Source organism: Aulostomus chinensis, chromosome 11, assembly GCF_037954235.1.
Source record: "Aulostomus chinensis isolate RoL2024-O1b breed Wild chromosome 11, RoL_Achi_v1.0, whole genome shotgun sequence".
Lineage (NCBI taxonomy): Eukaryota > Metazoa > Chordata > Actinopteri > Syngnathiformes > Aulostomidae > Aulostomus > Aulostomus chinensis.
Genome location: NC_141330.1, coordinates 2,015,909 through 2,087,522, shown reverse-complemented (window position 1 = coordinate 2,087,522; position 71,614 = coordinate 2,015,909). Strand labels below are relative to the sequence as shown.

Sequence of the window (71,614 nt, the reverse complement as noted above, 5' to 3'; positions counted from 1 at the left end):
AGATAGGAACCTAAACTTGTTTTGTCCCCGTGACTAAAGAACTTAAGTTGAGGAGAATGAACTCGACCGGTCCAGACACAAACCAGACGCGCAGCTCTTTGTTCAAAGTGGCTGATTGGTGAGTCAAGCGTTAAACTCCTAAGACTAAATCAGAGTTTAGTTGATAACTCTACTTTACCATTTCATTGCAATTTTGTTATTATTATTCATTCATTTCTTTTTATTTAAGGGTGCCTTTCAAAGACAGGAAAATTTAGCTGTTTGGCCCAACAAGCTAGTCGCTGAGTTTTAATGTGAATGCATCTGTTCGGGTTCAAGGTCGGCCCGGCGCGTTAAGTGCGTCCCGGCGAGGGCGACAGCTCGCTCTCCATCTGACTGATGGCTCTTTCTTCATCATTTTTTTCCAGCCATCATATTGCTGGACTCTAACAGCGCACCTAAAGCCCCTTTAAGACTCGTCCTCCAGGTTCCTCTATCACCACTTTAGATAATGAGACTCATGGACCAAAGTGTCCCAATTGATCCATCATGCAGCTCCCAACCCCCCATGTCAGCACCGGTCCCATCAGGCAGCAGGTTATGACCTGTGTGTTAATGTTGGAGTGTGTGGGCTGATGAAAGGGGAGTGGCCTCTGGCGGTGACATAATCCAATATACTCCGAAGGTGTTTGCCAAGCGGTCGATGGCTCTATTTTTATCCGGCGTGTTAGGAAATCTATTAATAATTCTATAGGCTGCTGTTCAGATTGCATCTCTGTAACCCAGAGGCTCTGATGTGAGCAGCCATTATCGCTCCGTTGCGATGGATTTTCAGTCCTGGTGTAAATTCTGAAGTAAAGCCCAGCTTGAACCTCCTCTTCCTTCTTCTTCTTCTTCTTCTACATCAGCTTCCCCTTTTTTATTTTTATTTTTCCAGGACATCCTGTCAAAACAGACCTCAAGTCATATGACCCGGCTGCTGCTGCTGACTCAGGTCAGCACGGGCCGTGCATTGCTGGCCGTTACAGAACCAAGTTGGCTCTGTAGTAGAAGGCAGTAATCTTACATCACGGCTCTGCGGGGAAAACCCGATGACATCCCATTTACTACATGCATCCCTGATCCATACGACTCCCTCGGGACAGATTACGTAATCTAATGCTCTTCCTGCTGAAATGAATTGTGTTTAAGCATCAGAAAACATCGAGCTACGTTGGGATTCTTCTCTCTCACCAATCAACCGAGCGTTCCAGAGGTTTTAAATCCTCATCTGAACTGTTTGCACTTTTCACAGACTGACCAGTTCAGAGATTAGAGCCGCAGCCACCAAGAGGTTTTAAAGGCTTGTTTACATTTCAGCAGATTAGACCGTTGTCTTTTTTCATTCCCAGCTCAGATTCTTTGTCTCAGGAAGAAAACTGAAATGCCGTCCGAGCATCACTCAGGCCATTGTTCGACGCGGCCGTGTGATCGTGCCGCACGCTGGCGCTGCCATGAACGGTGACAACTAAAGCAAAAACAATAACGTCCGACTCATCAACACATATTTAATCATCTGCGTAATCTACAAAATCCCCAAAATCCAGAATTACAGGCGATAAAGCTTGTTGGTATGTAAGGACGCATTGTCAGCTGACTTCAAATATGACAAATGTAGATTTTCATGGATTATGAAAGTCAGTTTTCAGAGTCCGGATAATAACGTTGCGAAATGTGCTAATTTACATTTCTGATGACAAGCTGCCACATCTGTCTGACAAATATGAGGCTCATAGTGGAACTCCTCATAAATCACTCATCCATGTTTTTGTACTTTGCTTTTTGGATTCAAACACACATGACATGACTTGATTTTCTCCTTCGGAAGGAGCTCTTGTTTCTTGCTCTCCTCCATCTCTGAATTTGTTTTTAGTTTATCCAGAAATGTGCCACAGAAGTGAATTATCTTCACCTCCAGGGAGTCCTGGTCAACATGACAGCAGAAAAAAATGTTAAACTAGTATGAAAATACACGCAGGGACAAATATATCATTCAAAAACAAACGGGGAAAATTAAGCTAAAAGGATTCATGGCCAATAATCATGCTGGTGGTTACGCTGAGCCAAGCTAGCACACGGAAAATCAAACTGATGATGAAAACCTGGACTGCACCGGATGACGTCTGAGGCAGGAATCAGATGTTTCTGGACAGTTTAGCTGTTGTTAGCCGTTAGCCTCCATTAGCTTCAAGCTAAATATACATGGCTGCTTCTTCCCGAGTCAAAAACAAGTCAAGCCTCATGGAATGTGATGTGTATGCAGGAGGTTTCTGCAGGGATTTAATCTGGTTGTCACAAGAAGTTCTTCTGAATGACCTTTCAATGATAGAGGAATCAAAGTTTAAGTTGAATATATTTTCTTGGACAAGAAGGAGCACTTTACAAAGCAAGCAAGTGAGGTTTACAGAGAAAAGCCTCACTTTGGAGGCTCACAGTTGGGTTTATGTCCCTCACAACTGGCCGTTTCTGCTTACTCCTGTTCGTACGGACACGTTCCACAGATATCGTCACGTACCTTCCCAGTCCTCTAAGTAATGGCCAGCTGAAGATCTTTAAATCAAGGTGGCATCCTCCAGACCCGTCTCCTGACCCTCTATTCCTTTATGACCCCCACTAACCTCTGCAAACTGCAGGACAAACCAGAAACCCCCATCACGGCACGTGAAAAGAATCTTTATAACGACGGCATTTTGACCTCCCATTAGTTTTTCGCTGCGACTTGAAAACCGTAGCCGACCGTACAGCCTTAATGACGAAATGACCAGCCTCAGAGAACCTTTTTGACCTCAGCCACACCACAACTTCTGAGCACTTTGCTAGTTTTCAATAAACAAATGGGATTAAGCCCTAACAAAACGCTCCAGACTTCAGAAAGCCTTTTAAATTCTTACGTTCATCCACAGAGATTAGATCCAGTTTGAGCGTTCGGATGAAGTGGAGAGTTGTGTACAGAAATGATCATTTAATATTTATTCTGATGGAAAACTACCAGCTGCATAATCACAGCATTATTATTTTAAACGGCAAAAAAAATACTTTGTTCCTGTTTGTGAATGCAGTACATCCCATCAGACTATATTTGGAAAACTGTGACCTGAATTTTGTAGCTCTGTAACAACAGTCAGACTGTGGTCAGCGCTGCCGTCACGTGAAGCAAGGGAGTTGAAATAGATTTGTCTTATTAAGAGTGAAAAACAATGTGTTTGCGTCATCAACGGGGTCAGAAGGTCAGGAAAACGTAGTCAGAATTTTAATTAACCGACTGTTCAGTTGGTTAATTAGAGGGAGGTGAAGCAGCCTGGAGGAGAGAGAGAGAAAATGTACTGATAGGATACGACGTCATGAAACGAACAACAAGAACATGAGGAGGACACACAACAGTAACACATGTCCAAATCTCTCTTTGTCTCACACACACACACACACACACACACACACACACACACACAAAAAGAGTCTACACAGTGTTTGTGGTAGAAATACTGCATCATGGTTGTATGTCGCAGCGCTGGGGGCCTGTGACCTGTGACCTTTGTACAGGAAAATCTTCTCTCTTCATCCCAGTATTCATTGAGCTGGTTAACGCCAACGTAGGTCCCAGCGTGGCGTCAGATTCGTTAGCCGGACTTTGTTCTGGATCCATCTTTGGATCGGCCTCACCCCTGCGATCTGACTCAATCTGCTCCGTCTAAGGTGACATTGACACAAACACAACGCTCTGAACAAAAAACGCAAAAGTGGCGTTGCATCCACACTTTCTATTCCTTGTTTACACGAGTGTTTTTGGGAGGAAATCTGCATGCATACAGTCACGCTAACGTGTGGAATCTGATCTTGTATGCACGCCGCGCGGCTATGTGGCGCTGTGACAAACCGCAACAAAACACCACCATGTGCGTGCGCTTGCGTAGAACCTTCCATCTACTTCTCTTCCCTCCCTTGTAGCGCGAAATACAAAACCAAAACATGGCGACTCCACCATCAGTCACCTCATGTGACGTTCCTGAGGTTCTCTGTTGCTGTTAGAACGTGTTGTGGAATGTGATCAGCAGGTTCTTGGCTGGAGGCGGACCCAGAAGAACCCAACATTTAAAACAGGAGGAGTTGTGTGTGACGTGGACGGGGGCGCGAGTTCAGCAGATCTGAGCAGACTTTTGCTTCGTCGGCAGTCTAGACGGGACACCGCGGTGGAGCGTTTTTGACCTTTCCCACTCTGGAGGGGCGGTTCCACTTTTTGGCGTTTTCAAGCCCACAAAATGCTGTTGCCGTCTAAACGAAAGGCACATCCAATAAAGTATTTTGTCGTTTTCACCTGCAAGCGTTGAACTTTGCGCCTTTGTCTCAGATTCTGTTGATGACCTCCTTTCTTTTAACCAAAACCACTCAGCTTCATATTCACTGCTGCGGGAGACCCTAAAATCAGAACTCAGAGGACGAAGGGTTTCTTCCTCTGCGCTGTCCAGTCGGCTCTCGCTCACACGAGGAAAAACTTGCTGGGAATCGGATATTTTCGCACACATAAATACAGTGCGTCTGACAGTATTCACATAAAATATAAAATGCACTGCAATGCGACAAAAAGGCGTGTCCCACGTTTGGCTCTGGCGGTCATAACTGCTGCTGATCCACAGTTTGTTTGACACACCGGCTGCTGAAAACACAAACTGGTGAATTTGCACGTTGGATCATATTTTTTGTCTGATGATTCACCGACAGCGGCGGCTCAGAGCGACAGACACTTCCTGTTGGGAAGGCCTCCTTTCTCACGTATCAGGACAGGGAAGGTTGGGTTCGGTTCAGCAGAATATATCCTTGCTTTGGTTAGAGAGCGAAACGCTGCCTCCCACTGCTCCCTCCAGTGTTTGTTGCTGATAGTTGCAGGATCCACTGGGCCAAACTAGGTTCAATGAAATATTGTTCACAAGTGATTAATAGTTTCCTGGTTGAGAACTGACCTGTGAAATAAACCTCCCGTAGAATTCCAACTCCAGTTTGAGCCCCGGATCAACATTAGGATTCCAGCTCTGCAAATGTTCCTGCGATCCCAGATATTTCTGGACTGAATCGATCTGTAAGATGGATGCAACAGCAGCATGAGGCCGTGTTTGGGGTGAACACATTGATTAGAACGGCTCTTAAAATTCATGCCTGGGGGGGGGTCAATGTATCCACGTTGTGGAGCCGATGTGTTCCCCCATTAATCAGTGTCTCCTTCCTTTCGGGGTTCGCTTGCAGCCAAAATGAGAAACCTTTCCAAAGAGAGTGATTCTTCTTCCCGCGGAGGACGCCGGCCGTCAACCGCCGCTCTTCTTTACAAACACACAGAATGAACTGCTCCTGCTCGCTGTTTGGACAGACTCGTAAATGAGGGGGGTTTTACCCCGACCTCAACAAGTTTGAGAACAAGCTGGATTTGAGCCGGATGTGTCCGCTCAAGGATGGTGTCAGGGTCACGAAGAAGAAGGAGGATCCCAACACGAAGAGGAGGAGGACGCGAAGAACCGACAAACTTTAATGTACTTATTGATGCACAATGAAGAAACACAAAGACAGACAAACTCAAAAAGACCCAAAGAGACCAGACGAAGGAGAAACACACGCGGAGCAATGGGAGGGAGAACACCAGGGCGTGAAGCAGCTGAGAGCAGAGGAACAGCAGGAACAGAGCCGAGGCGGACCAGAACCGACTCACAAACAAGACACCGGCCCAAAACAGGCGGGAAAACCGACAGAGACAGGAAGTAGAACAGGGCACAAGGGAAAGACACTTCTAAATAAAACAGGTAAAAAGGATTAAAACAAAGGAGTAAATTAAAGCTAAAAAAAAAGGGATTTGATTAAAACAAAAACCAGAAACATCAAGGAAAAAGATCAAAAATGAGAAGTTCATGACACTAGAACCTTAAAAGAGCCCGGGAGTGAAAGTGCGGATCTAAAAATGGATACGTTCTGTATGATTTATGATGATTTATGTGGACGTTCCTTCCACCTGCTCCCTCCACTCTTTTTTGTCTGTTTGTTCTTGTTTCCTGAAAGCGTTCTCATTCGGACCAAATGAAGCCGTCATGCCAGGATCCTGGGAAAGTGTCAAGCAGCCCAGTGAGACACAAAGATGTGACAGGAGAGAACAGAGGAACGTGCTGACTCCGTTCTCAGAGAACTGAGCCTGCACCTTCAGGCGGTGCCACGGTGCTGCCGGCCGGACCAGGAAGTGTCTGGGGACGTTTGGAGGAGGGGGGGTCGTGAGAAATGAGAAACGAGGTTTGACCCACACGGGGTGCTGAGTTAATGAGACCAGCTCCTGGTCCTGAACCGTAGTTAGAACCACCTCAGTCGACCTGGCTTTGGCAGCCTCAGAACCACATTTGTGGGGCGATCCTGAACAAACTGAGTCAGTCGTTAAACTCCGGCAGGATGGAGTCCACATTCTTTACACCTCATTATTTTTCACATTCTGTCTTGTTGTATTCTTAAATATTCACCGCTCTTTAAGATGAGATTCCTTAAAACACAACATCATAAAAGCTCAAAGTTCAAATACTTTATTTGCTGATGGACGTGGGCATTAAGCCTGGTTTATGCTTCTGCGTTACATCGACGCCATACCTGCGCCGTACCTACGCCGTACCTACGCCGTACCTACGCCATCGATGCAAACCCCTACGTGGACCCTACACCGTAGCCTGACGTGCACCTCCAAAAAAATCCTGACTACGCGTCGCGTGAATTGCAGAGCAACGCGTTCCCTCGACACAGAACTTCAAATGCTCAATGACGGCGTAGTCGCCGCGACGCAGAAGCATAAACCAGGCTTTAGGGCTCGACTACAGGTCTCCCAGTCACTCAGTAAAGTAGAAGTAAAGACCTGCAAGAGCCAATAATCATCCTTGAGTATTTTTGCAGTTTTTCTGGAGCTTTCGCCCACGTCTCCAGTCATCAGCCAGTGTGAACAGATGGTGTGAGCTCACTGAGCAGTTCTCTGGACATTCCTTAATTCAAGTTTGTCATGAAAAGGAACCCTGATCATCCAAACGATCCGTCAGGGTGAGGTGATGCGCAGGGAGCCGTCGCCGTTCAAGAGCGCTGGGATCAACATCTGCATCTGTGTACATCTCCATATCTGTGTCACGTGCCGAATAGGAAAATTATCAACCGTTTCTGGTCAGAAGCTGGCAGAAAAACAAAGTCATTCATGATTCCTGGCATCTAATCGCTTTATGTGGCCCGACCGCTGCGCCTCTGTGCCTTCTGTTGATGCACACATGTGCTGTAATGTTTAAGGGATTAGTATTTATTCTAAGCAGGGAGAGAGAAAACACCCCGTATCACGCACACCGGAATGAAAGCCGACTTCACAAACACAAGCTGCCCGCGCACATTCATAATTTTTCCGATGGAGGATCTGTCACATGCTGATCCAAGTTCACTCCTCATGGATTAACAGCTGACATGCGATTGTTGCCTTACTCCTCTGGCCATTAATTCTTATTTATAGACGAGGGTTACGCAGGAGTTGACATGGCAAAATGAGACGACCTTCGGACTTGTAGCTGAGTCTCGTGGGGGGGGGGGGGCACCCGAGCGAGACTGGAGCGCTTCCCGTTAAACTGAACCCTCGTTGTAGAAGACAGCAGCTGAGGCCTCAACGTAGGTTTAAAACCTAAAGGTCTGTTTGTTCTGTGGAGCGGCACGAGTGCGACCTTTAAAAGCACCTCATCGTCCATCCCAGCTTCCATTCATAAAGACGGGGATTTACAGCAGTGGTTTCAGGGCCAGAAGCCTCAAGGCTCTGGAGGAGAGCCACGGTGGGAATAGAAAAATAACAACAGCGGGATTACAATCGGGCGCACCTAAAATAATAGTGGATGTTGAATCTGTATTGACTCGTTCCGTAAAGTACTTTCCCTCAGTTGAAGGTTCATCCATTACAAAGCTTACACTTCTTCATCTTCTTGGTTTTAGGGAACGGGTTGGGTGTTATTTGTTTCTCCTTCGTCTCATTACACCGACCGGGTCTGCTGAGGGGAGATAATCTCCTACAGGCCCGGTCTGGGGTGGCAGCAGGTTGGCCAGATGTCACCGGCAGATGAACACTTGAGAAGCCTCCGTCTTCACCTCCTCCCTCGCTACTCTCAGTCTGCTGTGAGTCACACGCTGGGCCGAGGCTAACGTTTCATTACACGTCTGATCAGTCCGTCATCAACTGTCATCGATATTTGCTGCTCTCCAAATGTCGTCGTGCTGCTTTTTTATAAAAACACTCAGCTTTAGTCACAGTTTGGTCGGTTCCATTCATCGCACGGGTTAGCGTGGCCATGTTTATGCTATGAAGCAGATTTATACAAAATCTCAGACAAACGGAAAAATCTGGAGGAAGTTTTTATTCCCCACCAGCAACTATCGAGCATGTTGCTGCTTCTCCGGAGACAAAGGAAACAGCTGGTCAGTCCTGAGAGCTAAAGGTTTGAAGAAGGCAAGAACAACCGGGTGTAAAAACTTTGTGTGTGTGTGTGTGTGTGGGGGGGGTGCGGTTTCCATGTGCAAAACTGCAAAAATGCGCTTTAAAGTAAGAACTAGAACCACAACCAGTTTGTTTAAGTCACCAGGAAAAAGTAACCCCACCCGCCGCAGCTTCACGAGGAGCGCTGTGGCGAGATGGAAAGGCAGCAATTTGTGTGAGAAGCTCAGAGGAAACACTGGGATTCAGAAAATAAGAAAGTCGAACGTCTGTTTGGAAGCTGCGGTTCTGAAGTGCAACGGTCTGGTTTCTCTCTTCAGTCATTCAGGACAGGACTGAAAGAGGCAGCACTAGCAATTATTTAACCTGATTGTATTTCCCTCCCTGCACTGCCCAGCCCCTCCCACGAACCTGCTGCATCTTCAGATAAACTGGATTATCTTTAAACATCCACGACAGGTTGGCCTTCTAAATACCATCTTTTCCAAATTTAGAAAAGACAATTGCATTTGCATAGCGCTTCCCCCGGAGACGCGGCTACAAAGAGACAGAACCACAGCGGAGGTCACTTGGAGGTAAAACCCTCCGACAACTGCTCGTACGCACAGGGACAGGGGCTGTTTACCGGTGCAGGCTGGACGCGCGCTTGAGAATCTGACCACGTTTCTGTCTAATTATGCAGAAGCTGCTGTCTACAAATTAGGAAGAGACGGGATGGAAACAAATTAGACTCAAAGGCACATTTTCTAGCTAAGGAGCTTATATATTATTTTCAAGTTGACATTTATGATGTGGTTTCTTTAATCAAGCCGCCAGGCCGCTGCCCGAATATCCCCAGTAAATGGCTCCCTGTTGACCAATCAAGTCTTTACCTGTCAGCGCTGCTGGTAGTTGAGGATTTGAGGGAAGAGTCTACTCCTAAGGCCAAAGTTCAGAGCTAATGATCCAGCCCAACTAATTGGATCTAGTTTCCCATTGTTAATTTCAGGCAGGCTGAACCTTCCCCAAGGGAGCAAATCTAATTAAACCCCTCTGGATTTTGCAGAGTTCCACTGTCCTCCGACGTAAATTCCCAGTTTAACTTTGAACTAGAAATTTACTTTTTCCCTTTCCGCATCTGAAGATGGAGGATAATGAAGATGAAGAACGCCGCTTCCAACGTTCCACTGGTAGTGGAATCCTGCCTCTCTCAAACCTAAAGTGGGTCACGCGCTCGTCTTTACTGGGTCAGCGAGTGGTAGAATGCAGAATAATAACCTGACAGGTCACATGGTTTGTGTGCAGAGGAGTCTGACATGGAGGGAGAAGTTCAACAATGAGCAAGTTTGTAAAATTAACTTCAGTGAACTTGATCATTGCTTCTTTGTATTTTTAAGAGTTCATACATGATAGTCTTGTACTTCTGATTCCTGGGAGGCACCAAATGTCTTGGCTGGGTTTGAACTAACTTATTGTCTTTAACTTTAAAATGATACGGCCTCATGCGCCTGAATTAAATCACACGTCAAGAATAAAAGCGAAACTCAAATGGAGTCTAAGGGGACGGTTAATGTGGCTCTGACCCGTTGTATCAGTTGCCGTCTCCCTCCCCTCGCCCGTCACGAGAAGCCTCGCGCCTGGCAGATGCTCCGTGTTCTGCTCCAGGGAGGAGAGGAAGTTCAAGGCTGCCCTGCTTTAATCAGAGAACCACAGGCAAGCGGATGAGGATTAATTAAAATGAAGAGTGAGGTTGAGCCCCAATCCAGCATCGCTTACTGGGAGCCAAACTGCAGAAGTCAAAGCATCCTGAAAATCTGCTTATGGACCAAAAAAAGCAACCTCGGAGCTTCATGGAAAATCCCTGGTTGCAGATGCGTCACACACCAGCAGCTGTGTCTGATCAGAATCTGCTACAGACGAGAACCAGGGTTGCTCCAGACACTGGGACGAGTCCCACCAGTGTGGCTGAAGGTTCGTCCTGTTGATGGCGCTGCAGCACACATGGGCGATAAATCAATCTGTCTGTGGCTCATCTACATCCCTCACCCAAAAAAAAAGAAAAACCATCCATGAAAGGAGCATTGTGTTGATGAATCTATGTGAATGGCAAGGAGCCGAGGCCGCTGCTCAGCCTGACTCCAACAGAGGGCGCTGCCTCCCGTGAGACTGGAGTTGACTCGTACTCAATCGTGTGACGGCGAGTGCCGTTAGCGGGGGTGATGAAGGAATGTCCTGATGTACCTGATACAAGTTGTGTTGGTTTCTGACCGATGACCCTGGGGATGTCAGGTTAGTTTTATTTGTACGGCGACAAACCCCAACCAAAGTTCTCCCCTGACACTTTCCAAGTGGAGCAGGTCCAGCACCACCCAACAATTCTCCATCAGCAAGCACATCCTGCAACAGCAGCCACCAGAACCTTCCTTTTAACTGTCCCTGCTCCAACTTTAAGCCCTAAAAACTTGGCTTCCATCGTTACCATGGTGATTGTCCTCAGGAGGCTGCGCTGTGGGTCCACTGCCTGAACTCGCTCGTCTCAAAGACGCAGGCTCAGGAAGTCGCGCCAACAAAAGCAAAGATAATGCAGACAAAAATGGGGGGGGGGCCCTGCCCTGCCCTGCCCTGCCCTGCCCTAAAGCTCCAAGTCCAGCAGGAATGACGGTGGAACCACAAATATTCTGATGTTTAGCGTCCGTGCTCCTTCGTCTTTACACCCAAATTCCCTCTCAACTTTTCAGTTTGTGTGTGAACACACGGCTCGGCAATCTGATGCAATTTCATGGGGATTAGCAGTGCGTTTGCTAATGCTAATTAGGAACAACTGGCAGGCACTTTCAGTTGACAAGGACAACAGAACTCGCAGGTGCGAACAAGTGTGCAGTTTAAGGACACGTCGGGAATCTGAAACTCTGATGAATGTGGCCCGGCGCTGCTCTGCTGAGGACAGAAAAATGTGTTTAGCGTCGGAACTTGACTTGAATTTAAATCATATTCTGCCCGTCCCTGCAGACAAAGCCTCCTTTCTGCTCGGCCTCTTTTTGCCATTTTTCGGTGTAGCCGTCTGCTCCTGCTGCTCATGACTGGAGACGTGACGGACACACGAGGTGCGTTCGGACGGCTGACTTTGCATTTGCAGAGCACCAACCCCCCCCCATCATTTTCAGGTAGTTTTTAAGAATCTGCACTGCTAAGGTCCTTCTTCGTTTTTTTTATTTCTTAAAATGTGAAACGGAGGTTTTTTCTGAAAGAAGAATGAAAAAAGAATGTGTGGGTTGGACTTTTGAGGTAATTCAACATTTAAGACCTGAAGAGGTACCAGTGGTCTTTAGAAAGCAGGGACATCAAGAGCAGTCCCTTGTCTCAACATGTCTGAACCAAGGCATTTTTTGCAAATTGAATTCACTCAAGTTTCAGTTAAGGTGGTAAAAGTTTGGGTTCAGACTCGCAGCGAGCAATAATCAAAAGATCCACTTGAACAAGACCGCTAACAAGCTAAGATGAACCAAGCTAGGAGAACACGAGGGCGGGGAGGAACTGATTGGAGGAGAAACATGAACGAGCTGACGAGACAGACAGGAAGTACAAAACAAATCAAGACGCAGGAGGGGAAGCATTTCAAAATAAAACAGGAACTGACGAGAGTTTGATGAAAACACAAACACTCGCTACGTAACTGGGATTTGCCATCATTCTATCCTTGTCTTTGTTAGCAACTGGAGGAAACAGAATTATTGTTTATGAGGGTAAAGTTTCACTTGTGGTGGTTAAATTCAGGGTCAGGGGTCAGCGACTACACGGTGGCGGTGAGGGTCCTCGCAGCTCCCGGGCGTACAAGTGTGTAGTTGTGCACAACATGAGGTCCATGTTAAGCAGATGAGTTTCCAGCCTGCAGTATCGAGCGTCCCTGTTGTCCTGACCGCAGAGGAAAGGTCAGACCACAGGGGAACCAAACAAGAAGGTGCTGAGGTGGGTTCACCTTGTTCTCAGCGGCGCCGTCACTGGGACGCACCGCTGCCCTCGTGAACAGCAACTCTATCAGTCTTAGCCACACTGATGATACAAAGTCAACAATCCTGTAGTTTTGAAGGGAGTTTGTGGTACCTCAGGTCTCTGAATCAGCACAGGTGTGTGTGCGTGCGCGTCTGGTGGAGTCTTCCTCTCCTCCACTACGCTGGAGGACACTCATCCTCATCGTTTCCAGCTGTTGTTCAATCCAGAGATTTGGCTGACCCGCGGATCTCTGCCGTTCTCTCCCGGCAAGCTGTGATAGTAATGTACTGCCCTGGAAAGACGCCAGCGCTCACTCAGTGTAGCAGATAAAAAAATGAGTCACAAATCCCCTCAGAGCTGACAGCTTGGGGATTTTGCCACCCATATTATTATTATCTGCACGTCTCTGCCACCCTGGATGTGTTCGAACAGTTACTTTGTTTACAAATGCTGCTTTTATGCACATAAACCTGTTGGGATCACATCTGCTGCTGGGTGTCACTGTTCAGATGGAGGAGAAACATCTCTCTTCTAGCCTCACTAGGAAGCGCTCAGACACACAGACACCCCCCCACCCCCCCCCCACCCCCATGGAGCGACAGGACAGGGAGGTGAAACCTGCCATATTTGGATTGGTCATGAGGGAGCAGACTAATGCTGCACTGTGGAGCAAATATCAAACACCCTTTTGGAGAAAAGTGTATAAAAAGACTTGCTCAGAGGTATGCTAACACACCCACCCACTACCATTCATTATGCTAAGCTAACTAGCGGGAGTCTCAGCTAAGAAGGATCCTGCTCGTCTGGCTCTGCAGCCGATGGACCATAAGAGCATTTAACAATTACATTTGTTTCTTTAAGGAATGAAAGATTAAAGGGATGAAAACATTTGATGCACGTAAGGCGCATGCACGTAAAAACACAAAACAAAATCCCCCACAGGAAGCGGCGAAGGGACACTCAGTAATCTGGAGAGCGACCTTGTGCTGGATTACTGGGATGGAAGGGCAGGTGAGCGTTCAGGTGCTGAGGAGAGATTCTGTCTCTGCTGTGCTGCCGCTGACGGAGCACCTGGTCTGAGACCGACCACACAGTGTTGGATGAAAGGCTCTCACTTCTCCGCCGCGTTCTCTGGAGGTTCCCTCAGCTCCCGTTAACACGGGGAACACTGGGACAAACCAACAGAGCGATGATGTCAGTGACCTACATGCATGTCACGGCCTTCCAAGCGTCTAAAACACACTTCTTTACCAACAAAGAAGTGACAAATCGCTGTTGCGTGTCTCTGCTGTGCGTGTGCGTGTGTGCGTGTGTGTGTGCGTGTGTGCTACTGTGACCTTTGACCTTCCAAGTCTGTCAGTTCATCCTTGTGTCCCAAGTGGAGCTTTGTGATAATTTTAGGGGGAAATTCCCTCAAGTGAGGCAGCAGGGTGATGAGAGTGGGTGAGACACGCACACTAAGGGAGAGGCTCATTCAGTTTTTTTCTAGACCGGAACATGTGTGGAACATGGAGGACCACATGTGGAACATGGAGGACCACGTGTGGAACATGGAGGAACAGAGGAACTTGAACGACCACATGTGGAACATGGAGGACCGGAGGAACATGGAGGACCAGAGGAACTTGAAGGACCACATGTGGAACATGGAGGACCAGAGGAACTTGAAGGACCACATGTGGAACATGGAGGACCGGAGGAACATGGAGGACCACGTGTGGAACATGGAGGGACAGAGGAACATGGAGGACCAGAGGAACTTGAAGGACCACATGTGGAACATGGAGGACCAGAGGAACATGGAGGACCACATGTGGAACATGGAGGATCAGAGGAACATGGAGGACCATGTGTGGAACATGGAGGGCCACGCGTGGAACATGGAGGACCATGTGTGGAACATGGAGGACCACATGTGGAACATGGAGGAACATGGAGGACCACATGTGGAACATAGAGGAACATGGAGGACCAAAGGAGCATGGAAGACCATGTGTGGAACATGGAGGACTAGAGGAGCATTGAGGACCAGGTGTGGAACATGGAGGACCAGAGTAGCTTGGAGGACCAGAGGAGCATGGAGGACCAGAGGAGCATTGAGGACCAGGAACATGGAGGACCACGTGTGGAACATGGAGGACCAGAGGAACATGGAGGACCAAAGGAACATGGAAGACCATGTGTGGAACATGGAGGACCAGAGGAACATGGAGGACCACGTGTGGAACATGGAGGACCAGAGGAACATGGAGGACCAGCGCCCAGCAGCTGCAGGGACGAGAGGTTCCCACAGTCTGTGGATGCAGGAAGGATTTCTCGACTGAGTGATGAACTTGGAGCTCAGCTCGGCCTGAGGTCGGTGCACCTGCTGCTTCTTTGGGTCAGAAATCGTGACGTCCTGACCAACAAAAACAGAACTATCGGAGCGACTTGAGCCTGTCTGGTTCATTCCAACACTCTCCTCCTGTAGCTGAGAGGAGTCAGGGGTCTGGTTCTGGACGGGACCCTCATCCCGCGCTACTCGTGGGGATTTAAAGAGTTGGCGGCCCCGAGCACGCGGCGCGGATCCAGCCTCAAATCTGCGGGACTCGGGATCATCCAGTTGAGCGGAGGGATGGAGACGCGGAGGACGCAGCACACGCGCGCGCGGGCGCACACACACACAAGACCCACGGAGTCGACCTGAATTATTTTAGCAGCGCAATTATCCCGAAACTCCCAGAGGTGTGAAGGGAAATTAAGGGAGAAGGAGGGCGAGGTGAATTGCGCGGCTCTGATTTGCCAGATGCCGGAAAAGTCTGGTTGATGCGGACTGAGGAGGAGGAGGAGGAGGAGGAGGAGGAGGAGGAGGAAGTGTCCCGAAAACCCACGGAGAGGATTTTCTCCCTGAGATGGGCGATGAGTTGTGTCGCGATGGATCCGTCGGCGGCTGCTGGTGAGTTTCCTCTTCACCGTCTCTGCTACTTTTCCTACCGGTGTCAGGGTCGCGTCTGCTCCCCTCGCTCGACCGGAGCTCAGAGTTCCTTTGCTTCTCCCTTTTTCTCCTACTTCAGCAGCGGGTAAATATCCAGGTTCATCTATTGGTTTTCTTTCCAATCACCAGAGCAATAATAACCCGTAAATAACCCGTAACAATCCCGGAGCGTCTCCTGGTCCTACCTGGTCTCATCGGCAATAAACTGCATTCAACTTTTATTGAAAGGTTAATTACACGTGAAAAACTGGCTTTATGGTGGCGCGTGAGGGCGCCAACAGAGATCGTAGGGATTCATTGGTTGGGATAAAGGATCCCTACCTGAAGCACATCTACATTTTCGGTCATGAGGCACGGCAGGGGTTCGATGAGGTCTAACTTGTTCCCTCATTTGACTTATTTTAATCTCATAGATATTTCGTTTGCACGCTTTGCTTAATTCGTGGCCATGAAATGGATGTTTTGTTCCTCTCTGGTGTTTCTTTTGCCCTCGTTTAGGCAGCAGAGTCCTTAAGAGTTTGAGCTGCTTTAGATGCAAAAACACTGCCTGATATTCGTGCTTCTGCTGGAGCCACAGACGCGTGTCGTTACTACGCCTCGACCTCTACAGCTTGTAGCCCTGTGGCCATGTGATCAGTAATCCTGACGAGAGTTTGGTCCATAAACCTAAAAAGGGCCCAGCGGACTGTGTTTTAACGGCAGGATTACAGACGCCACTCACCGCAGCCTCATTTCCCCCGCGGGACAGCGTGGGGCGGCTCAATCCAAACTCCCGGCCAACGTCACCCACTTTCTGTGTCCTCCTCTCGCTGGATTCTATCGCCGTCTCACCTGACGGGATCAGCGTCGCGGTCCGAGGGAGCTGCCGGTGGCCTCTTCTCCACATGAGAGCGCTTGCGGTGCGACTCCGGAGGAAGCCGTCATCACCGTCATCATCAAGAGAGAACCAAGGATTTGACGCTTGGGATTCTGCCAATTGTGCAATTTAATCAGAGGGCTTTTCATGCACAGGAAGTATGTCAGTCTCCTTGTTGGAGCGTGGTTTATCTGGACTCTTACATCGGGCAGCCGCTCCAGAACCTCAATGATTTCAGCCTGAGGCAAAGAAGTAGATGCCAAGTCTTTCACAGGCTCCCTGGCTCTGCCTGCGTGTCCTCAGCGGTGGAGATGTGGTGCCAGGCTTTGAGGTGCGTTACGTGTTCTCTGAATCTGAACTTGTTGGATTAGTCTGTATGTTGATCGGCTTTGTCCGGGCGGTGGCCTGACGGACATCCCACCAAAAAAATAAAACCCAAACCCTTTGGGTGTCACTGAAGACCAACTGGCAGTTGACCTCGAGGAACCCCTCAACCTCTGGTGAAATACGGTAGACGAGCAGAGGCAGACCCTACACTAACCTGAGACCCCAGTGAGTCAACAGCCTCACAAACAAATGATCGCTGTTCATTTGCTCCAGGTTTGTCCTGCAGACATGTTGAAAGGAAGGGAAGTTGCCCGTGTCGCCTCCGCTTCCTGATAGGGATGAGTCAGCCAACCTTGGGGAGCTGTGAACCTACTTTCTCCGAGCGAGATGCCACACGCTCACTCGCTGCATCATTGGGCAAAAAGAAAATGGGAGCGATTCTCCGCAGCTTTGACTTCTTTCCAAATGCACCCCTCCTTAAATCCAGGCTTAGCCACAGCGCTAAGCTGGGCTGGCTGCAGGTGAACGGGAGCCTGGAGCAGGCACCCATCCGCCTCGTCTCAGTCTTACAGGCCACAAGATGAACATCAGAACCAAGTTCAATGCAGCTCTTTCTTTCATCAACTAGACCTCCTTCTGGAGGGCTTGCACGCGAAAACATCTCTAGGGGGGGATTTGTGTTTGGACTCTCCTATTCAGGCCACTCTTGTCATTTGAAGTCCTTTTGTAGGCGAGCAGGAAGATCAGAAGTTCACTGCCGCAGCAGAAATGTATTCAGAGCATGAGGGGGGAGCTGAATGGCGTTGGCCCGGGGCGCGTGGCCGCGGCACGCTTGTGTTGTTCGCTGGTGAAAAAAAAAGAAAAAAGAAATCTCTACATTAGCAAGTTTCTTTTATGTTGCGTATTTCTTTCAGACGTTTCCTTTTCTGAGACATCTTTAGATATTTTACATCTACAGCGCAGGACTGAGCAGCATACAAGCATGTACGTTCATGCTTATTTTTCATCTGTTTTATATATCAAAGCAGTGATGTCACAGCAAAAGAAGCAGAACGATGGCGAGAGTCGCTATGAACAGTTTTCTCTAAGAATGTTCCCTGGCACCTGAGAGCAGCAGATGAGGGAACGACCCAGTCGAAGCAGCGCGTGGTCACTGGTGTCACTGGTAAACCTCCGCTGCAGCCCTGCCAGTCACTCTGCTGGGATTAAGGCACCGACGTCACCTGATAAAGGGAAACATCAGGGTTCGTCAGGTTTAAGCTCATGGGAACATGAATAAACACACGGAGAGGCTTAGTTGCGTCTCTTCAAACTTGACTTGCTGCAAAAAGTGAAAAAGATGCGACGTGAGGAGAAGCTGGGGTGTGGATCGGGTGGAGCTGCTCCTGGCACGACGCGGGGGAGGTCACTGCTCCTCGCTCTTGACAGCAGCGGTCGAATCCTGCTGGAGGCTTTTTGGTACCGTTTCTGATTTGGTTTGGAAAACGTCAGAATTTGAAGTAAAAGACATTTTACAGTGTGAACCAAGTTTGAAAGCTCCCTGGCAGAGCCGGAGCAGCAGTTGCTCCTCTAGTCGGTCCAAAAACGGTTTTGTTGTCCCAAGAACCAAGGAGGCTTCTGCTTCTCCTAAAAGCAGGTCTGCCTACTTGTGTGACTGGAACATTCCAAAGTCTTGCCGTCTGAACTTATTTCATGGCGGGTGACGTGATGCACAACCCGTGTTTTGGTAGCTCGTACGATTGTTCAGCTTCAGAATCAACACGAACTGGAAAGCTGCAGGGTTTTCGGGGCCTGTCGTCCAGGTGAGGAACGATGTGCGTTTTCAAGCGCTGCACCTTGTTGAGGTATAGGAGACATTTTTGACCTCATCAAGCTGAAACACATTTGACGGCCCACCTTGACTGACTGATAATCTCCAACATCCTCCTGATGTCTTCATCTCTGCCGCCGCTGCTGGAAACACAACTTCTTTGAGTTTCAAGGACAGTAAACGTGCAAGGCTCCATTAACGAGCTGCCCGCTCTATCATCCCTCCATTTTCAAGGGCCCATTTCCGTAACCACTCAGCCAAGGTCACGGGAGGTGGAGCCTTCTCAGCATGCAGTTAGGGTGACAAGGTACTCTCTGGAGAGGTGGGCGGTCTTCCACAGAGCTCCAATTATAACTGATCAAGAGAATAACTTAAAGTAATGGTCATGTCACAGTTGTGCTGCAGCGGTGGGGGAGGAGGAGGACGAGCCAGAGGACACATCATCATGGGGTTGACCTGGAGAGGTGACAGCCACCAGGCTACGTTAGCTATTAGCCAGCTGCTTGAAGAACCTCACGTCTCTGACATCTTGTGTTTAACCCCTTCAGAGACAAAGCTTGGCTGGGTGGGTGGCAGACCATCAGTGACACCCACCCAGTAGCAGTAGCCAGTGGCGAGGCCCAGCTAGCGTGGCAATTAGCTTAGCATGCTAGCTGCTGGCAGCACTGATGTCGACAACAGCCCTATGTTGTGGAATCATGCTGGTGCTTGCTGTGTGCTTGGCGGAGTTATACGCTCTCCAAGGCTCTGTGTCGAGGTGCCGCAGTGAGGTGGGCTCAGTCCCCGGCACCGGCGAACGCACCTGTGCTAAACAGGCCAGGTCACTCAGTAGACTCAGGTGAAAGCAGCATTCACGCACACACACCTGAGGGCATCTCTGTACGAGGAAAGCTGCTTCTGCTCGTGTTGACGTGGTGTAGAACAAGCGTTTATGACGTGTCACTGCCACCTGTGCTGGAGGCCGGAGCATCGTGAGGAAGGAGTTGAGGACAGCTTGAGAGATCGTGATCAACGAGGTGGATAGGAAGCAGCGTAGTGGACGGCCGGATGAACAAAGCCAATTAGCTGTAATTGTCTGAACTTAACGGCTGTTGCCATTTTTACTTGCAAGCCACAATCATGTCATCATGAGCGTGCAGGGTTATCGACACGTCACATCCCCTCCAGTCTGAGACTCCTACCCTTACTGCTTATCTATTAATTAGCTTTTTCAGTCACATTAAAATTACAAACTTTAAGATTTGAATATTTTAACTGAGACCAGTTTTGAAAGTTGGAGTAGACGGGCGAGTGTGCAAATGCAAAGAGCTGGAGGCAGCATTAGAAGAAACCCTCATACATTTTGTATCCGTGTTCTCCATGTTGGTTTCCGCATGGAGTGAAAACAGCGGCGAACGCGGCGATGGCAAAAGTAATAGAATTATCAAAAATAACACTCTGGGAAGTCAGCGTTAAAAGCTCTGGGTCGGTGAGTGGCAGTCACCAGATGTCTCGGTCAAACGCCTCCCACACATTCTCAAACACTCCAAATTATTTAGCACGCAGGTCGGTAAGTGTGCCAGAGAGGAGAGGCTCCACCTGCACGCCGGGGCAGGGGTGAGATTTATGTCTTTGCTCTCCCTTTTCCTCTGTAGTTTGTACACATTTTCTGTTTGCTGCTTGTTCCCCTCGCTTTACTCCTCCCATCTTAAAATTGCTCCCCCCCCCCCCCCACACCCCCACTTTATTGCTTTTCGCCAAACCCTAACAGCAATAAAGGTTCCAGCACTCTGATGCAGCCCATAAACACCTTTCCTGTTACAAATCACGGCTCAGGTCGGTTTAGGCACCAGAACTCCTGGTGAAAGGGAGGAAAAGGTCATGGTTTGGGTTCCAGCAAGCAAGTTAGAACAGCGCTCCACCTAAACAGTGTGTTCTGCTTCTCAAGTACTTGGTACCAGGTGTCTTGAGCCCCCTAAGATGTTTTTCCTCCTGCATTCGTGCTTTGTGACTCCAAAATGCAGAAGGAGCCAGCCATGTGTAGCTTAGCTTGAAGCTAATGGAGACAGAACAACAAACCGCCCAAAAATGCCTTTTTCCAAACTCTCGGTCCCATCTTTTAGTATAATCCACAACTTCCTTACCCACAAACCCTTTGATTCGTGGTAAGAACACCCATAACTCGAACACTCGTAGATCTGCGCTCCTGCTATTCCACCCACAGTTTCCTCCCAGCGCTGGGTTGCCATTGAAGTGGTTTATATTTTTGTTTGTTATTTTTGAAACTCAACTGTATGCTGTCTGTTTTTTATCTCACTTCCTACGTCACCTGACTTGCTCTGTGCAAACGGATGTCGCCCCCATCAAAAATAGACACAGCGCGTGTGTTTAGTGGAGCAGAGGAGACACTCATGGAGCTCATCTGCTGGAATCAGAGTAACAACCCGGAGTGCGCCTGATGAACTTTGACGTGTCTCTTTGGAGCGGAACTGCCAGGCGACGGATCCTGCAGTTCCTCTGCTGTCGTCTCGTTCCCTACTTTGCTTTGGTCACGTTCCCATGAAACACTGGCGTGGTTTGTTAGCGACAGGTGAGGCTACTTGATAAGGTTTGGGAAAGATCATGGTTTGCTTTCAATTAAAAGAGATTAACAGTGCTGAAAGCATCCCAACTGTCCCTGTGATGACGCACACCAATGTTCACTTACACACTACGTCTCACTACCCTCATTGCTTGAACTATGCTGCATTATTTGGCGTAGGAGTCGCTAGTAATTTATCATGAGTGCATCCATGCTACGGCCACTAGAGGGCGTCTGTCACGTACGTGGAGTCTGTTTTCGTGGCGGGACAGCCAATCATGTTTCCTTTCTTTTCTTTTCCATGTGACTGTTTCTTCGAAGTACATTTTACTGCTCAAACATGTTGACTTGTTTTCATGCTTGAGAATTTGGGTTTTGTTGTTGTTGTTGTTGTTGTTGTTTTCACCAGAATAACAGAAGTAATTCTTCCACTGCACAGTTTGTTATCATCTCTGGTTGACAGGAAAAGGTAGACAGGTCCACACGTGCAACAGCAACAGTGCTGTCCCAGATTTGGACTTTGATCGCCGCTGACGTCTCCAGTCTTGCATTGGCCTCAATTAGTTTGATCAGTGTTTGACACATGACCTGCTCCAGGTTAAGAGCCCTCTGTCTCCCATCAGTCAGCCCCCCTGTGATGCGTGACCTCCCCGTATCCCTCTGATGTACTTTGATGGATCTGACACATCATCGCTGTTCGCTGAGACGACCTAATTTGTCACATCGCATAGGCGCTGCACGGAGACTAATTCCCTTCCCTCATTTATTTGTGCTATTATTAATATTGCAAACGGTGCACTTTGCATGATGTCGCACAGAGTCTTAACTCTCTCCGAGTCAGAATGAGGAATCACAGCAGAGTGCTTTACCCAACACACAGTCGGCGACGAGCGCCACGCGAGTGGATCTGTCACTGTGACCCACTTCCACCACGCAGTACACGGAGGTAAATACTCCGACAGTCTTAACGCGTCTCTCTATTCCGGTGGTCCTCACGCACATCTACATTTCAACGACGATAAGGGCGGGGTTATGGTTTTAATGTTGCAGCCAATCAGCAGGATCCCACAAAACCTGGAGAGAACGGCCGAGGAAGAACCCGTCAGCTCACTTTAACGCTGGATATGTTCATTCACACCTGAGCAAGTATGAACGAACACCCGTGAGAAAAGATCTGGCACATTAGCAGTCGAGTTATGACACAGCTGCGGGTCCACATTTGTGATCCATTTAAATGAAAATTGAATGATTCAAAGTTATTTGACAGAGAACTGCGAAGAGAAGCTGGATAAGAAAATACATGGAGAGGAAAGAGAGGAAAAAGATCCGGAGGTTGGAGTGTAACTGGCAGTACTTTAATGACTACAAAATAACAGTGTTTGCCACATTGTGTCTTTTTAATTTCACGGTCTACAACAATCATCTTGGCAGCTCCGCTCCTGTCACTGGATCCTTTATTACAAGCAAAACGTTTCCCTTCATTGTGAGCGTGGATGTGACTTGGACTGGAGCGTTCCTCAACGTTTTGTGGGCGCTGGAACAGAAACAGCAGCGTGACGTCAGAGATCAGGCGTGCGGTGATATATTTAACCTGAGGGACTGCTGGAATGAGGAGGCGTCTCTCTGACCTGCATGTTTCAAGCACACCACGATTCTCAACCGGGATTAAAAAAAAAAAAATTAAATAGAAACTTAACTTGCAAAACTTGGGGATCAAACAAGAGTCAAACCAAACTAAGACTCCACCAATGACACAACGAGAAACAGGTGGGGACGGGGCTGATTAACCAACAAGACCCAGGTGGATCACGCAGGGGTGTGTGTGTGTGTGTGTGTGTGTGTGTGAGAGAGCGAGAGAAGGGAATGATGAAGTGATTTTCAGGAACTGACAAGAAGATCTGATTAAAACACGAGAAACAAACAAAACAATGTGATCAAACTTAAGGAGTCCATTATTATAAAAATGTAAAGAGCCAGAGATCAACACGGGGCAGCCATGACGGCGACCGGCTCGTGGGAGGCTGGACAATCAGCGAATTCTCGAAAACATTGGTGTGTTCCATCAAATGGGGGGTGGGGGCTCATTTGGCTGCCGACTTTGAATTTGACTTGCTGATGTCGGCCAGCCACGAGTCCCACTCTGGTTTTATTTCATCCGCTGCTTCTACACACCCTCGCGTTCTAGAAGGGAAGGGGTTGGTTTGTCTCCTCTGTCTTTCGTGGTTCCAGAACTGGTGATGTCACGCATTTAGAACTTGGCTTGTGTCGCCTGTATCTCTCTGTCAGACTACTTTTGTGTTGGGAAAAGTTCTCTGCATTTTTTTTTTCCCGTTGCATTGCAAACATTTTGTTTATTGAACAGCGATGCAGCTCCAAACACGAGCCTGTTTCCAAGTCCTATCGCTGACAAACCCAAATGGGAAAGACCAGGGACTTTTGTGTTCCAGCTACTCGCCCGACAGCTGTTCCGCCAGCGAACCTTTTAATATTTGCTGCTTGCATGCTGGAGGTCTCAGGGGTCGCCACGCTGCAGCAGGTGCCAGAAGCCCGTAAAAAAGACACACACCAGCTCCCCTGCCACCTAAATACATTCGAACACATCCAAGAACTGCAGCACAAACACTCGCACAGAAAAAGTGCAAAGATACAAGCTCACGCTCCGTGATCCCTGCTCTGTATTTCTGTTCCAGCCGCTTTAATTGGGGATTTGAGCCAGGCTCTTGTCTTTCTCACTGTGACGAGCTAAAAATAGCACTTTGACAAGTGTCAGAAGACCCAGCCGGGCTCAGACTGTGCATTCTCTGTCAGACGGGCTGCTGGCAGGTTCGTGCTCGGGGCCTCAAACGCAGAAGGAAACAAAAACTGTCATCCTGCGGGATGTGTGACGCTACGCTCCTGTTTCATGCACCTGTTGCAAAAGAAGTTACAGTATCTGTCACCAGTGGAGGCGATGCTCTGATATCAGCCTGATTAAGGCAGTGCTCCGAATAACAAACTGCCATGGAAACAGCCGCTACTCAACCTTAACCTGAGTAACGCCATAGTTAGAGAGGAGCAATGACTGGATGAAGGCGTGGAGTTCTTGATCTGAGCGGCACTGATGACGCGAGCTGTATTCATGCATGAACCTGAGCTGCACTATGAAGGTCTGTGTGCGGGAGGTCGGTGTGTAATGCTGCCATAGCGCAGAACTTCAACGCTTTATGGGGAAATGCTGCGTTCGCTGGCTGACGCTGGCCTCACACGAGCAGATAACTGAGCTGGTTTTGCAGTTCACCTCTCACCTCAGACCAACAACAGCTGACCTCCTGTAGCGTGGTCGCTGCCTCGCCACGCAAATGACCAGAGTTTTTGTCGAACAACAAAGCAGGAGGCCACAGGGGGACATCAGGGGGTCGTTGCAGGTGTGGCGCATGATGTAGGAACACCGACCGTTGCCGTTGGAACAGACCAGCAGGGACCAAAAACCTGATGCAGGAAAATGACTTGTTTGATTGTTGTTGCTTCACTCGTGAGTGGGAACAGGAGCAGCTCTCAAGTTACAGTAAAGACTAAATCTGCAGCTGTGTGCAGTTGATGAACAAAAGTCCTAATTTTAACGTCTGCCTGGCAACCATCCACTGATTGATGTAGGCGATAAGGCTGCTGGAGGTCTGTCTGATGACAGAGGAGAGACGACAGACTGACCACAATCAGGGAAGCTGAGTTATTGCAAAGAATTAAAAGGATGGCATTCACCCAAAAGACTGCCGGACTCTGCCAGACGTTTCATCCGACTGGCAGAGTCCGGCTTTGATGGTTTGGCATTTTGCGGGTACGAGCTTGCCGCCGCTGAGCTTCGGCTGAGTTATTCAAAAAGGATTTAACAGGGACCTCAGAAAGCAGGTCAGCTGGTGTGTTGGGCGAGACTCTGACAGAGACATCCTTGATAAAACAATTTTGTTTACCTGAAACGATCTCAGGCCAGGTTTGATCAGTCAGAAGGAAGCTTGTCGAGTGACATTGTGTTGTTTGAATGCACTTTATGTATTTGTATGTTTGTTTGTAGACTCAAATGATCAGAAAGTTGAGTTTCCTGGTGCTATGACAGCTCCATGCTGAATATTATATGAAGTCATTTGACTAAAAGCAGCACACGTTTGTCCTCTCACACAAATCCTGATCGGACAGTTTTGGCACTAACAGCCCTGTAAGTGACTGCTGTCTGCTTTCATTTGAAACTGCATCACTAACAGGAACAACAAGCCGCCGCCGCGCGTATTAGAAATAGTTAGCGTAATTAGCATGGGAACTCGACACCACTGCAGCTCCACTCCTTGCGGGGTGAGAAATAGAAGTTGAAATTACAAATACGTTGATTCCTTCACTTTCTAATTTGACGGACGGGGTCAGCGTCGGCCTTGACTCTGGGGTTACGACCTCTGGCTGCAGCGCTGCTTTATGATGTGTGTGGAGACACCGAGGAGGGCGAAAGGTGGTTGCTGATTGGCTGGAAGGGCTCAGCAACTGACAGCCCACCCGCCTGAGATATCACACACCTGCCAGTCTCTGTCTCTCACAAGTGGGGGGCTCAGGGGTGGATCAAGACATTTAAATTGTGAGCCGCCTCCCATTTCACAGAGGAGGTGAAGGAGAACGATACTTGAAAGCCGATATTTGTTGTCACTCCTAGATTGGATGGTTTCTATCTGAGGGCAGGAGATAAAGTTCTTTGAACCGGACTTATTAAATGAGCGATGTGCCAATCCGATACTTCGTATCGGCCCAAATTCCCACGTAAATACTTAAGTGAACTTTGAGCGACGAGCAGTGAAGACAGTTAGTCAGAGGTGCCAGGCGCCTCTCTCGCACACAAGAGAAACACTTGTCTCCATCTGTCATCGGTCTGCAGGGAAAAACGCTCCGGCTTGTCTGTATTTCTGTAGGCCCGCCATGATTGTTGTGGGCGGTGCTAAGCTCAGGAAGAAGCGACGGAGTCCTTGCAGAAATAATGTGAGGGGATAACCATGTTATATTTGCGCAGCTTGTTGATATGTTCATGTTCGTCGTGTATCTTTACAGCGTCACTGAAACAACAAATCCGTCCTATTTTCCGATCCTTGACGTAGCAGCTAGCAAGGCCAGAGTTTGTGTCGGGGGGCTTTGGAAACAGCAGCACAAAAAGACAGGAAGAGGTTCTTTTTTCTTCCAGATGTCCTGTATTTCTGTCTTTATGGAATTAGGGAATATCGTGTAATTTTTTTCTCCCCCATTTATGCATGATTAACTCCTTCGTTGCCTTAGAGATGCAAAGAGGCCATACGGGCAGATCCTCAAGGCTGTGGAATCAGACATGGAAAAAGCAGCGTGGAGCCACCGCAAAGTTAAAGATGAATGAATGTGAGTGACAGAACACCTCCCTCCTGATTAATCATGTGTGTGCGGCCGTTATCGGCGTGTCTAATGCATCGGTCTAACAGGAGTCCTGAGAGAGCACCAGTGTGGGTTATGAGTCAGCGCTGGCAGCCAGTATAAGAGCCGTTAGCATGTGGAGCAGGGATGAGACAAAGACCGTGCAGCTCCGGGACTGCCGACATCTCTGCCACTCGGAGGAGAGCCGTAGCGAGGACGAGTCCACCAGTGAGGGGCTGCAGCTGCTGCAGGTTAGACTCAGTTGTGGTATTTGGAAGTATTTTTAATTCATCTTTGGATTATATGAAAAATACCTTCTTGTTACAAAACACAACTTTGTGCAAGAGAGGGAGAGCAGGGAATGTTTTGTGTGGTGCGGCGGCGGGACGCTGTGGTTTATGAATTAGAGTTGATCTTTTTAGGTTCGTTATCTTTGTTGCATGTTGGCTGAGGGTCTCGGCGGCGGAGAGGAAATACATTATTTAACTTGCATACTTTCTCAGCAACTGCTTTTCATCTGGCAAGGTCAGACACAAGCGGAATAATGGAAGTGAAGAATATTTCTCAGTGCAGTGTGATTAATGGGCGAGCTTGTTTTAGTGACTCAGTTTAATCAGCAGCAGTGTGTTGTTTTTGGCCAGTATGAGAACTGGGGGCCCGTCTCAGTTATATAAATCACCTCTGAGGGTTGGAGGTGTGTTTTTAAATGTTGCATTGTATAAATACGTTCGTTACAAATAAATAATACAGTCTTTGTTGAATTTCCACATCATATAACAGATTATTTTGGGGGATTTTGTATTTTCATTTTGCTGGTTTTTGTTGCGCTTTTGCCGTGCTTCATCTCGGCTGTGGCCCCTCCTCCAGTGAATTCCTGCAGGTTTGCCTTCAAGAACTTTTCCATGATTTGTGACGCCACAGTTTAAAGGTAACCCACCAAACTGAGAGAATGTTTAAAGATGAATTTTTGCATCACTAATAACTGAGTACTTTGATATTTGAAACAACTTTGTATGGATTGGACATACTTTGAGTTATATTTTTGGATCAATATTTTTTGTGGATAAAAATAATTTCCCATGGAAAAAGTGAGCTTCAACCCATGAGAGGGAACTCACCGCCCACTCAGGTGGTTGAGAAACATTGTGAATAATGAAGTTTTTTTTTAATTTTAGAACTCGAGTCATGTAATCAACTTCAGGTGCCAGCATCCGATTAGTCATGTCTTTACTTGGAGAATGAATAGACTGATTATTATATTAGTTGCTAGTTGCTGAATACAAAAACAAAACAAAGCAATTCCTGCAAGACATTAAAAATATCTTCTTATTTGAATCAAATAAGTGCAGTAGTACAACTGAAACAAGAAAGATGGCAACACAGTTCAAAGTACAAAAATTCCTGTAAAAGATTGGGGTTTTTTTTAAAGAGAAAAGCAGAAAGGGTTTGTAGCCCAAAATCACTCGACTGTATTCCAATAGAGGAGAGCCTGACAAACTGTAGTTCTCTCGCCTCAATGGAAATATAAAAGTAAGGGATTCCCTAAAATCATTTCCGTCAGAGAATCCCTCCTCGCAACACAAAACAGGCTGGTCGTCTCCAGTTGGCAGGCCTGAATCCAGATGCCGAGCCCAGAGGGCAACGCTCTCATCCCGGCGAGGCCTCATCTGCACTGTCAGAGGCGACGCTCCGATGCTTTTGGGGCCAGGAGGGGCAGATCATATGTGAATACCTCCAGGGGTGTTAAGTGCTGTTTAAGACTCTTTTCCAGTCTTTCCTGGGATAAAATGTCCTGAATAAAAAAAGTGAGTTATATTCTTTGATAATCAGTTAAGTGGGGATTTTGTTGTCTGCGACACAGAGATGTAGGCCGGTCTTACCAGTGCAACATCTGCTTCACAATCACTCTGTGTACCCAAAACGTGCTTTTTCCATTGCGTTCTCCTGCATATCAAATGAACAGCAGAAAGCTGCAAAAACTAATTAAGGAAACTGGTCTTTTCTCAGCTGGGGACCTCTGAGCTTTAGTATAGAATCCTGTGCTGTAAACCAACTACGAGCAAAGGCTAGAAAATCTCTCTTTTAAGGTCGACAGTGGTACTCAGATGACTCCTGGAAGCAGCTGCTACAAAATTAATCATTTAAAACCAAGACAGCCTGCTCAGAAAGGTCTTTTATGCTGGTTTTTAGTCCATGTGGAACACCTGAAAGTTGGAGAACCGAGCAGTTTTGTGAAGATTTTTGGAGTCGACAATTTTGTTATGGTCTATTTTACCAGAGAAGGAAACTTTTGAACACAGTGTTACCGCTGACAGACTGACGCCAAAGCTCGTCTCTTACCAAACTATCCAAACTAAGGAATATGGAGAACGTGATGTGTAATTGTGTCTCCTGGTCGTCCCTGGCGAAGAACCTTAAAGGGTGCAAATGCTTGTTACTAACAGAAAGACAACTGTGGACCTCTCAGTTCACACTGTTCCCTTTCTGACAGTCCAAGTGTCACTTCTGGCCTCTTGAGGACTCATACTGCAGTCTTGTGGTGATAGATGTACCTTTGAAGGAACAGTCTTGAACTGTTCGGTACCTCCTTTTAAGTGTGTTCTTGAGAGCAGCGGTACATACCATGTTTAGGATTAGGGCCCAGAGTAAAACGGGACCCATGTATCAAGGGTTAGGGTTCGGGTCCAGGGTAAAAAGGGCTCCATGCAACGAGGGTAAGGGTTCGGGTAGCACACGTCTTCAGTCGTGGTTTAAGGATACGTTGGTGTTTTAGTCACTGCCACAAACACCCTCAGAAAAGGTTCGTGACGCCCCAGGCTGTGTTCCAAAGCTAATTAGTTTGAGTGGTTTTCTGAATCACAGAAGTTTTGCTAGGAATTTTTCTACTGTGAAATCGACGGTTGAACGACGACGATGGCAATGAAGAAGCTACGCCCCATTGCGGATGTCATGCATGTGTTTGATTTGTCCCCGCTTGTTTACTTCACTCCTTCAGGCCAGTGTGTCTTTCCCTTGGGTTAAGACCTGTTCTTTTCTGTCTCTGTTTTGTTCAGGTGACCATCGAGGGCATGTTACTGACTGAACCACGTCTCCTCACATCGCCACACAACTCAAGTCTGATCCCAACGTGACTGTAACTGGTTATGAAAAGCTGCACTCTGAGACTGAAACGGTACGTTTTTAACTAAATATTTCATTTGGGGTCAAAAATGTTATTGTATCCATGAGTACTAATTGTAGCAGCGTAGGATGTACAAACAATTACTTTATACGTAGACTAAGCTGATGATGATAAATCGATTAATTTTTTTACGTTTATGTAAAAATGTTGAGAAAATCTTGAAAATTAAAGGGGCTTGTTCGTTTGCCTCATTTTTCCATCAAAAATCTGAAACCCAAAGATTCTTATTCTTCTGTCAGAAATTACAAATAAAAGAAGCAAATCCTGATATCTGAGAATAGGTAACCTGCAAAAATTTGACAATTTGCTTTAACAAAAACTAAAATGATTGATAAACTATTAAAATCAGCTGGCGATTCAGTTTCCTGACATGTCGGCTTTCGCTGTCATAAATAGCTGAGCTAACATCTGTGTCTTCTCCCAGACAGGAGGCAAGATGTTTGTGGAGTCTGTCGTTCGATGGGGGGCATGGAGCATCCTGCTCCAGACTGGACTGGGTGTGTCTGCCGCCGGCTGTCCTCCTCGATGTGTGTGTCGGCCGGAGGTTAAAGAAGTGATCTGCTCCAGCAGACATCTGAACTCAGTGCCAGAGGGCTTTCCCAGCGATGCAAGGCACTTGGATTTATCCTACAACAAGATTAAGACTGTGGGGCGCCGCCAGTTCTCTGGCCTCCTGCAACTTCAAGAATTGGACCTTAGTGATAATATAATCTCTATGATTGAGGTGGAGGCTTTCCAGGGACTGCAGAGTCTCAGGACGCTTCGGATTAAGAATAATCGACTCAAGATCATCCCTGTTGGGGTGTTCTCTGGTCTGTCCAGTCTGCGTTTTCTGGATCTGAGTCAGAATGAGATTCTGGTCTTCCTGGACTACACCTTTAAAGAAATGGTAAACCTGCAAACGCTGGAAGCCGGAGAGAACGACTTGGTGTTCATCTCCCAGCGGGCTTTCTTTGGTCTGCAGAATTTACAGGAACTCAATCTGGACCGCAGCAATCTGACCTCCATTCCCACAGAGGCGTTGTCTCAGCTCCAGAGCCTGTCGTTGCTTCGCATGCTACGACTCACCATTTCTACTTTGCCCAACAACGCATTCCGCCGGCTCCACCGTCTGCGCAGCCTAATAATTGCCAACTGGCCTGCATTGGACACTATGGCGAGTAACAGCCTGATTGGACTCAATTTGACCTCACTTGTCATCAGCAGCTGTAATCTGAGTGCGGTTCCATACTCAGCACTTCGTCACCTGGTCTACCTGCGTTTCCTAGACCTGTCCTACAACCCCATCACTGTTATCCAAGGTAATCTTTTAGGGGACCTCTTGAGACTCCAGGAGCTGCACCTAGCTGGGGGGAGCCTGCTACGAATAGAGCCAGGGGCCTTCAGGGGTCTGGCTTACTTCCGTATGCTCAACGTAACATCTAATCAGCTCTCTACGTTGGAGGAGAGCGTCTTCCACTCAGTGGGAAACCTTCAGGTGTTGAGGTTGGATGGGAATCCCCTGGCTTGTGACTGCCGTCTTCTCTGGGTGGTCCGCCGCCGACTACGCTTGAACTTTGATGGACATCAGCCGACGTGCTCGTCTCCCGATGCAGTAAGACAGCGCGAATTCCGAGACTTTTCTGAAAAGGAGCTCCCGAGGCTCTTTACCTGCCGCTCTGCTCGCATCCTGGACCGCAGGCCACAGGAGGCCAGAGTGGAAGAGGGCACTACAGTCCTCTTCTCGTGCAAGGCTGATGGGGATCCATCACCATCTATCACCTGGCTCTCATCCCACAAGAATGTGGTTTCCCCAACTGGACGAGTCAGAGTTTTGCCAAACGGAACTCTAGAAGTGCGTTTTGCCCAGGTTCACGACAGTGGCAATTACCAGTGCCTGGCAGGCAACGCAGCCGGCAATGACAGCCTGACTGTCGGTCTCTACGTGAAGGGCGTCCCTCGTAATCGAACCATCCCCTTCTTCACAGAGGAGGGCTGGGTCGAGCCCTCAAACCCCCAAGCTGCCAATTCCTCAGCTCAGATGGCCAAGCCATACCCGTTTGACGCCAAGACCCTGATCATCGCCACCACCATGGGCTTCCTGTCCTTCCTCAGCTCGGTGGCCATCTGCTTTGTCTTCATGTTCTTCTGGAGCCAGAGCAAAGGACAGATCAAGCACACAGCAACTATTGACTTTGTTCCACGTTCCTCGATGGGCGGAGGAGGCGACGGAGGCGACGGTGGCAGATTCACAATGAAACTTATTTAAAGCTGAGGAAAAGGCATCTTCACATTTAGTTCTGTGGCACGACGGACTCCTCACTGGGATTATTCAAAGCCCCTTTCAGGGTGCAAATCAGAACCAGTATGTCGGGCTTGTGCTTGTCCTCTAATCTTAGAGCCAAAAGCTACATCTCAGCGCAGACTTGGCTGTGGTATCTAACTAATGAATATCTCATGATCCTGGAATAGAACACTCTTAACAGACTGTAGACAGAGCTGTTGATGTGCACTTGATCTTAGCAAAATGTTCTTTGAATTTGCAAATGCTCTCTTGCCTAGCAGGTCTAATGTTCTGTGTAGCATGAAATTGTAAAATAGGTTTCACAGGTTTGGGGATCAACACATAAAGACACATTTATCAAAAGGTTTCCGGGTTGTCAAAACACACCAGGTGCTTGTTTAATCCTCCATATTACACATGTGCTCAGCTTTGTGTCTTCACTTGCCAATACAAGCCAAGTAAACATTTGCTCCTTTGACCCCTCCTGGGTTGCTATTTCTGCTTACACACAGGGGATCACCTCAAAGACTGTCAGTTCAGCGCTGGCTGTAAGACTTTAAGATGTGAATATGTGACTGTAAAGCTTTTGATACATGCAATAAATGTGTGGAATAGATTAGCCAAATAACTCCTGATTCTCATTTGATGCTGACATACATTTAGGCGTGTTGCTGTGTGTTGTAAGTGCGCTGGATCAGAGGCATGCTGTCGGGTTACAGCTTGAGCGATCCTCTACCAGCACATAACAGGGTGTTTCAAAGGGTTTCATGCTCTGGACCCCCAAGAATTACTCTCAACATGCTGTAAAGCCCAATTTGAAGTGGTTCTGCCCCATCGGAAACCTCATACCAAGAGGTATTTTGGTTCAAGTTCAGATGCCTTTCACAAGCTTTTTAACACAGGAAATCTGAGTCGGCATCAACGATCTGACCCCCAAAAATATCAGTGAATAAATGAGTACAAATAGCATTTCTTGTGATTATTTGTTTTTAGTCCTTGTTTTTCTTTTATTGTGCTTATCTTCAAGTGATCTTCAGCAAAAGTGTACCTGAGAATTTGCAAGTGATTATCTGAAAATCAGACAGGAAAAAATCTGCAAGAAACCAATGAAAAACGGGAAAGAAATTAGATAGAAGTTACCAAAATAATCACCTGGAAATTACGAGAAATTACTTGAAGGATAAATAATCAAAATCGAACAAAACATTTCTCTAAAATGACAAGAACACTTTGTTTCTCCTTAATTTATTTCAATTGTATTTAAAGATCAGATCAGTGATTATATGAGTTCTTGTGTTAAAATGCTGTTAAATATGGAAAGAACAAAAACAAAAAAAGGTCAGACAAAAGTTAAATGGCACTATTATTTTCCCCTTTGGATTTCCACTGTTAGAGAACTTAGCATCTGGGAGCATAATGTACATAGGAATGTACCCTTTATCATTTCATGCTTAGAACACATTTGTCCGGTCCAAATTGGATCTCTGTCTTTTGCAAAATATTTCTTTATGATGTGATGGCATTGGATGATTTATTGTTCCATCATTGATTCTTCATTTTATATTCAAGGAACCTCTTTTTATATTTTACCCAGAAAACACACGGAAAATTTGTGCCTCAGTAACATTCTCACCGTGGACAGAGAGAATGCTCAGCTGACCACCACCATCTTGTACATATTGAGGTCAAGGGCGTTTGCGAGCACTGGCTTCATTCTATCATTGTACCTTGTTCTGGGGATTAGTGTCACTCAAATACGCCTCTCTTTTAGAAACTTAACTGTAGGTGCACTACACACAAAGCAAAGCTTCATTCTAGCTGGAAAAAGATGATAAATAATGCCCACAGCGAGCATTGACGTTCTTTTTTATTTTGCTATGTTGTTCATAAACTTTTCTTTTTCATGGTATGTTATTAAATGCCTATACTTAAGTCCGCCTCGTGTGTTCCCTTGAGTCACTTCATGCAATACATCCTGAAATGGCATCAAGTCGGGGGGGGAAAGTCAGATCCAATCATCTCAAAAATCAATCTCTCTTTATTCCAGATAATTCTGTTGTTGGGAAGCTGGCAAGAAATGCACATTTCCTTGCATAACCAGAGCACGTAATCTTTGTTGTGAGTCCACTGAGAGGACTTTACGCTTCCATTTGAGATGAAAAGTGGCCTCGTTGCCCCTTTGTAAGAAAACAAAGCTACAGCTGGCAGTTAGCTGCACGTATATTTGCCCCCCCCCCCAAAAGAATAGACGAAGGATTATGTGAGCAGAGAAACAACATCGTGACTGTCTTTGTTCCCTCAGACCCACCTGAAATACAGATGAATGTCTCGGGACGCTTCCTGTCTGTCTGACTGCATCACCAACGCTTAAGGGTGAGAAAGCAAACGATACCCAGTGAATTAGCCTCGCGTCATACGTACACACCCTCAGTGGTCAGAGTGGATTCACTGGACAGCACATTCTGTCCATCTCATGCAGTTTCCCAGAATAACCCAGAAAAAATAAATAAATAAAAGAATGGATAATCACGTGTATGAGCAGAGATTTAAACCCTTTTGGATTACCTCTGCATGTCTCAATCTGTTATATAGGTCTGTCTGGCGGCTGCTATCCTCCGGCCCAGCCTGGCCTCTCATATTATCTATTTTAATACAACTATGTGCTCCCATTGGCCGGGAAGCCAGGGGGCAGATTGTTGTGGTGTTTATAAGCCACTCCTCCGACTTACTGGCAGGCCCAGGACATTATAGACGCTTTCTAGATTCACGTTAGGGACATGTTGCTGACATCGTCGTCCAGAGTGACAGAGGGATGTTCTTAATAGGTGACCTAAATTACTAACAACTAAAAGCAAGGGCAGCACATATTCTAATATTACTGTGGCTGCAGTTTGTAAAAGATAAGAGTAAAAAAGCAGGAGTGCATTTTCCTTTTAGCTCCTGGTCTTTGGACCGCGTCTGTTAATAATACATAAGCTGGCATTTACATTTCTACAAACCACATACATCATCGAAAATGTTTTCCAACCAAAAAGGAGTCAGAAACATTCCGAGACGTGCATCAATGATGCACAGCTTGGTTAAAAACAAATTCACTCCTAAAACCAATTCAATTTTGGGTCTTGGGTCATTTTGTTCTTCACTTGTTTATTCGAAAGGTTGCAGTTCCTTTTTGGAGGAGGTATCACTTTGACATGATGGAACACAAACATATTAAGCTGTGTTTTGTCTTTCAGGCGCTCAAGCGACTGAGTCCTGAGCTCACTGCTGCATGACACCTCGGCTTGAGTTGAAAGCACAAACCATTTAACACTTGGACACCCAGCTTTAGCTCTGCTCTCCGTACGAGACGCTGTCACGACATCTCCCAGAACCTAACTGATCAAAAGTGATGAGTCACGACTGCTATTCTTGAATTCCACCAAATAAAAAATGAAATCCATGCGCTCTGAGCGGATGTCGATGAACACCGGCTTAACGTTCGTGTCGGTGATTTACAAGCTCGTTCATCTTTGTTTTACTCGTTTTGTTGGAGGATAACGTTTTCATGTTCACGCCTCATTAAAACCCTCTTCATTCAACATCTCATTTTCTTCCTCAACTGATGAAGACAATGAATCAGCTGATTGCTGAACTCATCCACTGATAGGACAACTCTAATTGTGCGGCGGTTCCCTGGAGGATCACACAAGTGGACCGCTGGCAAAATGACGACCGGCAGAGACGGACTTCTGATTGAAGCGCTTTCCTCCGCTCCTGATGAGCAGCAGTCGACGGAGGGGAAGCCAGGGAGCTTATTAGTGTCTGATCGATATCAACAAGTAAAAAATCTCTGCTGACTCATAAATCAGATCATTTTCGTCTTTACATTTTTACAATTGAGCTGGAGAGAAAGAGAAGATGTAGTACGTATAAACATACTTAAAAAAAGAGATCAGTTTAATATCATAACAAAAATATGTACTGGAGGAAGAACATTTGAGGTTTGAACAATAAATACAAGGGGGCGGTGTGGCTCAGAGGTAGAGTGGCTGGTTCGATCCCCACTTCCCCCAGTGACCCTGTCCAAGTGTCCTTGAGCAAGATACTGAACCCCTAATTCTTCCTGATGGCCCTGCAATGGACTGGTGACCCGTCCAGGGTGAACCCGCCTCTCTCCCAGTGTCAGCTGGGATAGGCTCCACCCCTCCCTGCAACCCTCAATGGATAAGCGGTATAGAAAATGGAAAGATGGAATAAATACATTAAATTGTCTGGAGAACAGCGCGCTCTACTGGACAAAAGATGCAAGGGCATCATTTCTACATTGACCCAAGCTGTTTAACCTGCTGGAAAAAGTGTTCACATCAGCTGATGTTGAACATTTATGACTACTTTTCACAAGCATTGGTCAGCTGATCAGCTGCTCCGGTGCTACTTGGGATGAATCATCCGGGGAATACCAAGATCCGTTCATGACCAAGTTTTGGTTCAAACGTGTCACCAAATTCAGCTCCCTGTTTAAAAGAAATCCTGCTGAAAGTGAGAGAAATAAACTGAGACCAAGTGTAGAACATAAAATCGTTGTATATTTAGAGTCTGTGTTTATATTGGTGATCAATAGGAATGCTGTTAAAACCAAGGATCAAAGTGGTGCGCTGGGATTCATTACAATTAGCAAACGTGCCAATTAGCATCAATTAACTTTAAGTGTTTTCCAGTCAGTAATTAGCAATGAAGCCTTGAGCAGGATCAGGTGCACAGAGAGGAAAGTCTGACTGATTATAATCCGAGGAACTCAGCACCGCCTCCTTCTCCAAGTTTTCCAACTACTTTGCCCTGAGAAGCACAATCAGAACCTTCTTGTTGGTCATACATGACGTCAGACGTGATCCCAAGTACTGGTAGCAGCTTTGTGCCTTCATGACATTTAAAGAATTAAAAACAAAATTATTCTATTCAATATTATCTCAGGATTTCCCTCACTTAACGATCACGCCGAGGATAAAATAAAACCTGATTGAAACAATGGAGGAGCAAGTTTAGAAGCACAGATGAGAACAATACAGACGGAAAAGTTACTGTCCTTGCAAAATGTACAAGTACGATGAAATGCAGTTTTGCATATAACCAGTGTGAACTAGGGAAGTGCAGATCAACGCACATATTAAGAGCATCATAGGTGCCAAGCATGTATTCACAGTCTCTGTAGATGGATGATAGAAAGATAGATGGACTTGTATAGAGATGTGTTCTGTGACCTCCACTGTGCTCTGTACTGATAAATATGAATTATTATATAGTTATTGATATGTAAAGGGGGAGCGACAGAATAAGTGACTTCTCATCCACCGCCATTCACTGCGCTAAGCTAACTAGCGTGGGTCTCAGCCGTCTGAGGCAGCAGAGGAGAGCGGGGTCTCTATCTCCTCGTCCAGCTCTGGGGACGATGAATCATCCCACCGACAGGCTCGAGTCATTTGTGGCAGTTGCCTTTGATGGTGTTGTATTGTTTTCTCATGTTTCCTATCGTGTGAATGCGTCTCACAGCTTCAGCTTGATGGGTACCTTTATATTGGTGCTCACTGCCCTGAAACCATGTTGCATGATGTCAATTTACATGATCATTGATAAGCATAAGCACTCTGATAATCCAACGCTGATCGTGCTGACATGTTGTCACACCTTCCTTTTTGTCAATTTTATGTGAAAAATAACCCTAAAATGATTGGACGATGTTGGGTGCAAATATGAAACCGAGTCGTCTCCACAGAAGTCAACAGCACACCGGCTGATCCCGCTGTAATAAAGTCTTTGCAGCTAATCAGCGCTGAGAGCTGCTGGAGGAGACAAGGGACGGGCGCTGCAATGATTTAAGAGCCAATATCATTTGTGAGTAGGGAGCTGAACACCAGCCTCCTGCTGCCATCTAGTGGCGACACACGCACACTCCACAGTAGAACCCAAATGACATCATCGTAAAGTGAGGTCATGTCTTCAGACTCGGATCTATGGGCCGATAGAGACCCTCTTTAAGGATAGCGTGGTGCAGGTCAGGCAGGGGTGAGAGAGCGAGAAGGGGGGGTTAATCGTCACGCACCTGACTGGCCTTCCAGACTTGAATTGGCATGCAAGTATTTATCAGTCACAGTAAAACTCTGAGGTGGATGACGCCACCCACGTCAGCACCCGGGTTCCAGACTACCTGGAGATCACCGCTCCACTGGCTCGGCCCTCCAAGACTCTCCCTGCCGCATGTTCAGCTGCTCCGCTGACAGACGTTCATCGCTGAAAGTGCTGCCATTTTTCCAGATCTGAGCTCATTATCTTCACAAACGCAGGCACAGCAGAGCTGAACTGCTGATTCATTCCTGCTCAGGCACTCAGGCGCTATTGGCATGTATCGATTAAACAATACAGCAGGAGCCGTTGCTAAGGCATTAGCATTATTGGCTCTGGTGTAAAGCTTCTATTTTGCTCCCTCCGTCTACTTCATGGGGTGGATGTCACACTTCAGTTTCACATACTCTGCATGTGTGTGTGTGTGTGTGTTGTTGTGGTCTGACTCGATGGTCGAAAGGAGAAGACCAATCAATATATCGAGTGTATAAATGTGATATTGTATGAAGGATTTCTGTCAGTATCAACAGCAGTGGTACGCGCACGTGGAGGTAAAGTCAGAAACCTCACAAAATAAAACTGTTTTGGAAACTCAGCAGGCAAAAAAACTAACAAACTACAGTTGTGTCATCACCTCGCAGGACACAAATGTAGCTGGTGACTACATATCAGGTAAAAAGACTGCCGTGATCTTCTTTTGCCGTCTTGTCCTTGTGTCTACAAATATTCAGTCAGTCAAAAATACCCCCCCCCCCCCCCAGCAGCAGCAGCAGCAGCAACAGGTACCAAAGACATGTGAGGGGAAAAAGTGGTGCCAATTTCTTCCAGTCTTCCCTCCCGCTGAGTGCAACACTCCCCCCTTCGCCTTGTTTCCGAGGTGGAGCCTCTGACACCCGGACTCCTCCGAACTCCGCTGCCGGCGAAGCAGAGCGGGACACGCAGTCGGGACCAAGCTTGGACGCAGGAGAGGGACCGTAAGCAGGGACAGGCAGGATTTTGTGGGGAGCGTTCCGTTCGGCTGATTTGAATTTTTTTCTTCAAGAAAACAAACCACAAACAGACACACACGAACGACAGAGCAACAAAGATGAATTCTTTCGTCCTCCTGTCGCTTTTTGCCACCGTGATCACCGGGAAGTCGCCGCGGCTGAAATTCGTGGTGCACGGTAGGCGTCTGGTCTGGATTCTGTCTTTGTTCACATTTGATCAAATCATTTCTTCTCCCAGCTGCGTTTCTGCTGCCTTCCATGTGTGGAATGAATGAATGAATGGACGCGTGACTGGACGGATGGGTGAGTGAATGAATGAGTGAACGTCCCGTGTATTGTTTTGTGGAAAGCTGCACATTAAATCATAACATCTTATAATTCACCACCTCCCTCCTCCTCCTCCGGCCGGAGTAGTAAATTACGCGCGCCTCCAGCCAGGCCCCGCACACACGTTCACCGCGCAGCACGCGCGTCTGCACTCATGTCCGCACCGGGTGCCTCGGAGTCATTCTCCCAGCAGCGTCGTGATTTGTCTCCTTGACCGACACTCTGAACGACCACGTTCGTGCAACTTTGAATCAAACTCTGGCACGCGCCTTCGCGGGTCTCCAATTAGGGCTCCTGGATAATTGGAGGGCTCGCGTCCCCAACCGCCGCGCAGCAGCAGCCCCCCATCTCTACCTTCGAGGGTTAACATGGCGTCTCGACACGCGGCGAGGCTGCACCCTTCAAACACACGCCTTCACCGCGCACAGCACCGGTGAAATATGGCCCTGGAGGGGTTGACAAAGCTCCCCGCGTCCTTGCGGAGCTGCAATGCGGGACACGGCGTCTGCTTAACGCTGCAGCAGACGAGTGCCGCAAGATTTAGCCACAATAAACACTTGCCCGTGTACATATGCAGATATGAATGTATGTTTATGTATATATAAATATATATGTGTGTGTGTGTGTGTGTGCGTATGCGTGCATCTACACTCAGACAGATATGCGGGGAGGGGGAAGGGCGGGGAGAGGAATGAATGGAAAATTCCTCTCCGACTCGTGGTTATCTATTCTACTCACGTCTTTTACACCTCACACAGCCTTCTAATGTATTCAGCAGTCAATAGGGAGTGTGTGTGTGTGTGTGTGTGTGTGTGTGTCAAGTTTTCTGTATCTTCGCCACACACCCCCCCCTTCCCCCCGCGGGCGAGCACAGTACAGATGACGCCTCCCTCAGACGTGCGTGTCATATCAAACTGCTTGTGGTTTTTATTATTACGCAACTGTAATGTGAGCTTCAGATGTCCGCTGGTTGGTGCACACGCACACGCACACGCACACAGCACACGTCGCCAACACTCCATCAATGTGCGTCTGAGACGTGAGCGAGGCCGGTTCAGCACCACGGACAGTTCCGGGCTCCGGGCTCCGCTGCTTGCTCGGGCGGCTGAAGTCACTTCAGGTTCCTCCTACAGATTTAAGCAGTAAAGTTGCCTGGACATGTTGTCAAGACTTCAGTTACTGTCCTCGTCGAGGTCGGGGACTTTCACTTGAGTAGTGTAACTACATTTTTCAAGTATCTGTAATTCATTCTAGTACAACTTAAAAGTCATACTTCACCCCCCAGAAATGTACTCTGTCTTTCCTGTACTTTACAAATAAGCATCCCGAGCTCCTGAAGGTGTTTTTCCCTCTTCACGCAGAGTGCTGGAAGAGCCAGCCACATTTAGCTTTGAGCTAATGGTGTCCCACAGCCACCGGCTGCAAACAGCACAACTACAGCGCATCATCCAGTAGATCCTCATCTTCATTATTCAGCTGTACGACAGTGAAATGATTAAACTTTTAATTTGAGCTGAAAACAAACTGACACACTAAAATGTGTTGGATTTGAGCAAAATAAACAACAACAAGTGTTGTAGCGTGAAGTATACTGGACAATGCACTTGGCCGTGTGTAAATGGATGTCCTGGGACAGTTTAGCTGTTGGTAGCTGTCATTCTCCGTTAGCGTCAAGCTAAATATACGTGACTGGCTCCTTCTGCTTTGGGGGGGGGGGGGTCTCAAAGAGGAAACACAGGAGGGAAAAAACCATCCTGGAAAGCTCAAGACTCCTAGTTGTGGGTGCTTGAAAATACACTTTTCGCTGTATTTAGGTCTGGCAGTGTTATTTCTTTGGAAACTTCAAGGACAGATATTCTTCATATGAAGGAAGTTGCACTTGTTAAGCATGAAGCTTTGAAGTCGGCTGTGTCAGTTTGGGGTTTTGGGGGATTTTTTTCTTCATTTCTGAATGCGTGTTCCTCAGGGGAAACTAAACAATCACAGCACCTTCTCTCACCTGGGGAATTACGACGCGCATCGCCGCGAAACCCAAAAACCTTCCACAACAAGAGCTGACAAAAGAACGGGACACAGCGACTGTTCTCTTGATTTGATGGCAGTTGGATGCTGAGGATTTTCGCCATTTCCAGGCTTTGTGAGGCATCGTGGCTCATTATTGCTGGTGGTCTCAGAGAGCTACAAGTAAATTAAATGCGCTGAGCCAAAGAATACAGCATTGCTCTGAAACAGAAAGCTACTTTCTGAAGAGTGAAGTACGTTCAATAGCAAGTGTAGCGGCACTCGGCTGAGCAGGCTTCAGTTGCTTCGACTCGAGTGCTGGGTCGAGCATTTACTGCTAAAGAGCATGAGAGCTGCTCCACATATACAGATGCATAGAAAAGTACCGCCCCGCCCCAAGGCGTGTACCCGGGCCCTGTCTACCAAAACCGACCAGGTCCTCTAATTAAGCTGTGTTTACCCTGCAACTGCATGTCCTAATGGCTGCAGTGGAAAGGAACCACTGGCAACACTGAGGCGCAGCTTCTTCTTCCATTTTGCTATGAAGAACTTAGAAGGGAAGTGGAGGCCACTAAGCAGCCACAGGCAGAAATGGAGGCACCAGCTTTTCTTTCCCTCTTGGACTTCTATATTCATTTGTTTTGGCTTTCAAAATATGTGTGATGCTTGCAGGCCTGCCCCCTTAAGACCAGGTTTCCAACATAAAGGGGCACTGTTGTCATGGGTGTACCAACAGCCTTCTATCTGCACAGTCAGCCTCAAACATGCAGCTGTAGGAACCTGAGAAGGACTTTAATTCTACCAAAGAGAAAGCGGTAACATTCTCAGATTAAAATGGTTTGCAGGTCACAACTCCTACTTGTAAGGTTCATCAGAGCGTTTAGTTTCGTTTTGTTCAGGATGATCCCTTGTGTTCGTCACCTGCATGGCACCTTCACATCCACTTCAACCACATAAATATTTATTAGAGGAGGGATTAAGAAGCACGCGAATGGTGGGTATATGATAAGAAATTTATACATAGAGGACAGTGTAGGCGTGAAAATAAGGGACAGGCTGACAGGACATTTTGGGATTCTTCTCACCTCAGGGATTGTATTAAGATTGGGATTAAGTGTTGGGACAGAGTCGTACTTAATGTTCACACAACCTTTTGGAATATGTTCAGGGTAGCAAGGAAATCAACAGAAAGGAGAGGGAGGAGCCGGATGAGACACCTGAAGGAAGAGCGAGAGCACCACTGCCGCCTGAATCAGCTGTTGTTGTTGTTGGGTTCTGCAAACCATGGCTCGGCCTGCGTGTAATCTCTGCGACCCTCACGTGAAATAAATGCATGGCGGATAGTGCCGTTCTAGACTTTTTCCATGCTTCATTTCCAAACAAAGCTCAACCGTTATCAACGTGGACATGAGCACAGGCTACGAGTAAATCCTGCACCACTCACCGTTGCTCGGTTGTGGAGCGAGGACAGAGCTGCCCGCCACCCCAGAGCAGCTCCCCAACAGACCAGTGGGGCAACTGGCGACTGTCAAATTATACCCGCTGAAGTGCACCTTGATTACACTGACGGGCTCAAATGATTAATCTGTCAACAACATGACAAAAGGAGTTCCTCTTAAAGCACGTAACATAGCAAACAAGATCCAGCGGGACTGTGTGTGAAGAGCATGCAGCTTTGAAGGTGATGACATCTATGTCCAGAGAGAAAGTTCACACTTTGGTGAAAGGTTAATGTGGTGGAAAGAACAGGGGGGGGGTCCTTTAATGAAAGAAGATATTTTGAGGGTTTCAGGTCTTGCCAGCTCGTTCAGGCCGTGGTCCAGCCTCACCAACACAAACACAACTGCAGCTCCAGACGCATCTGGAATCAAAACCAAATCAATGTCCTTTGACTGTATTTTGTCCAAGATCATTTAATATTCTGTTTCTTGGACCTGGTAAAGTGGATCAACTCCATTCAAGGATCACGGTTTCCTGGGGGCAAAAAAAAAGCTACAGTCCTTGGTCTTTCAATGAGGAAGCTGCACACAAGGCTGTTTTTCTTGGTTCCTGAAATGCTGACCTTTGAAAATTCAATGTTTTCACAAAGCAGCGACAACTCAATGTCCGATCAAAAAAAAGGAAACACACACACAAGGAGTGTGAGAGAGAGAGACGTGACATTTAAGCATGTCTTTTCCTTCCAATATTCTCTTAAGACCTGGTGTAAGTGTGTGCTTTAATGCTGAACTGTCCAAAACTGGCACTTGGACATTGACTGAGTCCAACTGCGATGCTGCAGGAACCACGTCAAGCATCTGTTCGAGTAAGAAACTGTCAGGCAGGTGAGAGACACGCTGGGCATGCAAGTGCAGACCTTAAGTCCTGTAGCAACGGTGAGCCTTCAATCTCCTCCAGAGATTCAAGAGTCCTTCATGGTTTTTCTTTCTTTAATAAAACATCAGATTTTGCATCGAGAGGCTGCTGCTCATTTTCAAGCTTTCCTGCTACTGTGTGAGCTTCACATCCCACCCCTCCAATATCGGTGTACTCATGACAGTGAATGGTCTCATAACCGTAGGGAAGTCTTCAACGGGAGTCACAGTGGTCCTTCCTCAGTATCGAGGGAGCTCTAGAGCACTACGCAGGGGCTCATCTGCACACTGATAGCAACAAACTAGCACTTGGTGTCCAAAATATGAAGTATTTAGATTTTTCTGCGTCACCAAAACCAGCCTTGTGTCTTAAGACTGATTTGTTTTGTTTAAAATTAGTATAATTATCCCCATAATAATCATAATAAAAAAAGAAAATAAGTGTCATAGAAGTGAAAATTTGATGAAGTGATTTTTTTTTAGAATGTGTTGAACCTGTGACAGTCAAATGGCGTTAAATAAAGCGGCGTGGAGATGACACACTATGTAGCACACGTTCGCATCTCAGTGGGTTCCCTCAACCAAAGGCCAGTGGCACTGCTGCCCCGGATTTGTGATTATTGGTGAAAATACATACTATGGTGAACAAAAGGGCCCAGTGTTACGTGACATGTAACTTTTATGAATTCTCAGCTAACATGAAGCTAACGTTATGCTATGTAGGAAACAGATCCATGACTCCACGGTCACCCTTAGCTTTGCACGTCTTCTTCTTGAGGGCTGATGACATTTATTGTCTTGTTTTGCCACTTACAGGCATTTTTCAAGATACAAACGGTTCCAAATTCAAGACAACAAATGTACTTTAAGCCATAGATTAAGCCAGTGAGACCCTCTGACCTCATTAAGAAATCCCACAAACGCTCAACAATGCTAACTTATTCCCTGGTTCTCCGACTAAATGCTTCACTGCTGAAAACATTGCTCCTCCTGACTCATACCATAATAATTGGATGCATTTCTTTCAAGATATTACCAGCAAAATACATCATTAGTTTAGAATCACAGATAAATGAAAGCGCTTTTAGGAACAGAGGGAAGAAAGAAAAAGCCTGGCAGGCATGTTAAAGGGCTTAAAATTTAGATGTTATAAACCCCTCTTTTAATTAAATACCAACATTCATTATCAAGCCCAACATTTATTCTGTAGAAGTGTGACAATATTCTGCATGTCTCACATATTCCAAAGAGTAGCAGTGATTTGGGTGCCTCTCCAAAGGCAGGTGCGGGTGCAGCGTGCTGCAGGTCAGTGCGAGCCAGAGATGTTAACGGTGCCGCTGAGCCTCCTGTAGGTGTCCAGAATCGAATCCATCCAGGCATCTGGGACGGGTTTTGCCCACACAATTATTTCAGGGATATCAACACTCTCACCAAACACCATTCAGTCACACACCACAGCCAGGTTTCCTGTGTATTCTAAACCACACAGCTCAGCTACTGAGTGAATGAACATCTCTTGCTGGTTCTTGCAGGGCACATGCAATGTGAAATGGGAGAATCAGATGCTAATAGGGCTTCCAGAATGTGACCTGACGTGCTTGATGGGCTTCATACAGCGACAAGAATAATGGGACTGTACAAACATCTGTTTAATTCAGTGTAAAAATTGATAATATTACAAGGAACAGGTGATTAACTTTTGGAGGGGATCCGGATCAAGCTGTCGATCCCAGAGCATCGAGGCCACTGCCAGGAGTCACTCATGAACGGCACGTTTCAATGCACATTTCCATCAAATTCTTTGAATCTGTGTGAAATGGAAGCATTTCCAGTTTCATGAATTTTGACAAAAACAGTGCACAGTTTTCTCATTTCTAATCTCTTGTCATCTTGACCCACAGAACCCTCCAGGTTCCACTTTAACAAGCCTGAGAACTACATCAGCATGTACCACCAAGAGGGAAGTGACACGCTGTATGTGGGCGGCCAGGCCATGATCTACGTGCTGACTTTCACCAACAGGGGGGTCCACGACACACAGGTACTCCTTACTTTCATCGTACGCTTGAACCCTGATGCCGTTTTCTGTATTCTAATGGGATGTTTAGGCGTCTTCATGTCAGACTATTTCCAAAAACTCCTGTTAGGTGTAGATATGAGAATCATGTAAAGCGTAATTATATAGCATCTATAACATGGATATGGTCATTAATTGAGGACTACCGCCTGTTGAGAATTTAGGGGGGGTGTAAAATAAGAGAACAGCAACTAAGTAAGGAGCTGGAGTGAGCTGTAGGTTAGCCTAGCTTAGCATAGAGAGTGGAGATAAAGAGAGCTTCTTTGACCAAATTCATGCACGTCTTCTGAAAGAAAAAACTGCTTATTCGATACTGAGAGTGTACAGATTACTCAAGTACATCTACTTTTTAGTGTTAGCGTTGTTTGAGGATGTACTGTTACAATAAATTACCCATGAAACCATTGTATTTGTGATTATTTTAACTTTAACAAGTGGAGAAAAGTCAGAATGTTTCAGCAACGAGAGAGCACTCAGAGTTAAGATCCAGATACGGTGACGGATGCATTTCAAAATCAAATCGATTCTTTCTCAACCTACGTCCTACCAGCCCACCTAATTTAATCAAAATCCATCCACGGATTTTTTGAGTTCTCCCGCTAACTGACAAGTCAACACCGATGATGGCAAGGAAATTACAATGTATCCCTTGTGTAAATGTACAAATATGAATCATCCAAGCTCAAAAAAACCTTCATTTTCACACAAGAGGTACACATACACCGCCATCAGGATCTGCTTCCTGTCTGAAAGACTACATTGACAGTGAAAAGTTGTATAGTTTGTAAGAACAGATACGTGCATGACAGCACTGCAGGCGCGAGGCCCAATCTTAATTCCTCGTCAGATTTAAGAGTCTCATGTATCCTCCCTCATACGCTGCTGGATGTCCAGTCTGAGAAGGCAGAGAGTGATGAGACGGCGGACCTTCCGCTGACCCAGATCAGCAGCTCATTTGCAGTGAAGGGAGGTTGGGTCATGCATACATTAATGAAGCTGCACTTGATCTCTCCTTGCGAGGAGAGAAAACATAATTCACTCCTCTACTTATGTCAACACAGGCTCAAGCTGGTTCTCAGTGCAGGCTGCGGTCTTAGAACCTACCCAGCCGAAGAAGCCCAGTGACTCATGCAAACATGACCAGGCTCCGTTTCCATGAAAGAATCAAAGACAATGTGAAAAGTGGAAATACAAAAATTGACTGGGGCATTTTGAGTGGTTGCAGCTTGTGAAGGTTAGCCTGATGGAGACAAACAGCAGCGAAATACAGATTTCTCTCGCTCTCTCTATACACACACACACACACACACACACACACACACACACATACATAATACATACACACACACATCTGAATTCTTATTTAATTCTTCAAAGGGTGAGTGGGCATCTTTCTGAATAATTGTAGCGCGAAGGCTTTATTATCAAAGGGTCAGAAACTCAATTATATACCGATGGATGGAGAACACTGGCCTGGTTAAGTTTTGACTGAAGGGCAAAATATGCAGCTATTTTCTCTGCAGGATAAATTCTGGCTGCCTCTTTGCACCGCTCATTCTATTGCTCTCCACCTACATGTGTAATGAGAGCAAGAAGTTCACGACCATCTTTGTGTGGGCTGGAGAAAGGAAATCTGGGGGATGTGAAGTGCAGGCTGATGGAAAGCAGGGGTGCAGCAAGGAGGGTAAATCACCAAAGTGAATGATGAAATTACTCCTGATCTGTAGATCTGTGTGCAGAGCAGCTAAAGCAGGGTCACTTTTTTCATGCAAGAGCAGGAGCAGTGTGAAAGAACTTGGCACGGACTAAACAGCCCTTCCTCCCACAGATCCCCGTGGCATCAGATCAGACTGCGATTGATACCTGCAAGGCGAAGGCGGCACCGCTCGAGGTAGAAACTCATTCCTCCTGCCTGAACCTCCATCACCCCTGATAAGCATTTTCCCATCATTACTGCAACTCATTGGTCATCACCCTGTCCTTCATCACCGCCGTCATCTTCCACCCTAAAGGTTGGTGCTACAGTGTCCTGTTTCATGCAGTTACACACACTTCGTGTTCCAAAGCAAAGCAATGCGAATGCTTCACATGTTCTCATATAAAACAAGATTAACAAGCCTAATTGATGCAGATACGCTGCCCCGATGACATCGTCACCTCAAAACACATGATTTACAGATGAGTGAGTTGCTCGGTGAAGTGTTTGATTGAAGAGATTCCACAGAGAGAGATTTTGATGTGATATTCCAGCTGAACAGAGTCCACAAACATGGGTAAGTTCAGAGGCTGATGAATAATCGTGCCGCGATTGATGCAGTTTTACTAATCACAGGAAAGGCTCATCAGGGTGCGTGACGCTGGGTTGAGTCAGCTTACACGCAGCTGCACTGGGATTTGCAAAATGCTCGTTTCTGAGCACCAGCTGCTAGATGCAGCGCGACTGCCTGATCATACATGAACAAAACATAGGCCACTTGAACAGGAACTATAAAGCGTGCGTGTGCATGAGTATCGTTCCTCTGTCACGCTCTTGAGGATGTAGTGCGCCGCCGAACGACGTGCATTTCTTCTCGACTGTTACAACGTGCTGCACTGAGAGTTACGAGCCAGCTTATAGCAGAACATTTCATCTTTATTTACCGACAGCAGCCTCTCAGAATGAAAGTCACTCCTGGAAAAGACTGTGTTATGTTTCATTAAAATTATGGTCTGGTCAGATTTAGGCACTGCAAATTAATTTCTGAAGGTTGGGAAACAATGTTTTCTCTCTGCAGCGATGTAACTTTAGTAGCTGAACGTTCGTGGGATGATGCATGAACATTTATACATGTAAAATATTGTGAAGTAGTCCTGTTGCATACACAGGACTTGAGCAACCATCACACACTAGAAAGTTGGATGTGTGTTGGTGGAACCCTAACCCCAACAACCTCCCTGAGTCTTGACAACAGTAACCACCATCCACTGAATGATGCTGTTGAACCAGCTGAACCTCATGGCACCACTATGCAATACAGTGTTCAAAAAAAAAATTGTCCTTGTTTCCCACACTGAACAAGAGAATTGTCCCTTTGGAGCAGTAAAAGGCTGCACGTTAAGGGAAGCAATAAAACGCGTCTGAAAAATTGGACCAATGCAAAATAAATATCAGCCACAGGCTCCAGCAAGACGCCACAGAAAATCGTTCCCTATTTTGCTGCACTGCATATCGAATGTCAGTTTTAAAGCTTAATCTTAATTCCTTCCAGTTCTTAATAAAGCCTGTAGACATTTCAAACAACTTTCAAGATCATGTAAGGTAACCTGCATGCAAACTCTCACACATAGAATACAAACAAAAATACACCCACTCAGCCACCTACACATCAGCCTACACACCCTCCCACGCGTCAAGCGGCCGTGTTCCTTGGACCTCCTCTTTAACTAGCCTTGTTCCACCAGAACTGATGATTTTGGCACTGATGTGTTTGCTGGAGGCTCACCACAATCAGCCTGATTCCACGTGAGTGTCGCTACAACCAGAATTCACCCTGACGGTTGCGCTAAGTACTCATTTTCCTCCATGCTGTGTCGGGGATAGAAACAGACCACTGAATGAACAAGTGATGCAGATGGAGGTTTGCAGTGGCGTACTGCAGGGATAAGCCTCCTGTGTGCTGTCTGCCAAAACTGCTCCGAGCGTGGATCGCTTCCAGTGTTCTTGAGCAATCCTTCTTTCTCTTGTATCGTTTTGTGTTGTATTATTGCTTTGTTTCTTCATCCCTCCACTCCACCTCTCTCTTCCTCTTGTTTGTTTTTCTCTGTCTCTTGGTGGGACTCCTCTCTTTGTGCTGCCTGTCTCTTTTAATCACTTTTTCCCATATCTTCTGTCTCCTTGGCCCGTTCTCTCTCTGTCTCTCTGCATCCATAATCTCTCCTCCAGTATTTTGCTTCTTGTCCCGCTTGCCTCTGCCTCATTTTTGGTCTTTGTTCTACCTCTTTCTCTCACAGTTGGAGTGTGATAATTTCATCACCGTCATTCAGAAAGTAAATGACACATTCATCATATGTGGGACAAATGCTGGGAGCCCCAGATGCTGGATGCTGGTAAGAGATTTGTCAGACAAATTCTCTGAAATGCTGCTATTATTTCTTGTGTGACTTCCTCAGTCACTCGGCGGTAGCATTTATTCATGTGCTCGGGTCGTCCACTGCGATGGAAGGCAGACGACAAATTCAGGAGAGAAAAGTAGAAGATGTGTAAGGGAATTGATAAAGACACAGGCCAGGAGATAAAATGCCAGATTCCCTCCAGGCTCAAATATCGTCTCCCTCTCCTGGCAGGTAAATGACACGGTGCTGACTGATGTCCAGGGCTTTGGGCAGATAGCGGCGCCCTCTGACATCTCACCTCCCTACCCCTCCCAGAGGTCCATCACCTTGCCTGCAGGTAATAAACTTCAGAGGAATATCACAGGTCAGCTCAAGGGTCAATGACTAGGCGGGGAAAAAAAGGCAGAATCCTATAATCCGAGATGCTTCATGAAAAACGGTGAGACTCCGGGAAGGGCTGAGTCAGCTCCAACTCTTCAAGTTTCTGACTGGGGTACAGTCCCTCTACGTGAGTGCAGTTACTGATATGAGAGGAAATTGTAATCGGTTTACGTTTTGTACCGGCACCAAGATCTGTTGGCCCGGCGTTTGCTGGTACCAACCCCGCCCCGAGCTGCTCCCTGGCTTGGACTTCACCAACATCATCCAGGAAGTGTTGAACCGAGGACTTTGTGTCTCTATCGTGTCGAAGGAACATTATCGTTTCCACAGGCGTCACCTCTGTGGTGCCGTCACACCAGCGGTGTTAGGAGGTCAAGCTCACCAGTGAGGTGAGGTCCACCGGGACTCATAATCACCCACGGATCGTCTTCAAACATTCAAGCTGCTTTCCTCCTGCAACTCATCAAGCACACGAGCCTGTTACTGAGCAGCGTCAATCAGCAGTCTGCTTTTAGCGTGCGGTCAACAACGACAAACTCTGAGCTAACTTGCGAGAAGCAACATAGCGCGGCGGCGTGCCATGCAGATTTGGATGGTAAATTAAGGCAGGGCCATTAGGTTGTAAAGATACACAACTGTGAATTTATTAACAAATTTCCAGAACAGAACGTGGTTCACCAACGATGTTATTCTTCAAGCGCGGCATAGCTGATTATGATTGGTTCACAGTAATACGAGCAAGCCAGAGAATGACGAGGAGGGACATCTTCGGCCAGTGAGGAGGCCTGCGTCATGAGGACGCGACTCCCATCACAAGCCGCTAAAACGCCAAACTCTGGGATCATTAAAGGCATCAGGATCACCGGGTCACTGGAGATCCCACAGGAACTCCCACTGAGGTGATCATGGAGCAGCACAGGGTCGCATTAACTGGACAGAAAGGCTTGGTATTGAAACCTCTCAGCAACGGCGGCTGTACGAAGCCTGGCTGCGCGATGCAGATGGATTGTTTGTCGAGGCGATGGGGGAGGGCAGGTTTGCTCGGCGGGAGGCTCGTTCAGACTGGGATCAATTGTTGAAGCAACGAGGCGGCACTTTGCTCGAACTGAGCAGCGTTCTAATAATGAGCTGCTCTAATTAAGACGTTACCGTCATGATTTTAAGTGCCTCTGCTCTACATCGCTATGGAGACGGAGCACTAAGTGGGGTTACGTGATTGGTTGCTGCTCAACAGTGCAGTCAGCTGTTCCACCTTGATGTTTCTTTGCTCTTGGTTTCCTTTTACTTCCCTCGTCTTTATTCTGTCTGTGGTCTCCTGGGCCTCGCGTTCTCCGTCTTCATCTCAGTGTTTAATGTTCGCTCTGTATCTTCCAGACGACTCCCTTCTGTGTCGCTGCAATCTCTCTACCTCTGAACCTGGTATCTATCCATCACGCTCTGCTTTTTTTAACCTGCTCTTTTCCCTCCCTGTCTCCTTCCCTCGCTGTCTCAGAAGGGAGTCTGTATTCGGCTATGTCGTCGGTGGGAGGTCACGCCGGCTCGATCCGCCGTACGTTTGGCTCCCAGAAACTCCTGAAGACGGAGAACATTTGGCTGCTGAGTGAGTAGGAGGAGTGTCATGCAGGTTTAGACTAATGAACATACAGATGGTGGGAGGCATCAGATATCTACTATCATGCCAGTGGGAAAATAAAATGTGCACATATTTAATGTGTTTGAGTCCTGTTCTTCACTGTGTTAACTCCAGACATTTGGCTCCAGTCGATGATTCTCACAATGTCCTTTTATTCAAACCTGCAGTTTTGAGAACTAACAGTGCTTCCTGTGGTGGAAGCATGAAATGAGGTTTTCCCCACAGATCCGCAGTTTGCCGGAGCAGCCATTATCCCATCTTCACTAAAGTACAAGGAGGAGATCTACTTCTTCTTCAGCGAGATCAACAAGACGGCCAGAGTAGACGAGGAGCCGTACAGGGCCCGCATTGGGCGAATCTGCACGGTAACAACGCATATCCATGAATAAAATACAGTCACAACTTCTCTCAGGAAGTTTAACTTCATGTCTACAGTGGAGGCTCGGTTTGTCAATTCGTTTGTTTGGGGCCCAGTCAGGTCTCTGTCCTCGCACTCAAGATGTCAGTTTGTCTTTTGTGTCAAACCGAACAAGGGATGGAAATTTGAGGCATTCACACCCTCCACACTGAATAATAACCAAAGATGACATCACACAGACAACATACATTTCCATGAGATGCTTTTTTTTTAAGTAACGTTTCTTGAATGTTACACCAAACACAAAGCCAGCTTTGAAGCTTCAAACCCAACAGGAAATAGTAATAATAATAATTCAGTTCCCCGACTTGAAGTCCAGTACGGGTTTTTCTTCATGTTCAAGCGTTCAGAGTTCCGTTCAGAAGACAACAAGAAAATGAAGTATACTTTGTTTCACTTTTAACCCCCCCCCCCCAAAAAAAAAACCCTTTGTTCAGTTAATTATAATAACACAAAAGAGAACAGTCAAAAAAGTTACTCACGAACGTCGGTCCAGTCCAGTCCAGTCCGAAGTCTGCTTACTGAGGCTGCCGTCGGTGGAGGAGCGTCGCCCGGAGGACCGACGGCCTCAGTGACAGCGAGCTTTGGGCTCCGAGGTTCCCGGGTGTCCGCCTCACTCCCCGGCTCCTCCAAAGACCCTGTAACCGCAGCAGGAACCAGGGACAGGAGGTAGGGAGGGAGGGGTAGAAAACGCTGCGTCACAAAGGTGAACGTGATCGTCACGCTTCATGACGATGGCGGGAACTCAAGAAACTCAAAATGGCCGACTGGGAAAACCCCCACCAATCATTGATACGATTTGGGATTGTGGGAAATGCAGTAGAAATCCATGATATCGCTAGTAAAATCTGTTAGTTTTTGTTTTTTAAATCTTAAAACGAAGTGTCTGGCTGATAATCAGCTCCTCTCTGGAGGACATGAAGGGTTTTTCACTGTTGGAACCTCCTTGTTGACTCTTACGGGCCAGCATGGCTGAGGACGTGGGAACAGATTGGTTCCCGAACCGCTTTGGAGCTGGTTAGCACCTTGCATGGCAGCATCCACCACCACCGGTGTGTGTGTGTGAGTGTGAGTGTGTGTGTGGGGTGGGGTAAATGCTAAACACTAGAAAATAAGCCTGCCAACAGCTCTGACTGAATAACTCAACTTGCCCTTCTCTGCCACCACCAGGTGGATGAGGGAGGCATTAAAGCCGTGCTGGCGGACTCATGGACAACCTTCCTGAAGGCGCGCGTGATGTGTGGCGCCGGCAACACCCAGCAGCAGTACAACAACATGAAGCAGGCTGTGGTTCTGACCGCTCAGGACAAGAGGGCCGGGGTCATGTACGGGTTGTTCTCCAACGCATGGTGAGCTGGAAACCAACACAACCTCTGTGGTCTTTGTGAATAAATCCAACTCCAGGTGTAACAACTTCCTGTTCTATGGACAAATATCCAACATGGCCGCCTCCTCACCACAGTAACACTGTTTAACAAACAGTGTTCACAGTAATCCATCACCAAGCTCTGAAGCTGGTTCTGAACACATTGAAACGAATCTGGTCAACTCGCAAGGAGGAGGAGGCCATCCAAGTGTAAAAAAAAACAAACAAAAAAAACATTTCCTGTCGCCAGCAGGTGGCGCTGTGGCAACAACAACAACCACCAAAAACACAAGTTCCTTGGAAAAGTCGTTAATGTAAAAATTTTTAGAAAATGAAGCCATTAAAGTGACACTCATAACCCACAGCCACATTTCCTCTGTTGATCAGAAAGTGTCCTGTCAGTTTGTTATGCTGATTCTGTCTGTGCGAATACAAACACATTATAATTCAAAATGTTGGCCAGTCAGCTGTCAGACATCAGATTAGTACAGAACACATCAGGGTGTCATTTTCTGCAAGAGTGCGTTCCAGAAATGACTGCAGTCAATTTATTTGTCAAAATATTAGCAGTTACAAAGTGCCCTGTCAAACCACTACATTAGCTGTTTTGCGCACCTTATTAATTTTATTTTTATGAAAAGAAATACAGGTTCTCATGCTTCATACATATTTATGTTGCCAGTTACGCAGCTTGCTGTGTTTTTGCAGTAGTTGTGATTTGAAGTACAAAAACTCGGCTCACAAATCCTGTGGGACTAGAATTAATACCTCTTTATACTGATAACTCCACCTGAAAGTGTGTTTTGTCATTTTAGTAGTCGCTAATGGGCAGTTAACTGTTTTCACCTCAAACCAAAGTGTTTGGATTACTGAGCTGACGCTTGCCACAACCAAGAGGTTGTGAACGGATGTTTTTGGACAGTTTAGCTGTTGTTAGCCGTCCGTCTCCGTTAGCTTCAAGCTACGTAGACATGGCTGGTTCCTTCTGGATTCTGCAGTCACAAGGAGGGAATGCAGGAATCTTTATAAGCTCAAGGCAACGATTCATTAGTACTTTAGAGGCAAAATATACATTTTGGCTGAACTTTAACAGTGATAGTATTTAAAGGAGCATTTGTGTCAGGACGTCGTGTGGATCCTGATCTACAAGTGGACTCTTGGCCCTGGTGGAGGTTTCTGTGTTGGGTCTTGGATGTAGTAACTCTCATCTCTGGGTCTTTGTTCAGGGGCAGAACTGTGATCTGTGCCTACTCCATTGAAGACATCGACCAGGCCTTCTCTACGTCTAAACTGAGGGGCTACAGCAGCCCATTCACTGGCAGTCGTCCTGGTATGGTAAGAAACCCCAAAAGATTTTCTCTCTTGTTCCAATATGAAAGAAAAAAACAGAACCGAGCAGAGGAGACATTGTGCCATGTCATGACTCTGCCTTTATTCCAAAGAAGAAGGACTGAAGTGCTGTTTCTGAAAGGCAAGAGATAATAAAACAGAAGCAATTCTTACTTCTTTGTCCAAGGGCACTTTGTTTATTGGCTGGGCCTGCTCTGAATCGATTACATCACATCTCTTCTCAGTGTGTTCGCAAAAACTCAACCGCAGGAGGTAACAACGACATTAAAAACCTCGGGGTGATACGATACCACCCGGAAATCGAGGACGTGATCCGCCCTGTTGGCGTCGCTCCGCTCGACCTTCCCACAGACGACCAAATCACACACACGGTGGCAGACATCGTCCTCGCTGTCAACGATGAGCACTACAGCGTCCTCTACCTCGGAACAGGTGTGTGGCAGCTTCCCTTCTTCTTATCAAACAGTGAAAAACAAAAGGATGAGGTGCTTTGAATCAATTCGACCATCTGTTTCTGTTGAAAGGATTGACGCCCCTTTGTGAGAACTTGAAAGGCGAAACATTTTTTTTGGGTGAAGTTTTGCCTTCACAGTGCGCCATCTGCTGGAAGACAAAAACAGTGAGCAAAAAGAGGCTAAAGCTCCAACCGTAGTGGGCAGTGGACGGAGTTTGAGACGGAGATTTGAAGCCCTGTATCTCTGACAGTCACAGTGTTCTTACTAAATACTGGAACAATTGAAACGCTTGCAGTACTCAACAATACCATGACCCAAACTACGAACGCATCATGAGGACAAGCAGAGTAAAAAGAAAAGAAAAAATCTGTGGCTTTTAATTCATGTTTTCATGCAGCGCAAGAGAAGAACTGCAAGAATTCAATCCCTAATTTTTGTGCTTAAACGTAGAAAACAAATGGACGGAAGGTCAAAATCCATCGTGTTGGATTTCTGTTAAAAGGACTCCCTGTTTCTGTTGGATGAAGGAAGCACTGCTGGGGCGCTGCTATCTGTTGCCCATAGCAGTTACTCCAAAAATTGCCTAGCGCCTGAGGGAGATTGCTATGGCAACCATCACAAGTCATATGCTCATGTGACTGTCTCACCACTCTGAAGTTCACTGAAAGATGAGCGAAGTGTCATCTTTTCAAGCACAATTTTCTGGCAGCTGCAGCTGATACGTGCTTGTCACTCGTCCTGCGTTTCTGGGTTGGTTCTAAAAATGGCAGACGGAAAACAATTTACCTTTAAAGAAGACAGTCTGATGGCCTCTCGCTGAGGGCTACGCTAACTGTGTCAGTAATAGGAGGAAGAGCAGGGAGAGCTATGAACAGACACTGGTCTCTGTGGTGGCCTAAAAAGAAACTGGAGCAGATTGAGTGGCACTCAGGCCAGAGTAACAGGTTGCACTGGAGATCTGCATGTTCCATACTGATGGAGGATTATTTAAATAATCGGGACAGCATTGGCACGTGACAGGAACCTGCTGGCTGGATAGGAATGCGTTTGTAAACCGAGCAGCGAAACATCATCATCATCTTTAGATTCCTTTTCTTCCCGTTGAATTAAATCAGTTCAGGGCTCCAGCTATAAATATTCACAGGCCTCTAACAAGCTCATCAATCTACATAATTAATTTCAAATTGCTCATGTGATTCTGCGAATGATGAAGAGACAGTCCTTTCTAGAAATAATCCGATCCTTTGCGGTTAAGGCAGACGGACAGCTCGTCCTGATGGATCGCTGCATTAAGAGAGGAGACCGGCTCCATCTCGGAACTAATGACAGTGAAATCGAAGCAGATGCATTTTGGGTTGCTCTGGGACATTCGTCTTCCCCCGCGATGGAAAGTCCAATAAATATCTTTCACAAATTCGAGCTAACAGACAGACACCATTCTGTTAATCTTGGTGGAAGAAAAGGCGATGGCTGATGTTGGTTCCCTGGAGTGCCAATATCACCGCACCATCAATAAATCTGCTGAAGGGGCCGGTCGAAGCCTGCATCCAGACCAGAGCAACCGAATAAATTTAATCCTAACATGATCGTGACAACCACTTTTCGTTTCGACGGATCCCTCGCAAGCACATGAACAAGTGAGCGTTGTCTTATGATGCCAATTGGTTCTTCAAGAGGTGGCAGTGAGTCCAGAGGGTCCAGAGGATGGTGGCTTTCGTCCAAAACCTGAATTTAAAGCACGTAACCCAGAATCCCGCAGAGGTTCTCAGATAATGAGTCTGGAGCTGTACTGTCTGCAGCAGGGGTCAGGTGTTGTTGTAGCCAACAGGAAGTGGTCGTCTCCTGGCTCCTCCACCAACAGGAAGTGGTCATCTCCTGGCTCCTCCCCCAGCAGCCAATAGGATCGCTCCATGTGATTGTGGTGATTGAACCAGTAAATCAGCTCTGGTGAACAAAAGTTGATGATCTTCCAGGTTCAGTTCATCAAGATCATCTTCACTAATGAACCCTCTGATGATGCTGGAAGCCTGGACGCTACGTTAGCAGTGCTAAGCTAACATTAACCTGGGAAGGTGCTACACCAGGGTCACATGACTTCAAGGTCACCACCACTAAGCTCCAGGCGTCTTGTATATTCTTCTACTTGTTAGCAACCAGCTCACAAAACACATCTGCTAACAAGACACATGAAAAAAAAACGCTGAAGTTCACCGGTGCTGTAATAAGTGATGAATTTTATGCCACAGATTTTTTTAATAAGCGTTGCGTGCTAAAGTGACACTTCACCCAAAAAGTGTATTTGCCCTTTCAGGAACTCACTAATGGGTGTCCTAACATGTGTGTGTGTGTGTGTGTGTGTGTGTGAGAATGCCATCGAGGTAGAAGAGTGCTATATATTGAATCACAAAAGTTTGACCAGATCCTCTGGATCAACAGGTATGTTTAGGTTTTGCAGTTGGTCAAAGCTGCAAGTCCTTCCTGTTTGGGGAGGGGGGGGGGGGGGGGGGCGTTTATAGTAACCTGTCAACAAATAAAGAGGTGAGGGTGGCCATCAGCTTCCTCCCGTGCTGCTTCATCTCACTGCTTCCTCTCACTCACCGTCACACTCGCGCTGATGCGTGTGTGGAGGGGCAGCGGCGTTCACTCGAATGAGGAAGTTGGAGGATGAGGTTGTCGATGTGCTGCATCAGTGGGCTCACATTGTTAAAGGCCACGTCCCTGTTATAGGACGCGGAACAGACTTCTACCCCCCAGTGATGTGCGTTTGAACTGACCGCTGCTCGCTCTCTCTCTCTCGCTCTCTCGCTCTCCCCCCTCGCACCCTCTGTCTCGCTCCGCCTCCACCTGAGCATCAACTCCTTACTCAAATATCACGTCATGTCTGAATGAAGCCACAAGGAATATTAAAGACTTTGTCCCAATCACAATAAGCCATACCAGATGAATCCCACGCCTGGAGACGTTTGGTTCTTGTACGGGATGTTTCGGTTCCGAACCCCCATCTCACCCTCATTTTCATCTCCTCTCTGCATTTCTCTCTTGGTTTTTATCTTCGCTGCGATGTCGCAGCTGAATAGAGAAAACACACTCTTCAACACTTAAACACTCAAGCAGAGTGACTAGACTGCAAGTGTCACGTTCAAGGGCACCTTGATGACGCTCGGTGCTTTAAACATGGAGAACATTACTCATCCAATATCCTCCCATTCGCCCCCCCACATCTTGTGTATGCTTGTCCCAGTCGTCTATGAAGCTGTTTTTAGAGGCTGAAAGAATCCACTTTAACATGTTGACCTGGAACAAACTGACAGGGTGGTGCGAGTCCTAATTAGTTAAATGGCATCTATAAACCTTCCTAACTAGTCTCAGTGGGACTTGTAAGATGCCAGCTGACAGAACACTGCAGAATTTGGCAGAATGAATTCTTCGGTCTTTTGATCACCAGCCAGCAAATATTTCAGCATAATCTATATGAATAATAACCAGCTATTTCAACATCGGCCAGCCTGACAAACACGGCAGACAAGGATCACTCTGGTATAACAAGCGAGTGCCGTGATGGTGGAGTGTCTGGACCTCGTAGTCCTCTAAAACACACGGAGTTCATTTCAAATCTAATGGAAATAAAGTGGCAGCGCTGTGACTGTTTCCACTGATTGGTTCCACGCGATATGCTCAGGTTAGTACAGACACTCACAGCCCTGCCCTTTAAAAATACCAGGGTGCGTGTGCGTGCGTGTGCGTGCGTGTGTGTCTGTGCGTGTGCGCGCACTGTGAAACGATGAAACACGATCAATGACGGCTGGTTCAGGTTCACTCATCACAACACCTGACCTGGATTTGTAAAGCGCTGCTTCTCCGTCTCTGATATTCAAGCAGCCTGCTCGTACAGGGTCGTCTTCTGAGTTGGATTAAGACGACGATCTTTGTTTGGTGAGGATGAATAATCTGCTGTCTCGCCCCTTTGAGGCAGTACAAGTGGAGCAGGTGGAACAGATATCATTTGAGTCTTGTTGGTTAGTGTCGTCGACTGACGGCGCACGGAACACGAACTGCGCAGTGACTGTGACCTTATTCGGGTTCAGGTCATCAGAATCTGCTGTTCCTCTCATCCAGAGTTGTTCTCATTGTCATTTGTCATTTTGCATCCAATGCAAATGTAGTAAAAGTAGGTTAAAGGCACTTTTAACTGTAAAATGCCCTTCTTACATTCAGTTAGTTTGCTTCAGTTTGTTTATTTGCAGCATCGAGAGCATGTAAAGTGTGCTAGAGACTCTGGAGCACCAATAACAACTGCTGAGAACTAAGAAGGAGGAGGAGTGCAGGGTTTCTACCTTGAGCGAGTGGAGTGAAGGTGCTGGGACCGTGGCAGCGCCACGAGGAAGCTCCCCTCAGGGACAGAGGGGCTGAACATTTGTTTCAAGTTGACTTATGCTTCACATGAGCTTCCATTTTCTTTTCACAGTGTGACATTTGAAGTGGCAGCAGCTTAAAGGTTGGAGAGGCAGGGTGGCTGGGGGCGAGATGAAGGACTGCAGCTCCGAGTTAATCTGTCCAGGCTGCACCTTCAGTGTTTGTTAGCAAAAGATGGCGAGTTTGTTCATTTGGCCCCGCAAAAACAACCGTGTCAGAAAGATGTGATGAAAAGCACTTCAGAGGAAGTCGCTGCCAAGGTATAAATGAGTGGAGACTGTGTCGCTGTGTACTGCAGTAACTGTAGGTAGAGGGGAAGCTGTTTACAGTAAAAGAATACGTCTGCTCAGCAGAGTGTTTCTGGATAAATAGAATGAAAAACAATTTACGCAGCAGATGGAGTTCAGCATCGTCACCTCTTCCCCTCCCGATGTCTTGATACGCAGGTTTGATAAGAGCTGGGAATAGCTGAAGCCAGGATTAAAGAATCCTATGAGAATAAACTGAATAAAACAGGAAGTGTTATCTTTGACTTGAGAGAAAAGCAAAAGGTTTGATGTTTATGAAAAGGAGAAGAGGCAGATTGAGGACGAGAGAGAGAGAGAGAGACGGTGAGAACCCGCACGCCTGATTATGCAGGAACATTCAGGAAAAGCAGATGTGAGATTAGACGGTGTCACTGCAGTCAAACGTTCAGAGCATGGGAGGTGAGGTCATCTGAGATCGGACGAAGATGAAAACAAGGCCTGCTGGCCCCCAAGACTTTCAGAAGTCCAAGTCAGACTCTTTTCACACCTGATTGGATCACATTAGATGAACAAGCATATTTGTGTGGAGTGGAAACGGAAGTGTCGGCACAACCTTTACCAACTGAGCCGTTAGCAGGGATCTGCTACACCAGTGAAACCGTGTCCATGAGGATCCTTTTATGCTGGTGTGAAATGCTGGGTTATTTTATGGTTAATTACTGGCAACGGCTCCTTGAAATGAAATCATGTCTCGTCATTTGTCAGTGCAATTTCAGCACCAAAGATTCTTGGTGACAGTTTAGAAACGCTGAGGGTTCTAAGGGTCTCTCCCCAGACTGAGGCTACGGCGGATCGCTGCCTGAGGGCTGCTGTTTCGAGGGCGGGTCAGGGGTCAGAACTGAGTGATTGACAGATGGCTGCAACAATCAGAGCACCTCAGAAAAGTGGGTGCTGCCTCCCATTGTGTAGCTCCATTTGTAGACCAGCCAGAACCACGGTGGTGGAGGTTGCAACCGTTGTGCCACCATGGCTGCATGTACTGTATCTCGGTCCGGTAATCGGTTGCGTTCTTCCATTTAATCTTCAAGGAATGTGAGAGTGAAGTGTAATTTATTTCAGGGTAAAACTGCTGAAGATAAATGAGTGCTCTGCTCAGTCTCGTCGTTCACTGATTGTATCCACCACGAACAGAACACCGGCGGATGCTCATTGTCTCTGTGGTGGCGTCGCCTGATGGGATGTTTAGAGTTTGAGTTTCTCATTTCCATCTGACGGCCCCGCAGAAGTGAAGCAGCCCCCGTCCGACTGACGACCCACACATTTCCAACTCCTTTGCCTCTCTGTGTTTCAACAGAACAAGGAAAAGTTCTCAAAGTTCTTCACTCCAGCGAGGGAGTCTTCATCATCTCTCAGTACTCTCTGTTTCACAACAAGGGTCCTGTCCTCAACATGGCCATCGACTCCCAGAAGGTAGGAACGCCTGAGTTGCTCTTGGCGTAAATGAGCCTCCTCCTGCAGCGAGGGGCTGCAGCAGCCAGAATTAATTGCAGCTGTGTATCGCCTCACATCCCGTGATGGTGCCAGCGTTCTCGGGCCTCCTGCTGTTGATACCGTTGCATGAGACAGCCGCTGGCGTGTGGATGAGGCACAGCAGACAGGCGACCATCAGTGCTCCCATCAAAGTGAGACACACTCAGCATTACTATACAGACTTAAGCCTGATTTATGCTTCTGCGTTGTGGCGACGCCGTACCTACGCCGTAGCCCCTACGTCGTCATTGTGCATTTATAGTTCTGCGTCGAGGGAACGCGTTGCTCTGTAATTCACTGCCAAGCCACTAGAGGGGTGTGGCTTTATCTTCGTATGGTTTTGGGGGACTCTTGTCGAATTCCTTAGTTTTCTTCCGGTCATAGCACATGGGTCAGAGACAGAGACAACAATGGAAGTTGTAAAGGTGGTCATACCTGCGAACCTCCTCGATAACTCTTTCTTCGGCTTGGTCCATTTTTATTTTTGCGTGTTGCTCTCACCACAGAAACTTAAAAAATAGCGGTGTTGTTGTGCTGAACCGGAAACGTCGTGTGAGCGGACCAATCACAGTCCGTTGACGTTCACGTCACTACGCGTCGACGCGATGCGTAGTCAGGATTTTTTGGAGGTGCACGTCGGGCTACGGCGTAGGGGTTTGCGTTGACGGCGTAGGTACGGCGTAGGTACGGCGTAGGTACGGCGTAGGTACGGCGTCGCCACGACGCAGAAGCATAAATCAGGCTTTAGTGGGGCAGTCAGTGGGTGGGTCGGGTCGAACCAGCAACACAGGACTCCTGAAATCCATGTAAGCATAATCTGACTAATTCATACTTTTTGGAATCGGGACCTAAGATGTCCTCACACATCACAAACTGAGAGTCCACCACCCGTGAGTTCCTCTTACTACTACTACTATTACTACTACTATCTTACTACTACTGTTTATGTACATTTTATATGAGGATGTGTATTAACCCTTTGACAAGTGGTTGTTTTATCGAGGCCCAGCCTGCAGTTTGCTAAGTTAGCTGGCCCACGTAGCAGGAGACCCACTGAAGCACGTAGACCCTGCAGTGGGTCTCACATTGTGCCGGGGGTTCTGCATGTTTCACGGGTTCTGCCGTGGTATCAACTCATATGAACAGATGTTCCAGGAATGTGTGGTCATGAAGATTTTGGAACAATGATGGAAAATTATCAGTAAAAATGAGTATGAACCTTGACAGGCGGCAGAGCGCCCGAACCCTGGGTCGGCTCCACTGTACAGAAGTGTAAAATTGTGTCAAATGTTTCTTTGTGATTAGTTTCCCTTTAACTTCCTGACATTACATCACGAGGGAATTAGACATGTTGTGAAGAATGATTTAGGGAATGAATAATGAATATGTTTATATTGATAGATGAGGCCATTTAATCTTCCATTTATTGAAGCCAACCTTCATTAATCATCAACGTCCTGCAGGCGAGAGCCAGAAATCCTGCCGTTGTTCTGAGAAAAGAAACTGGAAATAAAGATGGCATGAAAAGGGTTAACTGGGTCACTGAAGGCATTCCAGCAGCACTGATAAAGACCTGTGCTGTCCTCTTCAGGGACACCTGTACGTCGGCACAGCCATGGAGGTCCAGCGACTGCCGCTGGCTGACTGCAGTCGCTATGGCGACACATGCAGGGAGTGCATCCTTTCCCGGGATCCGTACTGTGGTTGGGACCGAGCCAGGAGGAAGTGCATCGCCATTCCGCCTGGATACAACGTCACGTCAGGGTATGATGGGACATGATGTCATCACGGAGGGGCTCCTAGAGATTGTTTTTTTAGGGGGGGCAGTGTGAAGGTCAGTGGTGCTGTGACGAGCCTCCGATGTTCTTCACTGCTGACTGGACTGAGATGTTTACCGCGGCGGGGTTCCATTCATGAGCAGGCTGAATCAGTTCAATGCTGCTAATTCGTCCTCTGTTCTTTTCCAAACAGGACACTCATTCAGAATTTGGACCATTCCAACTCCTCGGTTTGCGGGGAAGCTGCTGGTGAGCCCTTATCTGCTCTCTCCCACTCTCTGTATCTTAATTAAACCAAAATAAGAACCTTTCTGAGCCGCAACAGCAAAAAGATGATTATCATATAATTGAGCCGAGTCCAGAAACCCCGTAGGGAGACGTTCTTTTTAACATATATATGGGGGCGTGCCCTGCTGCAGAGCTCAGACCCAGTTGTCACCCGACTAATGGAGACAGAGACCCCCCTCTGAAGGGACGGGGTCTCCTCAAGTGATTAGATTCGGAACTTTGAGTCCATTTGCTATCATATTAAGTGATGAGCTTCCCCTTTCCACAGCACCAAACTCATGGTTTTAGTTATCAGGAGGAACAGGAATATTATTTCTTCACGCTGATTCTTTATTTTTTAGGAAATAAACCAAATGTAATGTTTAGTTTACCTTCTGAAAGCCAAAACCAAAAGTGCAGCCTTTGTGCCCACGTGCAGCGCTCCATAGCGACGAGTTAGGAAAGCTGTTTTCTCTTGTCTTCCACTCTAAATTATACGTTTTATTATGGGATGTCAACCTCAGCCATTATTTTGTTATCACAGTCTTCACAGTTTATGCCTGCTATTAAAACAACGGCAGAATAATGACAACCTGTGTTCTGGTGATAGTTTGGGTTTTTTTTAATCCCCAGAATAATTAGGCCTTCACCTGTCAATCATAACAGGAGCTCAGGGTTCAGCTGGAGGACAGGTGATCCTGCCGACGGCTGCTAGCTCGCCACACCTGCCCGTCACGAAGCAGCTAATTCGATACAATAAAAACAATACTGAAACATAATGAATTTTGGAAATCAATGGCGAAATGTAAATACACATTCAACTAGTAAAAGCAGCAGTCGTGTTGATCAGATATTATAGCTCGTTAACGGCATCGTTGACAGAAACGTGGAATATTAATTTAAAGGGCAAATTCAGGTCGGCTGGTCACTGTGGTGGGTTGTCTGTTTCTGCAGGTACTTCTCCATGTACTGGTACGTACCACCAGTTGCATATTTAAACAACGGACAGTCAGGATCATTTTGATGATTAGCGCATGATGCTATTGTACAAAGTCCTCTCCTCCTGAGATCAGGGGCAATCAGCTGAATAGCTTTTGATGCTGCTAACAAACCAGTGAACAGATGCAGGAGAAAACAACCTGCAACCTCCTTGGCTGAGGAGCAGCTTGTAGTACTTCACTAGTACGAATGAATACTACTGCACATGTGTGAAAGGATTCTGTCTTCAACAGCTCTAAAGCTGCGTCGAACGTCCCCCCGAGAAATTATGGTTCAGTCCAACACCTCCGTCTTTCTGCCGTGCCGCGTGCGCTCCTTCCACGCCACCTACCGCTGGGAGAAGGACAACAGCGTCAAGAACTACCCCTGCCTCTTCTCCGGGGACTTCTGCGTCCTCGGGCCGGTGGTCGACACACCCCTCAAGGAAGGCGTCTTCCGCTGCATGGCCACCGAGGACGGGTTCAAGGTGGAGGTTATCTCCTTCAGGCTGGTGAACGACGGCCGGCTGCTGGCCGCCTCCCTGGCCTCCACCCTGGGGCCGTCGCTGCTGCTCGCCATGGCAACACTGTGGCTTCATTAACTGCAGCTAACACCAATGCTAACCCCTCATCCTTACTGGCTCCCAATGACAGGAAAGACAAGGAGTCGCTGTTAGGAGGTTAGGTCCGCACAGCTTTCACATTCATAGTTCAGGTCAACAGGTCAAATTCACCTTTTGCTAACTTGATTTTTAGAGAAAATGCCAACAAAATGAAGTTTCATATTTTTGAGTACAAACGCTGATCCGTAGCCGTCTTACTAAGCATCAGAAAGATGAACCTAACACTCAAACTGAACTTACTTGTAATTACCGTCCATGAAAGCCAAGCTAGATTCAGCTATGATGACGTGCTTTGTGAACCTTTCCTCTCTAACTCTAAAGATATACATATCCTATGAGTTGGGCAAAAAACACCAATACCAGGCCACTTCTTTTCATCGTTTCTTTCCTTATTTTCAGATTGACTTGATTGTGCTTATTTGTGAATATGTAAACCTTTAATATCGCTCTCATTCATCTTGTTAAACTTCATTGGTAAAGCTCATTAGTACTTAGAACAAAAAAAAAAAGTCTGGTATTGAGATTTAAAAAGCCTTAACACTTCTGGGACGTAAACTCCTAAGCACAATTTTGCAGCCAGTGCAGAATACTGCAGACTCAGCTGAACTTGGCGCTATAATTACTGCAGCTGAGTCGAACATCGTCGCTGGGAGGAAGTATTATCTTTTGGACAGGAAGCAGGTGGATGGGCAAGAGCTCATTCTGGAACATCACTGTGTCTCAGCACCTCCTCCTCCTCAGACAAGGCAGTTTCTTGCATCTTTTTATCCGATGGTGTCAGATATTGTTATTACACCTTGTTCACAGCTTTGCGCGCTCGTCTGTCCTCCCCAGACGAATCAGAGCAAAGCCTTGGTTTGTTAAGGATGCTAGCAGTTAGCAGTCGGCATCAAACCAGCCTTTGACTTTAACAACAATCTATAAAGAAGTGACAACCACTGTGAATTTTTAAAATTCAGAATATTAAAGTTATAGTGCAACATTTTTGTCTCCCTCTTCTGGCTCTGACAGGTATAACAGTTGCCGACAGGCACTTGCATCACACGACCCCTGTGATTGGACTCGTTTCACGATCACAACGTGATTTACAAAGTCAAGATGAGCCGCACGATTCGATTTTCTGCCCACATTCAAGTTAGCGGATGGCTAACCAGAAGTAGCCGAGTCGGCCAGCTCTGGTGCCCCGCCCATCGAGCACACTCAGTCTGCATCCTGCTATCGCAGTTTAGCAGGCTAACGCTGTTGTTCAGGGACCAGATATGAAGAAAACTGATCTCACTGAAGTAAAAAGACCATTGACGCGTCTGATCCATCACGTCATTTATGCGCACTCGGTGTGTTCGTGTGTGTGTGTGTGTGTGTAAAGTTGAACCTGCCAGATCCTGAGAGGATGAACGTAACAAAGTGTGAACAGCTGTGCCAGAGATGACAACATTATCTACGTTACCACGGTAACGCAGCACCCTAGCGGCCCGAATATGGCTGGACTATGCTATATGCTACAAGCTAATGGGGAAAATAGGATTGTTCACCGTTTCAGACCCCCTCAGACTTACAAAGATCCATGAAGTTTCTCTGCTTTGAACATTCGTGGGTGTCTGACAGTTTCCAAGTAGAATAACCACTGAAATAACTTCAAAAGAGAACAGGTGAAACTACCTCGCAGCATCGTGACGTGGACCTGGTCGCCCCAGCCCACGGAGCAGTGTGACGTTCTTTGACGGGAAAACATGATGCACTGTAGCTTTAAGTGATTTAGCACGGGGCGACGGCGACAGCACGTTGCACAGCTGATTTTCGCTGATTCTGGTTATGTCGGTGGGATTTCAGGACGGGTCCTTCAGCCCCGGCAAAGACGTGAACAAGGTGCTGCTCTGTAACAATCTCAGAACCTGCGTCATCGTGAAGGGAGGACATCTCATAGTTTTGCCAGGAGAAAAAAAAAAGGCTCGTACCTAGATCTGTCACGTATGTTCAGTATTTTATTGCGCTGCCAATGCTGATTTCTACCATTGCTGCCTCTGTATGTGACAGTTTGTCTTGATGGTTTGGGTTTACGCCATAGTTAGAATGTGACATGTAACCATTGACTGCTTTGCCTCTCTCCCCAGGGACATCAGCGCAAATAGACAAGAAATGTGTTATTTTTCTTACTTATATCTCTATGCTGTGAAACTAAAGGCTTGACAGATTCCAGCAGGATGCTTCACTGATGTGTACAGCAGCAACCGCAACCACAACACCGGCTTGAGGACAACAGCGCTGTCTAACCTCTCCCCTGATGACTTAATACTCAGAAGGTAGATGAAAGCCGAAGGTAGAGAGAAACATGGATGTAGCTGCAGTTCAACAACCCTCAAATGCCAAAAAGCGATCCTCATGAATACTAATCAGCTGACGGGAGAAGGCGACTTGCGTGGGGATGAATTATGCGGCGGATTAGCGTGTTCTCAGGAGCTTTGAGAGTTATCATTCAGTAATGTTACATAAATCTGCCTGTGCTGGGTCTTCTACCGAGGCAAAGTGTCTTTAATATCTAATTAGACACGAGCTGGCTCGCCGTGCGCACTGTCAATGTAACGTGGCACCGTCAGGGACACCAGTGCGTCCTCGGCTGTGAGCCTCTGCAGGCGGCAGTGTCTCGGTTGTGTGTTGCTGCTTTTGGGGATCTGCTTGCTTGCTGCATTGCACTGATGCAGGCCAAACTGACTGTGCCAAAAAAAAAAAAAGGAAAAAAGGAAAATCCACAAAAAACCAAGCTATGTTGAGCCACCTCATCCTTCAAGAGTTGAACCCGTTTCTTTCACTTCCTGCCGTTGTATTTTGTACCAGACAAACTCAGAGCGCATGCGCAGCACAACAGCCGTCTTCCCGCCATCAAAGTCCACATGAAGTGTCTTTGTTTCTCCGCGCCGCTACCGAGGAGGGAGAGTAGCAGCAGGACGGCGCTGCACGGGCGTAGCTGCTGGTGACCAACGCCGGTGACAGCCACTTAACAGTGCCACCGAATAACGCCAGTTAGGACGGTTTTGCTTTGGTAGACACAAAAGCTCTGGTTCCACCGTGTAGAGATCTGAAGATCAACTGGAGGAAACACCGGGTGATCTGATTCCTTAGGTTCAGGGGACGGGGAGGGTTAAAGAAACCCGCATACGTACATTTTCCCATCAAGTTCAGAACCATCAAAGAACCAGAGACTTTGTGTGGTTCCCCAGCATCGTCTCTGTGGTGCCGCCATGTCACGTTCATGATTCCCATGAGGTCGTGGTCCTGCGCCGTGGCTGCGACATCGCAGCCGATGGAGGAACAACCTTTTAGACTCAGTCACTTTGTTTTCAAGGGTTTTCTGGCATTTATTCAGCGATCAGATCAGATGTTTTGTCGAGCTCCTCAGTCGTCGCCGTTCGATGGGACGCGACCATCTCGCGTGTTTGACCCTCCTGCGGGTAAAAACAGGCCACCATCTTTGAGCGTTGTGGATCGGCCCACTCAGCTCAGCAGTTGGCTTTGATATCCACACTTCTCCAGCCTTTGATCGCCACATATCGACACCCGGTTATCGCTCCCTCTCATCCGTCATCGTCAGCCAATCCCGTAACGGCCAATCTCTTCTCAAAGCAAGCGCTTGATTTGCCTTCAGGAAACCATTTTGGCGGATGAGACTATCTGCTGGCGGAGCGGGTGGCTGTTCTGTTTGCTCTGGGGTTTAGCGTGTCGAGTCCTGTACATGACGTGTGTGCCCACAACTCTGTGTCTCGATATTTCTCGTTTGAAAAGTAACACGCCAAACTCTTATTCTGAAAACATAGATTTATATTGGTGCCATGCCAGTCAACGACCATCTCATGACATGTATTTTTAAATAACAGATATCTACAGTGCAATAGATATTCATGTAACAGATCCTGATTGACATGTGTTTCCCCGAACATGTGCAGTGAAAATTAATAAAATATAAGTATAAAGGAAGGGTTTATTGTGTTTCTTTGAAAGCGCCGCTGAACCCCCATTATGTCAACAATGTCCCAGCATTTACCTTAAAACTGACCGATCAAAAGTTGATAATGCACCTCATTTATCTTATTTTGGTTTCCTCACGGACCTGTGACGTTGGTGGTTTGCTTCTTTTGAAACATTCGACCAACATTTTATGGGTTGTTTAAATTCTGAATGTGACGTTTTGACATTTACAGGAACTTGAGAACATCAGTTCAACATCCCAACCCGAAATAAACGAGCAATTTATGATTAACCGTGGCCTCAAGTGAAATTAATTGAGGGAATATCTTCCGAAGTGAAAAATATATCGAGGCTACATGTTTTCTGTGTGCCTTCCACTAAAATCACCAGGATTATCCGCTCCCTCCAGAGCTCTGAGTTCTCCAACATCCTGATTTCCATTATTTTTCATTTGTGTTTCATTTTTCCTGCAGCTTCTACTAAAACCTCCAGGTGTCTGATTCACCCTCGGGGGGGGGGGGGGATGGAATCATATGAAGAAAAATTGTGCATTTTTCCGAGTAAACTGAGCTTCTTGGGATCTTTAAATTCCATCTGAGATAAAGATGGAGACCACAGCCTCGACCTCACCACAAACACAGCCACACAAAATGGTCGATGCTCTGGAGCTGCCTGTCAGTACGGGGAGGCTTCATCACCATCTGCTGGCCGGTCCTGAGTGTACTGAAAAGAATACCACAAAGGATGTACAGCCTTTGCAGTACTTGCAGCCTGCTGACACCAATCAACCCAGTGCTCACTGGTTATTACCTAAAGTCAGCCTGATAAAGAGGTATTTTCTCTCCCTGCAGCCCCACTGAGGGAATTAATGAGTCAAGAATCTGCAATCAACTGCATGACGCAACCCAGGTGTCAAAGACGTCTGCTGGCGTAATCAGAGGTGATGTAAGACGGCCGACGGCTCTGGGAGAGAAGCGTCTCCCTCCCTCTGACGAGCGTTTAAGCTGAGAGATCCGCTGATGTCAGGCTGCAGGGTTTTAAGTGAGTCTGCTGCCTCTGCTCTTAATATCGTGATGAATTGAGCTAGATTATGAGCAGCAAATGGAGTGGAAGTGTATTGAGGGAGCGGCGTCGTATGGGTGCATGGTAATGAGGGATGTCAAAGAGGAGCGCTGGGAGAGGGGAACTTCAGAAACGCGTTGAAAAACCTTCTCAGCACGACACTTTAATTGCTTCCCTGATGGTTTCACACGTTGGATGGGGCGTGCGAAAGGAGGAGTCAGCGGTTATTATCCGTGAGAGGGGTTGAACAAGTTTTGAACAATTCCAACAAAAAGACACATTAAAGTTCACCAGGAAGAAGAGTCCGATTTGATGAGAACAGAAATAACTAAAGATGAAAACACGCCATAGAGGGAGAGTGGTTCCACGCGTCAGGTGGTCATGGACGAGGCCAACACTGCACGCGGGGTGAACAAGGCTGAAAAGAACGATTCTACCATCTCTTCGAAGGCTCTGAAGTCATCAAAAACACTGAGACCCCGGATGGAGGGAAGCTGAAGAAGAAGAAAGTCAAGAAACGACTCAAAACTTCTTCAGCTCCTCTCATCACAGGAGTTTGTCTGGATGAGCGGAAAGAAGAAAAACGCTGAAACTCTGAAGTATCTGTAGTGACACTGATCCATCCACCCATCATCCATCTATCCATCTATCTATCCATCCATCCATCCACCCATCATCCATCTATCCATCTATCTATCCATCCATCCATCCACCCATCATCCATCTATCCATCCATCCACCTATCCATCCATCTATCCATCCATCCATCCACCCATCTATCTATCCATCTATCTATCCATCCATCCACCCACCTATCCATCCATCTATCCATCCATCCATCCACCCATCCATCCATCCACCCATCCATCCATCCACCCATCCATCCATCCATCCATCCATCCATCCACCCATCCATCCATCCATCCACCCTTCCATCCATCCATCCATCCATCCATCCATCCATCCACCCATCCAGCCATCCACCCATCCATCCATCCATCCATCCACCCATCCATCCATCCATCCATCCACCCATCCATCCATCCATCCACCCATCCATCATCCATCCACCCACCCATCCATCCATCCTTCCATCCTTCCATCCACCCATCCATCATCCACCCACCCACCCATCCATCCATCCATCCATCCACCCACCCATCCATCCATCCATCCACCCTTCCATCCACCCATCCATCCATCCACCCATCCATCCATCCATCCACCAACATGCAGACTCGCCCAGAAAGACCCCGTGCTCCAGCCGGGGCTCCACCCACAACCTTCTAGCTGGGGGCCACAGTGAGGACCACTGCTCCACTGTACGGCTGACATTGATCCAATGTGACCAAAACAAAAATGAAGGCGACAGAGGCCAGTGACCAACCTCTGCAGACCAAGCTACTT

The 71,614-nt window shown here is 47.0% G+C and overlaps 2 protein-coding genes across 7 annotated transcripts; both read left to right on the top strand.

The window, feature by feature from the left end:
* The first annotated feature begins 14,898 nt into the window (after positions 1-14,898).
* lingo4b (leucine rich repeat and Ig domain containing 4b) lies at positions 14,899-33,733 on the top strand. 6 transcript variants are annotated; one of them, XM_086217655.1, is made up of 5 exons: positions 25,882-25,964; positions 26,256-26,351; positions 26,432-26,614; positions 29,417-29,535; positions 29,969-33,733. In XM_086217655.1, the coding sequence occupies exon 5, from the start codon at positions 29,981-29,983 to the stop codon at positions 31,790-31,792; it is 1,812 nt and encodes a 603-aa protein (XP_086073781.1). In that variant the 5' UTR covers positions 25,882-25,964; positions 26,256-26,351; positions 26,432-26,614; positions 29,417-29,535; positions 29,969-29,980; the 3' UTR covers positions 31,793-33,733. The 6 variants fall into 6 exon arrangements, with proteins under 6 accessions (XP_086073785.1, XP_086073783.1, XP_086073786.1 ...); XM_086217656.1 differs by lacking the exon at positions 25,882-25,964 and having other exon boundaries at positions 26,239-26,351; XM_086217659.1 differs by lacking the exons at positions 25,882-25,964; positions 26,256-26,351; positions 26,432-26,614 and adding an exon at positions 14,899-15,380 and having other exon boundaries at positions 29,973-33,733.
* Positions 33,734-38,721: 4,988 nt separating this feature from the next.
* On the top strand, positions 38,722-69,392 carry LOC147252820 (semaphorin-7A). The gene is made up of 14 exons (XM_086217654.1): positions 38,722-39,072; positions 45,479-45,618; positions 47,483-47,545; positions 49,645-49,740; positions 49,978-50,083; positions 51,620-51,727; positions 51,986-52,125; positions 53,349-53,527; positions 54,771-54,879; positions 55,119-55,326; positions 61,365-61,480; positions 63,132-63,304; positions 63,512-63,567; positions 64,818-69,392. Exons 1-14 carry the CDS (start codon positions 38,994-38,996, stop codon positions 65,162-65,164), a joined length of 1,920 nt encoding a protein of 639 aa, XP_086073780.1. The 5' UTR covers positions 38,722-38,993; the 3' UTR covers positions 65,165-69,392.
* The last annotated feature ends 2,222 nt before the right edge of the window (positions 69,393-71,614 follow it).

Coding starts and splice junctions, on each gene's coding strand:
- lingo4b (XM_086217659.1), top strand. CDS start 29,981: ATGTTTGTGGAGTCTGTCGTTCGATGGGGGGCATGGAGCATCCTGCTC.
- LOC147252820 (XM_086217654.1), top strand. CDS start 38,994: ATGAATTCTTTCGTCCTCCTGTCGCTTTTTGCCACCGTGATCACCGGG. Junction 54,880..55,118: donor CTGGCAGTCGTCCTGGTATG/GTAAGAAACCCC, acceptor ATCTCTTCTCAG/TGTGTTCGCAAAAACTCAAC. Junction 63,305..63,511: donor GGATACAACGTCACGTCAGG/GTATGATGGGAC, acceptor TTTTCCAAACAG/GACACTCATTCAGAATTTGG.